The 72,089-nt window shown below is 36.4% G+C and overlaps 5 protein-coding genes across 5 annotated transcripts; all 5 read right to left on the bottom strand.

The window, feature by feature from the left end:
• Nucleotides 1–22,570: 22,570 nt before the first annotated feature.
• Nucleotides 22,571–23,548, bottom strand: LOC122731860 (olfactory receptor 1030-like). The gene has a single exon (XM_043972119.1). The coding sequence runs from the start codon at nucleotides 23,546–23,548 to the stop codon at nucleotides 22,571–22,573; it is 978 nt and encodes a 325-aa protein (XP_043828054.1).
• A 9,079-nt stretch (nucleotides 23,549–32,627) lies between these two features.
• Nucleotides 32,628–33,494, bottom strand: LOC122731614 (olfactory receptor 1020-like). The gene has a single exon (XM_043971839.1). It carries the CDS (start codon nucleotides 33,492–33,494, stop codon nucleotides 32,628–32,630), a length of 867 nt encoding a protein of 288 aa, XP_043827774.1.
• A 9,975-nt stretch (nucleotides 33,495–43,469) lies between these two features.
• Nucleotides 43,470–44,417, bottom strand: LOC122731613 (olfactory receptor 5M10-like). The gene has a single exon (XM_043971838.1). It carries the CDS (start codon nucleotides 44,415–44,417, stop codon nucleotides 43,470–43,472), a length of 948 nt encoding a protein of 315 aa, XP_043827773.1.
• A 7,274-nt stretch (nucleotides 44,418–51,691) lies between these two features.
• On the bottom strand, nucleotides 51,692–52,648 carry LOC122731859 (olfactory receptor 5M10-like). The gene has a single exon (XM_043972118.1). It carries the CDS (start codon nucleotides 52,646–52,648, stop codon nucleotides 51,692–51,694), a length of 957 nt encoding a protein of 318 aa, XP_043828053.1.
• Nucleotides 52,649–56,966: 4,318 nt separating this feature from the next.
• Nucleotides 56,967–66,226, bottom strand: LOC122731858 (olfactory receptor 1020-like). Its single transcript, XM_043972117.1, has 3 exons — nucleotides 66,201–66,226; nucleotides 57,703–58,636; nucleotides 56,967–57,035 (listed from the first exon to the last, which is right to left on the bottom strand). Exons 1-3 carry the CDS (start codon nucleotides 66,224–66,226, stop codon nucleotides 56,967–56,969), a joined length of 1,029 nt encoding a protein of 342 aa, XP_043828052.1.
• Between the last annotated feature and the right edge of the window lie 5,863 nt (nucleotides 66,227–72,089).

Below are 72,089 nucleotides of genomic sequence, written 5' to 3'. Positions count from 1 at the left end.
ACATGAGCATTTACCATTAGTTGTCATACTTTACTCTCACATGTCCTTCATGCCTTCCTCTGCCTTTGTGCTCTCCTATATGTGGCTGATACAGAAGCGGAAGAATAAACATTCCTGGGTATTTGAAAATACCCAGTTTATTCTAGAACTCAAAGTTTTAATGATCTTGAAATGTATTTATTTATTTATTTATTTGTTTGCTTGTTTGTTTTAGTGAGGCAATTGGGGTTAAGTGACTTGCCCAGCGTCACACAGCTAGTAAGTGTTAAGTTTCTGAGGCTGGATTTGAACTCAGGTACTCCTGACTCCAGGGCTGGTGCTCTATCCACTGCCCCCTATAGCTGCCCAATCTTGAAATTTATAAAGAATTAACATATGATCACAACAACTAAAAAGGTGGTTGTTATTTTTAAGCTGAATGAATAGATGCAAAGTGTCAAGGCCTAGAGGGGTGATATTCTCCCTGTATTAACCCCTGGTAATATCAGAGGATTGCATTTGGTTGTAGGTGTCACATTTTATAAGGATGTTACTGAGCTAGAAAGCATGTAGAAAAGAGAATTCAACATGGCAACTGGCATCAAAATCTTTCCATATGACCATCAGGTGAAAGAACTGGGGATTTTTAGCCTCAGGAAGAAAAGAGGAACAAGATGGTTGTCTTCAATTATCAAAAGGCCTGTCATTGAGGAAAGGAATTATAGAATCACAGAATTATGGAATTTAATAGTTTAAAGGGACGTTAGTGGGGCAGCTAGGTGGTGTAGTGGATAAAGCACTGGCCCTGGATTCAGGAGAACCTGAATTAAAATTTGGCCTCACACACTTGACAATTACTAGCTGTGTGACCCTGGGCAAGTCACTTAACCCTCATCGCCCCGCAAAAAAAAAAAAAAAGAAAGAAAGGAACCTTAGAAGGCATCTGGTTCAACCCAAAACCAAAAGGAATTCCCACTCATATACCTGACACGTGATTGTTCAATCTTGTCTTAAAGACCTTCAAAAGTAGAGAAATTGCATTGGTAGAGGTAGTCCATTTCATTTTGGTAAAGCTCCAATTATGAGGAAATTTATCTTCGTGCCAAACTTAAATATTTCCCAATAGTCTAAATTTTCTTCCTTGTGTCATCCTTTTATTTAATTGAAAACAACTTTCCTTCCCTCCTTAGATTTCTCTTTAGTACACTAAAATAAGAAAAACAAAAAACAAAACAACAACAACAACAAAAAAAACATAGTTCAGTCAGTGAGGTAGTCAGTTAAGGATTTATTAATCTGTCAGGCATAGTGCCAGAGACTGAGATTACAAAAACAAGCAAACAAATAAAAAACACCAGATGAAAAACAGTCCCTGCTTTCAGGGAGTTCAGAGTCTAATGGCAAGAAAAGATGCAAATCATTGTGGACAGACATGATATATACAGGAAAAATTGGAGATACTCAATGAAGGGAAGCATTATGGCAGATAAAATGAGGCTTGTTGTAAAATATTAGATTTTAAATGAGATTTGAAGTATACCAGACAAGTCAGGTAGTAGGTATGAGGAGAGAATTCCAAGCATGATGGGTAGTCAATAAAAATCCACAGTCCAGAGGTGGATTGTCTTTTGTGAGAAGAGCAATGTTAGCTCCTAGGTGCCTCACTATCTGTAAGCTCCTGGCTGGAGCTTCCAATCTTTAAGGGGGGGTTTAAAAGATCCCACAGGTTCAATAAGCCCCGTGTGGGCCAATCTGTAAGGGCCTGCCCCCTCCCCAACTGTTTCTCCCAGACTAACAAGAAACAAGATTAAAAGGCTTCCTTTCAATAAAAGCAAAAAAAAAACCAAAAACAAAAACAAAAACCGAAAAACGGTTTATTGATATGGAACAAATTTAGAGATAAAAACAAAGAAAAGCAGGATATACAACCTGTAACCTTGGCGAACAGACTCAGCTGCTTTGCCTTTAACTTTCTCTATCCTTCTGCATCTCTTGCTCTGTGGATGTGGCTGGCCGTTGCCTCCGCCACCTGTGCTTCCTCTCACCTCCTCTCCTTCCTCCCTCTTTGTCGCTTGGTAGCTCCCCTCTATGGTTTTCTGCGCTTGTCTACCATCCCCACTTAAGTACCCCCACTCCTCATAAAAATCCCTTCTCTCTCAGAAAACTCAGGCCGACCACCCACACACCCCAAGCTAATTCGCTGGCACTCCCAGAGGAGGCACCCAAGGCCAGCTGGAGCACAGAATTTCTGTGCTCTGCAGAGGGAGCTGGGTGTGGTACACCCAAGGCTTTCTAATTTTAGCCAAAGATGGGGTCCTGAATCACGATTGATTCTTACAGCAAAGAGGCCACTGTCAACAGTTAGAAGAATACCTAGATATCAGCAAGACTGGAAACTTAGGCAGGGGTCAAAATTTGAAATCCGTTGAATGCCAAAAAGTGGATTTGCACATGATTTGGCCAGAGAAGGCCTTCCCAGTGTGTTGGGGTCCTTTCTTCACTTTCTCCTGAATTTTTAAAATGCCAGTGGGACTTTCCAACTATCTACCTCTCATTCCTAGTTTTTACCTGATAATTCCAACTTCCCTTTTTATTATGTTTCCCTAATGACATATTTTACAACCAAACTTCTTTAAAATTCCCCAAAAGTTTAATGTTGTCACCTGTTCACCTCCACTATGGAAGCTGCACTTCACTTAATGGAATGCAAAATCACTGACTGCTATTTTACATCAATAAAATCACAAATTAGATTTTTCTTTTTAAGGTTGTGGCATAGAATACTGGACTTGGGGTCAGGAATCTCTGAGATCACATGCTGACTCAAACATATAAGCTTAGTGACCCTTTGTAAAACATTTAATTTTTCTGATCTTAGGTTTCTCCATGGCAAAATTAGGAGGGATTAATATCCCCCATTTCAAAGGGATAAACTGGAGATCAATGAAAATAATAAATGTAAATTGATTTGCAAACATTGAAATGCTATGGAAGTGAGAATTTGAACATTACCATGAGCAGTTTTGTTCTGGAAAATGTATAAGCTGTAGTCTTGAGACTTCACCTTTTTTGGGGGGGGAGGGGTGGCTCCTGCCTCACATTGATCTTTCAGACTTGTCCGAATGTCTAGATCCTTTATTTGTTTGTTTATTTGTTTGTTTGTTTGCTTTTGTCGGTCAGTAAGGATTAAGTGACTTGTCCTGGGTCACTCAGCTAGTTAGTGTCAAGTTTCTGAGGCCAGATTTTAATTCAGGGCCTCCTGAATCCAGGGTCAGTGCTTTATCCACTGTGCTACCTAGATGCCCCCTAGATCCTTAATGAACAATTGCTGTGCAATTATGCCTTCTTCATCCTGCACTAGTGAATTTTGGTTTTTGGAACCCAATTTTAAGAATTCCCATTTATTTCAATGGAATCATCTAATACAATTAATACTAAATGATCCATCAAACCTGCCAGGATCTCTTTGCATGCTGATTTTGTCATCTAATGTGCTTGCAATTCCTCCAAATTTTATGTCTGCCAATAAGAGCCATCTATGGCTGCACAGCACACAAATATACACACAGAGGTCCTAATTTATTTGTTGTTGTTGCACTTGGCTATCCTCAATAGCCTTGACTAGTTCTTTAATATTTAGGCCTATACAGTAAGTCTAACAAGAATTTAAGAAAATACAAAGAAAAATCCAAATTTGCTTAAAATTTTAGAAAGTTGTTTTGTTTGTTTGTTTGTTTCAGAGCAATGATGGTTAAGTGACTTGCCCAGGGTCACAAAGCTAGGAAGTGTCAGTTTGAACTCAGGTCCTCCTGAATCCGAGTGCTGGTGATATATCCACTGCACCACCTAGCTGCCCCCAGACAGTACTTCTTATAAAAAATAAATATTACCTTGCTTAGCTTCCCCTTCATTCACTTCTATTAGTACAGAAATTTGGTTTACAATTTATTTTTTAGTCATCTTTGACTGAAATTATTCAATAAGGTATATGTTATCAGAGCATGAAACTTGTTTTAATTAAAAAAAAACCTTTAGAGCAGGTTTCTTGGTGGGAAATTATTTTCTCTAAATTGCTATAAACAAAACCTACTATGCTATATGTCTGTTAGGACCATCATTCCATATCTTTCCTCTCTTTTGTGGCAAAATTCCTTGAGAAGGTTGTCTACAATCAATGCCTCTACTTCTTTTCCTTTCACTCTCTTCTTACTTCTTAACTTCCTACACTCTGTTTCCAACCTCATCATTCAGTCAAAATTGTTCTCTCCAAATTGGCCAATGATTGCTTCCTTAGCAAATTCAATTATCTTTATTCAGTTCTTATCTTCCTTGACTTCTCTACAGGTTTTTCTCTAGGGGTGTGTATGACTACTCTTTATTGGTTCTCCTCTTTATCTGACAATGCTTTCTCAGTCTGCTTTGCTACATTTTGGTCTGGGTCATACTGGACAATGCTGAATATTCTCCAAGGCTTTATCCTGGTCTCTGTTCTCCAAACTATTTTCAATTTGTTGACCTCATAAGCTTCCATGTATGCTATTGTCAGTCACTAAGTTTCAGGTCTGACCTTGTCACTCACCCATTCCATTCAGTAAATCCCAGTGTTTCTCTTTAGCTCCAAGATCGAATATAAATCCTTTGAAACTTGCTCCCCCTCTTACCTTTCCAGTCTTATTACACATTATCCAGCCATCCACACATACTTTGCAATGCAGCTGCACTGGTCTTCTTAAATAAACCTTTATTTTTTTTTTTCCAGGCAATGAGGCTTAAGTGACTTGCCCAGAGTCACACAGCTACTGTCAAGTGTCTGAGGCCGGATTTGAACTCAGGTCCTCCTGAATCCAGGGCCAATGCTTTATGCACTGTGCCACCTAGCTGCCCCTACACTGGTATTCTTGACAAACCATCTTGACTCCCTATATTTGCACTTCCTGCCTCCCATTTTTGGAATACTGACCATACTCATCTCCACCTCCTGGCTTTCCTGGTTTCCTTCAAATCCAAGCTAAAAGCCCTATTTCTAAAGGAAGCCTTCCCAATTCCACAGGCACTAACGCTTAACATTCATCCCTTCCCTCTTTTTAGCTTCAATTTATTTATATATAACTTGGTCATCCATAGATGTTTCATGTTGTTTCCCCAATTGGAACTTCTCAAGAACTTCTTGAGATCAGGGACTGTCTTTTCCCCCCTCAGTACTTAGTATGGTTCCTGGCACATAGTAACTGAGAGGTTATTTGTTATAATCTTAAGGACCATTCCATCTCCCATTTCCATGATTTTTCTAGGATTATCTCTATACTTTGGATTCTCTCTCTCCTAACTTCTGCCTCCAAAATACAGACCTGCTGTCCCCTCCTGCTGAAAGAGGTCTTTCCTGATCTCCTTAGTTTTAATTATTCCTGCTCTCCTCAAAATTACATGGTCTTCCCTTTCTCTATGTATATATATATATATATATACATAAACATAGAGAATATATATATACATATGTATATATATATATAAACATAGAGAATATATATACATATACATATATATATATATATTTCCTCTAGTAGAATATATGCTCCTTGAGGGCTGAGATTGTTAAATTTCTGTCATATCACAGTGCCTGATGCATGTCACTAGTTTAGTAAATGTTTGTTGAAATTAATTGGCTTGATCTTAGATAGCATTCAGTTCAATCCCCTCATATGACACATAAGGAGACAAAAATTCACAAATGTGAAATGATTAACCCAAGATCCTGTGTCTAATTAGCGACAGAAGTATTAGAAATGCTCTTTTAGGAAGAGTCTAAATTCCCACCATCTTTATTCTAGGTTGCAAAGAAATCATTTTTTTTCTTCTTACAGAAGGATAGTAATTCACACTTGTATAGCACTTTAAGCTTATTATAGTGAGTTCTTCATAACTATTGAGTGAAGTTAGTAGTGGGAGTATTAGAATAAGCATATTGCAAGTGAAATTTCACACATTAAATACTATTCCCAAGGATACACAACTAGTATGGGAAAGATGGGGACATATCCAAGAGTTCCTGTAGGATACTTTCCACTACACAATTAGTTGTTGGTGGTTTTTTGTTTTTGTTTGTTTTGTTTTTTTCTGACCAATACAACCCACATCACCAAGATATTCCTCATCACCTCCCATTCTACAATTCCTACCTGAAACAAAAGCAAAATAAATCTGAAAGAAGAGGAGTATATGATTTACTATGAATTCTAGAACTCACAGAATTTCAAACCCTACCTGTGAAAGGAGAAAAATCTCTCCGGGAGGATAGAAACATAATGGCAATTGAATGATATTTATGAGACCCTTATCACATTAGGGCTGAATCTCTGGGGTTCAATTAGCTTCTCTCAGTGTCCCATGAAGACATGGCAGAGAGATTACTTAGTTAATGATATTCACAAGAGGAACCAACCTTAATTTTCCTAATGAATTAGAACTCATGGAGGACATGATAATGTTTTTCTTTTTTTTCTTTTTTTTTCTTAACCTATCAACCAGTAGCCCATAAACAAGTTAACTTTTCTGTGGCTGATATAACAAAGGGTCGATAAAATGGGAAAAATTATAACAACTTGCTTCCAGACTTGTTGTGAGAATAAAGTGAGATACTATTTATAAGGCATTTAGCATGTTGCCTGTAACATAATTTTTGTTATTGTTGTTGTTGTCATATGAAAACAGAGAATAGTATAATATTGTCTTGATTACATATAACAATTACATTGGGAAGGGACAAAAAATAATTCAGATCAGACAAATTCTGAAAGATAAAGGGATCTGAGGTTGAAGAAGAGAGAATAGAATGGTTTAAGAGGGATGAGGCATTGGAGAGATGGAACGATAGGAGGCTATGTTGGTATATGAGGTGTCACCATCCCTGGGCATGGATGAATTGGAGGGGAGTGGGATATAAGAACACTAAAGAACTTGGAAGTTGATATATTTGAGGGAACATCACTAAGAATGTTGAAATCCCCCAGTATAAGAACAGCAGTTGGGAAGAAGAGGACATTGAGACATGTACTGAACTCCCTAAAAAATCAGTTAGTCAAATAATTAATGAACAAGCATTAATTAAGCACTTAGAATTTACCACTCTTTGCTAAGCATTGGTGGTACAAAGAAACAGCAGAAAAAATATTCCCTGCCCTGCAGGAAATTAAATTCAATGAAGAGAGTCAGTCTCTCTCTCTCTCTCTCTCTCTCTCTCTCTCTCTCTCTCTCTCTCTCTCTCTCTCTCTCTCACTCATCTCGTTTATATAACATAAACTATATTCATCTGCAGGAGGGGGGGCAGTAAAGTTTCCAGGAGAAAGTGTCACTTTAACTGAGTCTTAAAGGTAGTCAGATTCTGAAGTAGGAGGTTGGGAGATTGAGCATTCTGAATATGTTGAGCAGCCAGCGCAAAGCACAGAGATGAAATTTCATGGGTGAACAACAGTAAGAAGCTAAATATGACTTGATTATAGGGTGCTTGGAGAGGTGTGAAATATCAGCAGATTGAAACTTTAAGAAGGGGCCAAGATGTGAGAAAAATTAAGAAGGTCCCAAAAAGGGAGACTGACCTGGGATCCAATTACTGGTGTGACCTGTAAAAGGGTGAAAATTATTAGTAGAGTGAAGCTTAAAGGAGAAGGGACCGCCAGCAATGGGTGAGTCCGGGAGTGACAGTGGGGAGCCCAAAGTTTCTGACTCCTCCTAAGGATATGGGTATGGGATTATGAAAAAAGGTACACTCAGGGCTGGGATGATGGCTAGGAATGGAGTGTCATCTAAGTGAGGCACAGTCTTTGTAATTAGAAGTATATGGATTGGGGCAGCTAGGTGGCTCAGTGGATAGAGCACTGACACTGGATTCAGGAGGAACTGAGTTCATACCCGGCCTCAGACACTTGACACTTACTAGTTGTGTGACCCCAGGCAAGTCACTTAACCCCAATTGCCTCACCAAAAAAAAAAAAAAAAAGGATATGGATGGAGGGGGCAGCTAGGTGGCATAGTGGATAAAGCAGTGGCTCTGGATTTAGGAGGACCTGAGTTTAAATCTGGCCTCAGACACTTGACACTTACTAGCTGTGTGACCCTGGGAAAGTCACTTAACCCTCATTGCCCTGCAAAAACAAAAGTATATGGATGGGGAATGAAAGGAAAAGGTCCAGAATGAAGGCAAGTTGGTTCATTACAGAATTGGAATTTCAAAGGCTACTATAGAAGGGATATGTAGGGATTGAGTTGGAAATCAAAGAGACTGAGAATGGGAATTATAAGAAAAGGAAGTTGAGGAAAATGAATTCCTTGGTCTCCATTGATTATGTAAAACAGGAATAAAAACATCAACAGGTGGGTGGGAGTTCTCTAGCTATTGATATGGTACTGCATAGCTATTGAATCAGAATGTTCTTATGCTCTGGTCTCTACAGATCCACCCACTGAATGGATGGTAAAATTGTGAAGCTAAAGCCAAAAACATGGGGCACTGTTTTGCCCAATCACCCCCTGGGCCAAGCTGTAGCTCACAACAGTGTTTTGCATTCTGTTTGTTTTATCTTGTTTGTTTTTTAACAGGGCAGAGATAGGTCTTATTTGTCTTTTTCTCTAAGGTGAGGTTAAAATATCTGTTTTGATTATGATCATAAGATGTAGGATACCAACAGAATAAATGGCTAGAAGCAGACATATGAGGAATGTCAAACCTGCTTAGGGCTGGCCAGCAATAGGTGCCTAAGCATAATTGTCTTCATGAACTCATTGATCATAACAGCATAGCTACAGGAGTAGGAGTTGCAAAGTTAAGGTCACTGGTCTTGTTGACTAGAATCTACTTCTTCTTTTTTTTTTTGGTGAGGCAATTGGGGTTAAGTGACTTGCCTAGGGTCACACAGCTAGCAAGTGTTAAGTGTCTGAGGCTGGATTTGAACTTAGGTCCTCCTGACTTCAGGGCCAGTGCTCTATCCACTGTGCCACCTAGCTGCCCCTAGAATCTACTTCTAAACCTAACATTGAAATTGTGCGAAATTGTTGATGAAGCAAGAGGCAAGAGAGTTGAAATGAGAGGTGGATGGAACAGTTCATTCTAGACATGGGAGAATAACTTAACTCCCTATTAATGGTGATTCAGTCATATAACATTTCTATAAAAATAACACTGAAATGTTTTCAATATAATATCTGACTCTCAGCAGCACTGACAATAATGTGAATGCCCTATGAGCTCTACAAAAACAGATACTTACGTATTGGTAATAATTCACATGTATATGTAAATTTTGGCTATGTGCCTTCAGATATACAAAACAAATGGATGATGTCGGTTATGTTAAATTAAAAAGTTTTTGTACAAACAGAGGCAATGCATGCAAAATTAGGAGGCAGACAGAAAACTGGGAAACGATTTTATGGCCAATACTCTGATAAAGGCCTTATTTCTTTCTTTCTTTCTTTCTTTCTTTCTTTCTTTCTTTCTTTCTTTCTTTCTTTCTTTCTTTCTTTCTTTCGTTCTTTCTTTCTTTCTTTCTTTTTTTTGTGGGGCAATGAGGGTTAAGTGAGTTGCCCTAGTAAGTGTCAAGTGTCTGAGGCTGGATTTAAACTCAGGTACTCCTGAATCCAGGTCTGGTGTTTTACCCACTGTACCACCTAACTGCCCCAAAGGCCTCATTTCTAAAATATATCAGGAACTAAATTAAATTTATAGGAATCCAAGTCATTCCCCAATTTAGAATTGGTCAAAGGATATGAACAGGCAGTTTTCTGATGAAGAAATAATAGCTAACTATTCCCATATGAAAAAATGCTCTAAATCACTATTGATTAGAGAGATGCAAATTAAAACAACTATGAGGTACCACCTGACACCTATCAGATTGGCTAATATGACAAAAAAGGAGAATAATAAATGTTGGAGAAGCTGTGGAAAAATTGGAACACTAATGCATTGTTGGTGGAGCTGTGAACTGATCCAACCATTCTGGAGAGCAATTTGGAATTATGCCCAAAGGGCTAGAAAGCTGTGCATGCCCTTTGACCCAGCAATACTACTTTGGGTGTTTTTTTCCCCAAAGAGATCATAAAAAAGGGAAAAGGACCCACATGTACAAAAATATTTATAGCTGCTCTTTTTGTGGTGGCAAGGAATTGGAGGTTGAGGAGTTGCCCATCAATTGGGTAATGTCTGAACAAGTTGTGGTATATAAATTTAATGGCATTCTATTTTACTATAAGAAATGATGAGCAGGAGGAGTTTAGAGAAACCTGGAAGGACTTGCATAAACTGATGATGAGTGAGATGAGCAGAACCAGAAGAACATTATACACAATATCATCAACATTATGTGTTGATCAACCATGATAGACTAGATTCTTCTCACCAATCCAACAGTGCAAGAAAGTTCCAAAGGACTCATGATGAAAAAGGCTCTCCACATCCAGGAAAAAAAAAGAAAAGAAAAGAAACTGTGGGATATGGATGCTGATTGTACCATACTATCTCTTTTGTTTTGGGTGCTATTGTTTTTCTTTTTTGAGGTTTTTCCTTCTTGCTCTGATTCTTCTCTTATAACATGAATAATGCAGAAATATATTTAATGTTATATATCTGATTACCTGCTGTCTAGGGGAGGCGAGCAGGGAGGGGAGGGAGGGAGAAAAAATTTGAAATTGGAAATCTTATCTAAACCAAGGTTGAAAACTTAAATAAATATATACATTTTTAAAAGTGAATGGGAAGGGGCAGCTAGGTGGTACAGTGGATAGAGCACCGGCCCTGGAGTCAGGAGTACCTGAGTTCAAATCTGGCCTCAGACACTTAATACTTACCTAGCTGTGTGCCCTTGGGCAAGTCACTTAATCCCAATTGCCTCACTAAAAAAAAGTGAATGGGAAAGCATTATTCAGAAATTGGGTTCCAAGGTACTTTATGGGATTTGTTAATATTATTTGACTTTGCTTGGAAATGGGCATTGGCATTTTCTTATAGTCAAATAAAGAGAGATTTCTTTTTCATAAAAAAAAGGATATACAAAACACTTATGATGTGGTTAGTGTAACTAATTATTTACAATACATATTTTTCAAACTATATAATTAGGCCCCATAGAGATAAAATAACTTCCCCAAGGTCACACAGCTATCAGCTGCCAAAGCTGAGATTTTAACCCAGTTCTCTTCTGATTTCAAGTCCAGTACTCTTCCCAGGACACACACTGGCTCACAAAGTGAGGGTATGCTGGGAACTTGGGTCAAAGAGGAGTTATTGTTGTTTACCCTTCATTCTCAAAGCAGACCATGACATTGTGGTGATGTCATGAACTTGAAGTGAATTAGATTTAAGTGAGGCAGAGCTGTGCAATGTCATCAACCTCACTCTATCCTCCAGAGCCATTTGGGTCCAGTGGCAATATATACTTCAGGATGACTGAAAATGGCCCTGGATGTTGAAAGTAATTGGGGTTAAGTGACTTGTCCAGAGTCACATAGCTAGTAAGTGTCTGAGATGAGATTTTGAACTCCAGACCTCTGAACTTCAGGGACAGTACTCTATCCACTACACCACCTAGCTGCCCCTGGGACAAATTGTTGCTTCTTGCTAGCACATGTTGAAAAGTTTGCTTTCAGAGAAGGATTCCTGAGTTAGATGATGAAAGAGTTATAACAAGTTGGTATATTCCTAAGAGTATTTGCAAAGATCAAGTTAGGCACTGACCAACTGGAAATACAGGACCATATTTCTGTATCAAGGTACACAACATAAATTAAAGATGCTTAGAAGATTCACTCTTTATCCAAAAAAAGCTTCTCAAGGAAACACCATCTTTAGATGATATTTCCCCCATGTTCTAACATGAAACATTTTATTTAATCTAAAGAAAACCATCACCATCATTACCAATATTCATAGGATCATATATTCAGAGACTGAAGTACCCTTTGAAGATATCTTGTCCACTTCTCTCATTTTAATGATGATAAAACTGAGGCCTTGGATGATTAGATGATACAACTAAGATTACACAAAATAATGAGTAAGTGGTATTTAAACCTAGGCTCTCTGGTTTTACATTCATTGATCTTCCCACTGTGCCATACTTGTTATATGCAACCATTTGGTTGCATTCCATTTTTATTGAGATCTTCTTCAATACACTTCTATGTCTTAGAAAAAAGCCATGCATTTTGTCAGTTTTCCTGGGGAGTTGCTTTTCTTTCTTTGTGCTTATTCATTATGATAGGGTAGGCATTGTATTTCTTTTCATTATTTTGATATTTTTTCTAAAGATCCTCCTAAGGTCTTGACATAGGTGTTAAAACAGCTCAGTACCAACAAAGTGGAATAAGCTACATTAGAAATGGTTCACTGAGTTAGGGCCACAGAAGTTCAGGTGAGATGTCAAGGTGAACTGCTCTGCAGGTCACTCCTACAAGAGAGCCATGAACACAAGGAATGGTGATCAACCAGAAGCAAGTGCTCACTGACATCTTGCTCCTATAAAGTAGTGGACCACAGATGGCCATGTGGCAGTCATAGGCCATTATAGCCAACATGAAGTACTCAATAATGACCAGGAAATGAGGAAGTGACACTGGGTCAAGCAAGCAACAGAGGAATTGGTTTTCTTCTCAGATAAGATGTGAGTCAGCATGAGGGATGTAACATTAATGAAATAAGACACATACACAAAGTAAAAGTGGCTAACCAAAGAAGTAAGGTGAGATATAATTCAGATCAATGTAACCATTTTAAGATCCCCTATCAAGGTAATGAGGTATACAACCAGAAACACCATGAAGGATGGATTGCCACTCTGTCTGATCAGTCAGGCCCAGAAAGATAAATTCAGTCACTTGGCTGCCATTTTGAATATCTGTTATATTGAGAATCCTGAGGTGTTTTTCAGATCCATAGAGGCATGAGACCAGCTTGATCCATATGTTTAGGCACTGAAGGACTGTTATTGATCCTACCATTGATGATAAAATAGCAAAAAATAAAAACTAAAAACATCAGAATTACTAGATCATGATAGAGCTATACGTATGCCTTAATATCCTGTTGTTTTCAGGGCTGTGATTGGGAATTTGGATACCTTGGGCAGTCTATACAAAATATAATGTAGACTAAGAAGTATAAATGACACAATCAAATCAGATTCTTTTTTAGACAAATTAATTTAAGGGGAAATTTCTAATGTAAGGACAGAAGACAGCGGAAACACCAAGATATTTCCCATGAGAAGGGGGAATACTGGGAAGCCTTCCAGTGAGTTAAAAGAAGTATTTGGACTGAGCTGATGAGGAGCTTACCTGGAATGGAGCTTGGAATTGGTGGGGAGAAAAAGGTAGGTTGTAGCCTGTCTTCCAGTGCCTTCCTATTTTAGGAGAGGGACTGGAATTGTGATAGTGTCATTTCTCTTGGTTTAGGGAATATGGTACGGAAACTTCATCTGTCAATATAAATCTGTACCTTCTCTGAAACTGATGGTGTAAGAGATTGTTTAGAGCATAAAAAAGATTGAATGATCTACCTAGGTTCATAAAACCCAAATTCTTAGGACCTTATATTCATGTCTTCTTTTCCCAGAAAACTCATCATTGGGCAATCTCATTGTCCTGCAAGATTGCATCTTCCTAGTACTCACATGTCATCAATACTATCTTCCCCTTTGATTGTGCCCTCTGACTGGATAGAGTATGAGCTCCAGAACCTCTATTTAAGGAGAAGATTCACTACAATCTTCTCCCCACTTTTCACCAGTACACTCCTTTTGGATTTCTTTAAAGATCTCCATCATACCCTCATGCCAAGTATGTACTTTTCTTCCAACTTTTCAACATCCTTTTGCGTGTTGTTTTTTTCTCCCATTAGATTGTAAGCTCCTCGATGGAAGGAGCTGTCATAATTTATACTGGTATTTGTAGTATTTAGCACAGTGACTGGCACAAATAATAGGTGCTAAATAAATATGTTGGGGTTTTTTTTTGACCAATTGACTATTATGTCAGAGGTGGGACTAGAACCCAGGTTTGCTGGGTTTTTTGTTTTGTTTTCTTTTGTTTTTGGCAGAGATACTAGACTTTTTGCCCTTTTCTTCTTCAGCTCATTTTCCAGATGAGGAACTGAGACAAATAGGGTTAAGTGACATGCCAGGCTCACACAGTTTGTCAGTATCTGAGGCTGGATTTGAACTCAAAAAAAGTAAGTCTTCTTGAGTCCAGACCTGATGCTTTAAACACTGTTCCTCCTAACTGCCATCTGGGACATAGTATTTGCATATTAAATGTTTAAGACAGACTGAATTTATTTGCCAGCAAAAGGCAGATGGAGCAGGATGAATTCTATAATTGTGCCATTAATTTCAATAACAATGAGGTTAACAATGGTTAGCATTTAGATATAACTTTACAAACATGATTTCATTTGATCCTCACAACAACTCTGGGCAGGAGGTGCTATTATTATCCCCATTTTATGGATAAGGAAGCTGAGGAAGAGAGAATTTAAGTAACTTATCCAGGGTCACTAGCTTCTAAGTATTTGACACTAGTTATGAACTTAGGTCTTCTTGACTTTAGGTCTCTGGGCCATCTAGCTACCTTTAATTTAGCTAACTTATTGACTTGACAAGGGCTTAAACATTTCTGCCAAACCTCCAAATGACATGGAGACTTCAAAATAAAAATTAACTTCCCAGTAGAGTATCTATTAATATCACTTCAGATCATATTGAAAACTAAATCTACCACCTTATATCAATGAAAAAGGACAGGTATGACTATTGGTCAATATTGCTGAAAACTGGAATACAGCAACCAAAACTGACTTAGTCATCTTGTTACTCATCATAACAATGATGAATTTTCCCAGCCTGAGCACTCCCATCTGACTGACTTATCTCAAGAGTACTCGAGAAGAAAGGCTGTGACTTTCTCAGCTACAAAAAAACCTGTCCACATACCTGCAAAAATAATGCAATAAGGCAACTCTTAGAGCAGCATGACCCACATAAGAACAGTGATACTCTTTTCCAGCCAAAGACAGCTTAATTAGATGACTGAGATCACCTGATGTTCAGCCTGAGAGAAGAGGGCAGTAGGTGGAGTAGGACCAACCTCCAGCAGGCAGTGCCTCCAACCAAAGCCTCAGAATCTTCAGCTGCTTCTTCTGAAGCTCAGCTAGTGAACCTGTGAGGGGGTCCAATGTTTAGGGGGAATAGCTCCAGCCTCTAATGGAACTGGGGTGGGGAGCCCACATTGTGAACCAGCAAGCAAAGTTGAAGGACAGTGACCCAGTGGGGAAGGGGCACATGAACACCAAACTTCCGACCATAGAGAATCAGATTTCAATCAGACTTCTGTTTCCAGGTCAAAGAGAAAGCAGGCCATGGTTATTCACAAGCCAGGCAGGCTGAGAAAAAGCCCAATCACCCCCTGGGCAAGGCTGTAGCTCACAACAGTGTCTCCTGAAAGCAGCACTATGCTTTAAGGAGTTAATAGCCAAGAAATAGTAGATAAAGATAGATTAAGTAGATTAAGCAGAAAAAATAGCAGACCATGGAAAACTGCTTTGGGGGCAAGCTAGACCAGAATACCTCCTCCTCAGAAGATAATAACAAAGTTAAAGCTCCTGCATCCAAGGCTTCCAAAAAAATATGAATTGGTCTCAGGCCTTGGAAGTGCTCAAAAGGGACTGTGAAGAGAAAGTAGGAGAAATGGAAGGAAGATTTAGAGAGGCGGAGGAAAGAATGGAAAGAGAAATCAGAGTGATGCAGGAAAGTCATGAGAAAAAAGTTTACATCTTGAAAAGCCAAATGGAAAAGGATATTAAAAAGCTCTCTGAAGAAAAGAATTGCCTAAGAATTAGAATTGAACAAATGGAAACTAGTGATTTTATGAGAAACCCAGACACAGTAAAGCAAATCCAAATGAATAAAAAATAGAGAGTAATATGAAATATCTCCTTGGAAAAGAGCTGACTGGGAAAATAGATCCAGGAAACATAATTTGAAAATTATTGGACTACCTGAAAACCATGACCAAAATAAGAGCTTTGACACCGTCTTCCAAGAGATTTTCAGGGAAAATTGTCCTGATGTTCTAGAATCAGAAGGTAAAATAGAAATATAAAGAATCTACTGATCACCTACTCAAAGAGATCCAAAAAGGAAATCTTCTATGAGTATTATAGTATTATTATGGGAGGGGAAGGGGAAAAGGTAGGGGAGAAGTGAAGGAAGGGAGGGCAGATTGGCGGAGGGGGAAGTAAAAATCAAAACACTTGAGGAGGGATAGGGTGAAAGAAGATAAAAAATAGAGTAAATATCAAGGGAGGGAATAGGATGAAGGGTAATACAATTAACAACAGTAACTGTGAAAAAAATGATGAGCAGGATGCTATTAGAATGATGTATGAAAATGCAAACCATCAAGAGAGAAAGAACTGATGATATTTGAATATAGATTGAGGTGTAATTGTATTTGTTAGTTCCTCTTGCTAAAGTTATTCTGTCTATTTTCTTTCACAACTTGAGTAATGTGAAGATGTTTGGCATAATTGCACATATATGACTTATGTTGAATTGCTTAATTCCATAGGGAGGGTTAAGGAAGGAGGCAAGGAGGAAGAAAATTTGGAACACAAATTTAAAAAAAAAAATCAACGTGAAGAAACAATGAGTAGGCAGATTTCAGAGAAACCTGGAAGGACTTATATGAACTAATGCTGAGTGAGATGAGCAGAACCAGGAAAACAATGTACACAGTATCAACAACATTGTGTGTTGATCAACTGTAACAGACTTGACTCTTCTCAGCAATCCAATGATCCAAGAAAGTTCCAAAGGACTCATGATGGAAAATCCTCTACAAATTAAAAAACAACAACAACAACAACAAAAAACTGTGGAATCTAGATGGAGATTGAACCATACTATTTCTACTTTTTCTTTTTCCTTTTTTGAGGTTTTTCCCTTTTGCTCTGATTCTTCTTTCACAGCATGACTAATGCAGAAATATGTTTAATGTGATTGTACTTATATAAATAATATCAGATTGCTTGCTGTCTTTGGAAGAGGGGAGGAAGGGGAGGGAGGGAAAAAGATTTGAAACTAGAAATCTTATATAAACAAATGTTGAAAATTATCTCTACCTTTAATAAGAAAATAATAAAATACTATATTAAAGATTCTAAAAAAAGAGTACTCAAGGATCCTAAAAATTCTACCAGAACACCAAAGACATTACTGAGAAATATGAGCAGGTGGGGCAGCTAAGTGGCAAAGTGGATAAAGCACTGGCCCCAGATTCAGGAGAACCTGAGTTCAAATCTGCCCTCAGACACTTACTACTTGCATGAGCCTGGGCAAGTCACTTAACTCTCATTGCCCTGTACTCCCCACCCCTCAAAAAAAAAAAAAAGATAAATATGAGGCAAAGCAACTCATGAACTAAGATTTCCCATGATTAATTCATATGTATGACCAGAGACCCAGAGCAGAATATTTCAAATACCAACACCACTCTTCTCTTCCCACCAAAGCATGACTAAGGCAAACTGTCAGATACCACCATTACTTGGTATTAACTTGTGACAGTTACTAACTTTCCACCATTTTTTATGACCAAAAGTTCTATAAGTCAACTGGTCAAGAGATGGCTAAAAATTTAAGATGTGCTAATTCTGCTTGTTTGTTTTTTTTAATCACTGCTTTGATCCAAAGTTTTAACAACTATAGGCATAATGATTGATAATTCCTGTAAAAAATGAATTTTAACCTTCTTCACTTGGTTCTTCCTTATGCTTTTTTTAAAAAGTACAGCCATAACTGATGTGGAGGGTCCCATGTTGGCTTACATAGATTCCCCACAGATTCTAGAGAAGAGCATAAACATGTATTTTTCTAAGAGTCAGCTGAAACTAATATCGTGCTTGAACTTTTGGTGTATTATTTTCTGAAGACTTGAAAATTTTTAGAGTTCTGCCCAATGTTCTTTACCAAGAATATCAAAGCATGGGAAAAGAAAGAAACTGAGGGAAAACCTCCAGGATAGCCTGTCTTACCAACATTGTACCACTTTGCCTGCCTTGATTAAGCCCTCCTTTTCAAAGACACACTCCTTATTGTCCACCTGACTAGTAACAACCCAGAAACACAGGCTGTTCTTGCTATTACATTTAAATTAGAGGCAGCTTTAGAATGGGCATTGCATCTTCCTGAGACTGTGGCTAATAGCCACTGCTTTGCTAGCCATTGATAAATGTCTTTCCTTTCCCTCATAGGAATCAATATAGGACTATCATTCATCCATTTTCATGGGTTTTTTGGAAGTAAATAGAAACAAGAAATATTTATTTTTTTATTTAGCAATTTTTCTTTGAACAATATCTAGAAATATACTTCTCTGACCTTGGACATAGTAAACTGAGGGAGTAATGCATTTCAGCAACTTCAGATGTTCGATCTCTTTTCTTTGACCATGTGTTGAATTGTCTCATCCTCCTATTCAAATCCTTTTTCTTCTAACACAATCATTCATCAATAATATGAACTCATAAATCAGTTCAAATAAACTGAGCTAGAACCTATATAAGCCATTATTATGAAGTATATAAAATAACTTATTTTTTAATCCTTAAAAAGTCAAATTTATTTAAACCATCATTATAAAAATCAGGAAATGAAGAAAGAAATGTAAAGAGAAGAATAAAAACAACACTCTTAAAATTTAAAAGGAGTTTAAAAGTGGCAGATCTACAAAATGGTTGAACTTTGCTGCCCCAAAGGAAAATTTACCAGCTCTGGTGAAGTTGAAAAAAAAGTGGTTTAAGGAGAGGAAAAACAAGACAGGGAAGAGGATTTAAGCAACCCTACTATACAACAGTCATTGTAAATTAAAAATAGTGTATAAATATCCCTACAATTGTGGAAGAACAGGGAGACAGCCGTCTTCTGGAAACAACATCAGTTTCCTTCATATTCTTCCATGTTGATCAGCAGTGCTACAAAAGCCCCACCACAACCTCCTCCAAGTTTGTTTAGCTTCCTCCTTGAAAAATTGGCTTCTACCACCATCTAGTGTTAACTGGTGGCAGTTGTAACTTACTTTTCCCATTCACTCATTCTAACACATTCATTTTCTCAGCTACTTGGTCTATCTTCCTTCTTTATCTGTTGTCCTTCTTTCACTCTCCCTTCTCCCTGCTCTGGTTTCTCCTCCCCTCCGCTCCCCTCTCCTGCCCTCCTCTCTCATCCCTTTTCCTTTCCTCTTTCTCTCTTTTCCTCTCTCTGTCTGTTTCTCTTTCTCCTCCCTACCTTTCTTTGTCTCTGTCTGCCTTTCTGTCCACCTCTAACTATTTCTCAGTCTCTGTCTCTGTCTGTCTCTGTCTCTCTGTCTCTGTCCCTCTGTGTCCTTCCTCAGTTTTCTCTTCCATAAATAAAATGACTGAAATGTACTAGATCATTGGCATTCAACATGCTTGTCTTCTTCAGATAAGATGTGGCCTCCTTAACATATTTAGCAACAAAGACAACAATAACACAAATTTCTCACTAATTATCCAATACATATGAGCTAGTAAATGAATATCATATAACCATTTGCCTACTATTGTACAAATCACTGCCACCTGTGGTCACTCTGAGACAGAGAATATGGAATAGTGGACAAAGCATGGGCATAGGATCAGAAGACACCTAGCCTCAAATCTTGCTCAGATACTAACTAAATGTGGGACCTTGGCTGAATCATTTGACTTTTCTGAACCTTAGTTTTCTCATCTTTAAAATGGAATAATAATACAAATAACTGTAGTACCTACCTCACTGTGTTATTTTCCGAGTCAAATGAAACTATGTAAAAAAAGTTCTTTTTTAAAAATCTTAAACTGATATATAAAAATGTTCATTTTAATCTTCTCATTTGATCAATTAATAATTGTATGCAATCCATAGGGCAGGCACAATATGGATTTCTGATCATGGTAAAGAACTTAGCCTTAGGTTAGATGATCTCTCTAATATTCCATGTGCTGTGTTCCAAAGTCCTTTCCATTTCCAACATTGTTGTAAGGCCCTGCCCAGTTCTGTCATTCTGTTCTATGGTCCCTTCCATTCTCTGTTATATGTCCTAAGATTCCTTTCAGCTTCACCTTTATGTTTTATCTTCTAAAATCCTTTCCAGCCATGTGGTTCTCTGCTCTAAAGTTCCTTCTAGTTTTGCCATTCTGTATTTTAAAATTCTAAGACCAGTTACACTAGTAATATTCTATGTTCCAAAGTCCCTTACAAGTGGAAAAGGGGCAGCACAGTCAAGCAGAAAGAGCCCTGGGCTTGTTCAAGAAATACTTGACTCATACTGCCTCTTAAATTTACCAGCCATGTGCTATTTTGTCTCATTCTTGCCTGATTTACCTTATCCTTCAAATAGGGATACTAAGACCTACAAGATCCCCCTCTTTTGGTGATTATGAGGAGTAAATAAAGGGTCTTTATAGTTTTCATGAGCTCTTAGGTATGTTTAAAATGTGATTTATTCTATTTATCTTATTGATATTCAGTATTTCATGGATTCCTGCCAGCTCTGACAGTCTAAAATTCTTAGATTTTATGAATATTTAAAAACTGAGTAACAGTAACTCATTCATTTATAACTTTTCTTCATAAATTGGAAGCTGAGATAGGACTAATTAGCCCTGATTTCCTAAAGAGGAACTTGTGAAGGGTAGAGTTTGCTCTGGGACCACTGGGAAGAGGAAGTAATGAAACAAGCTTTATACCCATATTTTCCCCTTGGGGAAATATTCTCTGAAGAATTTATTATTGGTTCCTTGATTATGTGATTAAAAGATGTGGTTTGAGAAATCTGGGGAGCCCCTTATTGGGAAAATTTGAAATGGTTTTTGTTCTCAGAATGAACAACCACATGGAGAAATGAATGTTTCCCCAGATTTCCTGGTGCTTTTGAAAAATTGTGGGTTCATGTGCATAGGACTTGGATGTTTCCAACCAATCCATCAACAAAAAGCATTTATTTGTTTGTTTGTTTTTGCTGGGCAATGAGGGTTAAGTGACTTGTCTAGGGTCACACAACTAGTAAGTGTCAAGTGTCTGAGGCCGGATGTGAACTCTGGTACTCCTGAATCCAGGGATGGTGCTTTATCCACTGCACCACCTAGCTGCCCTAAAAAACATTTATTAAGGATTTGCTATGTATTATTAAGCACTCTTATAGGCTCTAGTAATACAGATGGATAATGAGTCAATCCCAACTATTAAGAAACTTTTGTCATCAAAGGGGAAATGCCATGCATGTATACATATATGAGTAAATATATATGCATATTTATATATGTATCTATTACATATGCACATGTGTATATTTGTACACATAATATAACAAAATAAATTCCAAGGTAGTTAAATGAGAAATGTATAGAAAACTACAGATTGTTCAAAGAAAATAGTAAGAGCTTAAGTAATAATGACATTAATCCTTCAAAAATACTTCCTATGACACCTCTCTGTGGTATTGAGATGATCTCTATAGCAAAGTGATGATCCTAGGCAATTTGACCAAGTCAGAAAGAATCCCAGTATGAACCTAGTCATGAGCTATAGATCTGTGGCCTGAGAACCTGCCCAGCTATGTTTAAATAGGTTCATCACTAAGGTAGTACCAGAGAGAAACATTTTTGGCCACAATAAAACTCAAGAGTTATTTTCCAAGTACTTATGCTCCACTGTGAATAAAATTCTGGGCCTGAAATCAGGAACACTTATCTTCCTGAGTTTGAATCTGGCATCAGACACTTCCTAGTTGTGTGACCCTGGACAAATCACTTAACTTTGTTTGCCTCAGTTTCTTTGAATGTCAAATAAGCTGGAGAAGGAAATGGCAAAGCCCTCTAGTTTCTTTGATAAGAAAACCCCAGATAGAATAAAAAAGAATTGCATGTGACTTAAAACAACTGAACAACAACAACAATAACAAATGAAAGATAATTATGGAGGAAGAGAATATCAACAAATATATGTATTGTTTTCCCATAGGACTTTAACACTGAAAGAAGCTATAAAATATTATGAAGTCGTGATGAGAAAGAAGTATATTCCACACAATGGGTACAACTTATGAAAAGCCATGGAAGTGGTTGAGGAAATCCTTAGATTAATAGAACAGAAAATAGGCCAGTTTGGCTTGAGCCAAAGTGGGAAGCAACATGTTACGTCTAGAAAAGTTAAAAAAATAAATAAGTAAATGTGGAAGGACTCATTAACCAATGGAGAGTAAATATTTTTGTTGTTTTTATACATGTCCAACGGTCCATGACCCTTTAAGGGGTTTTCTTGGCAAAGTTACTAAAGTGCTTTGTCATTTTCTTCTCCAGCTCATTTTACAGAAGAGGAAACTGAGACACAGAGAGAAAGCAATAATTTGCTTAAGGTCTGAATTGACTGGGACTTGCACATAAGTCTGATTTCCAGTTCAGGATCTGTAATAATAAAACAATTAACAATAATAAATTGTTCAGAAGGATCACAATAGCTTTTATTTTATTTTATTTTATTGCTATTTTTCATTGGGAAATGGTTTTAATTTCAGTTTTTTCCATTTTGCCAAAATTTCTCTTGGTCATCTTCCTTAGAGCCTCCTTCACATCCTTGTTTCTCAGGCTGTAAATAAACGGGTTTAACATGGGACTTACAAAGATACAAAACACAGCAACAATTTTCCCTTGTTCCACAGAACTCTCAGTGGCTGGCCTTAAGTACATGCAGAAAAGGGACCCATAGAACATAGTGACGGCCATCAGGTGGGAGCCACAAGTAGAGAAGGCCTTGCGCTGCCCCTCAGTGGACCGCATGCGCAGAATAGTGGCAAAAATAAAAATGTAGGAGGTAAGAATGATGAGCAAGGACCCTGTGAGGTTCAGTCCTGCAGACACAAACAGGGCAGTTTGCTTTATGTAAGTGTCAGAGCAAGTCAACATTAAGAGGGGTGGGTCAGCACAGTAAAAGTGATTGATGGTATTAGGGCCACAAAAAGAAAGGCGAGATGTCAAGATGACCTGCATTGTACCCACCATGGAACCCCACAAGTAAGGGAAAGTAACTAGGCAGATGCAAACAGGCTTGGACATCTTGCTGCTGTAATGCAAAGGTTTACATATGGCCAGGTAACGGTCATAGGCCATTGCACCAAGCATATAATACTCAGTAAGGAGCAGGGTGACAAAAATGAAACATTGAGTCAAACAACCAATATAGGAAATAGTTTTCTTCTCTGACAGGAAGTTAATTAACATTTGAGGAGAGACATTAGTGGAATAAAAAAGATCAACAAGGGCCAAGTGGGTCAGGAAAAAATACATGGGAGTTTGAAGTCGAGGCGTGAGTCTAATCAGTATGATCATGCCAAAGTTCCCTGTCAAAGTAATCAAGTAGATCAAAAGAAACACCACAAAGAGGACTGGCTGAAGTTCTGGACGACTGATTAGGCCCAGGAGAATAAATTCAGTTGCTTCAGTGCTATTCTGCCTGGGAATTGTCTTCATCTTGGAGTCCCCTTCATGAGATGCAAGGAAACCTATCAGAAACAAAGATGAGGAATATGGAGGAATTCAAACTGGAAGGCACTTATTTTGGCATCCAGGAGTCATTATAGCTTCCCCTGAGCCTAAAGGTCTCATGTTATCCTTGGGATTATGCCTAGTACTTGAACCTAGTGGAGAGAAATCACTCACCAAAGTAAACACCATGTGGGCTAAATTGAGTTTAAGCCAGTTTCCCCTTGTACATTATCCTTTGCTTAGAAACATATTTAAACCATTACCACTCTTCCATTACCCCACCATCACCACCACAAACATACCTATTGTCCAGCAGACTGATTGAGAATAGCTGGGTTCTGTGATGATTAAAAATATGAGAGACATAGTTTCTGCATAATTTAATCATTTTATTAATAAGATTAATGGGTTATTAATGAAAGGATGGTCATGTATGTCTCAAAATGGCAGTGAACTCACAGTTTATATACCCTCATAATTGTGGTGGTGGATCAAATAACAATCATGATGGGGGTGGGGTGGAATATATTAAAATGAAGTCTTAGGATATGTGACTTAGGTCAGTCAAATCTTGGTCAAAAAGACATCAAAGAAAGAAGATAGACTGCACCCAAGGTGATCTGAGGACAATACTTACCACCTAGGTGTGATATAGTACAAGAAAATTAGTCCAAATCTTATCAGTAAAGTCATTCAGGAAAAAAAAAAAAAAAGCAAGACTGTTATGAAGAAGCATCTTGCCAAATGTAAAGCACGCTGGAAAAGTGAATCCATTCAAATGATCGTAGATTTAGAACTAAACAGGATCTAAAAGGTCAACTAGTCCAATGCCTTGATTTTGTAGATGAGGGGAAAGAGGTTCAGAGAAATAAAGTGACTTGCTGGATATCACATATTTAATAAATCGCATAAACCAAATCTAAACCCAGATCTCCTGAATTTGACATTGCTCTCATCCTAAAAACATTTGAAGACCTTTCTATTGATTATAGGATAAAATATAGCCTACTCACTTTTATATTTTTAATGTCTCCCCATCTATCCATGCTCTATATTTCTAGCCTTATTTTATATTGTTCTCTTTAGTACATAATAGCATATGTATTAGCAAAACTAGACTACTAGCTAACCATACATATGACATGCCATCTCCTACTCCTTTGTATTGATACAAAACATCCTCCAAGTGGAGAATTTTCTTCTTTATCATTTTCACCTTTCACATAATTTCTCTTCCCTAAGGAATCAGGTAAAATGATATCTCCCTTGTAAAGTGTTCCTAATCCACCCAACTACAAACAATTTTTCTCTGATTTTTCTGGGGCTCTTCTCTTGCCACTATAACATTTTACCTTGTATTTACTTAACTAAGGACATACTTTTTCCTTTACAGGAGAATGTGTGCTACTTGAAGTCACAAACTGTGCCATATATATGTTTTTTTTTTCATGGTTTTTTTTTGTGGGGTTTATTTTCAGTACTTATGAGAGTTCCTTGGATGTAATATTTGTTTGCTTTTGTTTTGATGGAAATAAACTGAATTTAAGTGAACTAAATTGAACCAATATTTGGCATTCTGTGTTTTGATTTTTTTTCACCTCTGGCCATAGATGGAGTATTGGACCTGGAAGCAGGAAGATTAGAATTCAAATTCAGCCTGATATTCATAACCTGTTACCTATGGGACCCTGAACAAGTCATTTAACTGAGCGGCTAGGTGGCTTGGTGGATAGAGTGACAGGCATGAAGTCAGAAAGACTTATATTCATGAGTTCAAATCTGGCTGCAGATACCTACTAACTGTGTGACCCAAGTCAAGTTACTTAACTCTGTTTTTCTCAGTTTTCTCATCAATAAAATGAGGTGGAGGAGGAAAAAAAAACCCACGCCAATATCTTTAGCAACGAAATCTCAAATGAAATCACAAAGAATTGGACACAACTGAAACGAGTGAATAACAACAACAATAAAATGGCAAAAATAATAGCATCTATCTCCCAGGGTTATTGTAAGAATAAAATGAGATAGTATTTGTAAAGCACTTTAGAAACCATAAAGTGTTATATAAATGTTAGCTATAATCATTAGGAGGATAGAGTACTGGACTTGGAGTCAAGAAGACTTGAGTTGAAATACTACTTCAGATTTGTGAGTATCAAAGCCTTGAATTTCTCATCTGTAAAATTGGATAATAATTGCATCTTAGAACCTAGGTGGCAGAATGGGTAGAAAGCAGGACTTGGAGCCAGGAATACCTGCATTTAAGTTCATACTTAGACATTTACTGTGTTACCCTAGATGAGTCATTTCATCTCAGTAGCCTTGATTTCATTGTCTGCAAAATGAGGCTAATTAAAGAATCTACTTCAAAGGCTTCCTGGGAGGATGAAATAGTATAACATATATACAGCACTTTGCAAATCTTAAAATGCTACACAAATCCTAGTTATTGATTTTTATTTATTATTATTAATTGTGTGTGAACAGCTCTATCCCCAACCTCCATTTTCATCAGGTCAACATTTACTCACCATCATCTTAGTCATTTCTACTTGGGAAAATAGGAAAACAAAGAAAGAACCCAATACTAGGGATTTAGAAATTATATGCCTCATGGCCCTTCCTACCTGCAAACAGGGATATTCCAGAGGCCCACCAAGTATTACAAAGGAACAAAGGGATGGGGAATTATTTATAGGAAAATTAGTTCCATTAAATCATGATCTCTGGGGATTTTTCAATGATACCCAGGAGATATAATTAAAATGTTTCTTTGTGGAAAGGCATGGGGTTCAGCATTTATCAACAGAATCATGTTTTATTTTCACTAGTTCCTATCTCCCCTCTTATTCCAGGAAGATCCTAATATTCATGGCACTTCTATCTATACAGCACTTTCCTCACCAAAACCTCAGGAGGATATAAGAAAAATAAGATTTAGAGGGTGAAGTGGCTTGCCCAGTGTCACATTGGTATTAGATGGGAGAGGAAGGATTCAAGTCACTTTTCACCATAGCATGTTAAGGGTCATTCTCTTGATGATTCCTCTTCTACAAAGTATATTAGTGTCCCAAGTTCCCCATGAATAACTCACCCCATGGCATGGGAACTTGCGAAACTCCAAGGTAAGGGAACCCCTTCTATCAATGTGGGTTGGTGCTTTTTCGTCATGGAGAATTGCCTGAGTTACTGAGAAGTTACATACCTTACTCAGGTTCACAACAAGATTTGAACACAGGTGTCCCTGGTTTAATTTGCATTAGTGCCCCACCCCTCCCCACCCATCCCACTCCAAGCACTCTCTCTTCATCTTTACTTCTTAAAGGCTCTTTTCCTTCAAGACAAAGTTCAAACATTACCTTCTTGTTGAAAGCTTTTCTGGTTCACACAACTGCAACTTCCCTCTCTCCCTAACTACTGTGTGTGTGTGTATGTGTACACACATGTTTATGTATATATAACATAAATAAGCACACATACACATGTATACATGCATAAATATATGTGCATGCAAATATATATCCATGCATAAACAGATATTTATGTTCACATGTTTATAGATACATATTGCATACATACCATACTACTATATATATTATACTTATATATATATATATGTCTAATCTCTATCTATCCATCTATATTTGTTATATCCTCTCTTAAGATGTAAGTTTCTTGAGAGATTGTTTAATTTTTTGTAACTATTCATTGCATAATATAGTGTCTGATATGTTCTTTAAAAACACTTGTTGATTGATTGAAACTTGTACGCTATAAAATTTAGAGTTGAAAGAGACTTTAAAGATGTTCCAGTCTAAGTGACTTATAGAGAAGAAAAGCAAGCTGCAGAAAAGGGAACCAGCTAGCCTATGCTCATGCGAGTAGTACAGTGTGAGGTTTAAAATCTAAATGTGGGTCCTAATCTGCCCCCCCACCAGTTTTTTGGGGGGAAAGTGGCTAAGATTTACTGATAAATTCATCAAGAGTTTAGGCTTTTAAAGATTTATTAAAGTGTATTAGAAGTTAGTGAAGAGGGGCAGCTAGGTGGCGCAGTGGATAGAGCACTGGTCCTGGAGTCAGGAGTACCTGAGTTCAAATCCGGCCTCAATCACTTAACACTTACTAGCTGTGTGACCCTGGGCAAGTCACTTAACCCCAATTGTCTCACAAAAAAAAAAAGTTAGTGAAGAGAGAGAATAGAAAACACTAGTTAAAATCTATTTGGTAGAGCCAGAGAGAAACCCTTGCTTTTCCTAGCAGTCCCTGTGAAGTCCCCCACCACGCCAAAGTCCTGGACAAAAAGGGGGACCCTCCTTTTCTCTATCTGCCACCACCAAGCAAGCTTTCATCCATAACTGGATTGGTGGTGGCAGATTAGGACCCACATTTAGATTTTAAACATCACAAGCAGAGGTATACAAGATTAGAAGAGAGGCCCTCTGATTCTACTTTTGAACAGGGCAGAGATGTCAGACAGGCAGTATTCAGGCCACAAAGGACTGACAACCCTCTTTATTGGATGCAAAACAGATCAAAATATAATTAGAAAATATTTAACAAAATAAATAAAAATACATTACCACGTAATTAATGGTAATAGGTGTTTTTCTAACTCAATATGCAATCTACAAGGATTCTTGTGTGTGGTTTAGAGGCCCACATTTCTATTTGAGCTTGACACCACAGGTTTAGACATTGTTGATGTTTATAGTTGATAGATATTTAAGGGGGCATCTAGGTGGCACAGTGGATAAAGCACTGGCCCTGGAGTCAGGAGGACCTGAGTTCAAATCTGACCTCAGACCCTTGACACAATAGCTGTGTGATCCTGGGCAAGGCACTTAAACCTCATTGACCTGCAAAAAAAAAAGATATTTAAAAATAGATTTAATTATTTTAAGAGTCATTCATTTCAGGGCAGCTAGGTAGTGCAGTGGATAAAGCACCAGCCCTGGATTCAGGAGTACCTGAGTTCAAATATCGGCCTCAGACACTTGACTAGCTATGTGACCCTGGGAATGTCACTTAACCCCTATAGCCCCGCAAAAACAACAACAACAAAAAACAAAAAACAAAAAACAAAAAACCCCAAAAACCAAAACAAAACAAAACAAAAAAAAGAGTCATTCATTTCCCTCAGCATGAGCTAATTACTGTTCTTCTATCCTTTAGAAACTCTTTCTGGGTTTCTGCAGCTGAGAAAATCACAAAATGGTAAAATAATGTTGAATTGTAATACAAACCCTGAGGAAACAGGTAAAGATGTGTTGTTAAAGATGGTGACTACAAGTGGAGTAGTTTATAATATTCTGTGACATTCTAGTATGTAGGTGGAAATAACAGTGAAGGTCTCCTTTAGAAGAAGTAGTAGTAATCCTTGATCTCTCTAGACAAATCCTGTCAGCCCTTCCATGACAAATGAAAGTTTAAAATGACTTCATTTAAAAAAAATTGTCTAAGTAGCTTTGAATCACAAGGGATATGATTCTAGAAGGCTAAATGTTAATCTTTTAACACATTTGGTTGATGAATCAGTAAAGATTAGATCATATTAGGGAGGGAAGGTAGCACATATATCAATCAATGATGAACCAGCAAGCATTTATTAAACTCCTCTTATGTTCCAAGCACTGTGATAGATACTGGCAATAGAAGTACACTGAATAATAAAAAAAATCTCTTTCGGGAGACTTCTTATATCATGTACTGAATGTGTCCTTTGAACATTGCCTTGGGTTCAGAAGATTATCTAGGAAGCTGTATTACAAATCATTCTCTAGATAACAGGAGAATCACTTGATGGGGGGACTAGATAAGACTCATGGAAGAGTGGAGACAACAAAGAAAACTAAATCCAACTTTTTGTGTCCCTTAGAAAAAGAGATTGGTTAAACCCAATATCAGACAACTACTAGTAGCATGATCCTGTGAAAGTCACTTAAAATTCCTATATCTTATTATGTTTGTTTTCTTAACCTGTAAAACCAATGGACTCAATACATTTTTTCCAGATTGCTATCTATGACCCAATAATATGGTCCTCCAACTCTATTTGGTAGGTTATGAGCACTTTAGAGATTACTGTTCTTGAGTGAGGAGAATCATGTTTGCCTGGAGGATTCTGATAGATCAACATAATACTCTGAACTATATATTTATCACATTAGTGGCTAAACAGGAAATAAAATTGCTCATCTTAAGGTGGCCTATCTCCTTTTAAAGGATGGGATTGGCCTATGCTAATTTAAAGGGAGAATGGTAGAATATCAATGAGGACAAGAAATAAACTCATTTGCAACATGAAATACTCTGTTGAAATAAGCATGAATGATATATCTTACTGAAAAATCACTACATATACAAAACTTGGCCAAGCAGTGAGGAAAGACTTGTTTACACAGCCAAGATAGACATTAAAAAGTTTTTGGTAAGGTGTTCTTAGGTCCTCAAAAGCAAATTTGGAGAACCCTTCTCTGTGGGGACTACTGTAGACTTTTCCATGATGTTTTCCAACTTGAAGGCAAGAGAGGACATGGGCAGGAAACCTCACCTGAGAAGTGGAGGTTACAGAGCTAAGAGATGCTGAAGCAAAGAAACAGACTAAGGATTTGACCTGGAAAAGCAGAGTAAATTACAAGATCAAGAAAACTTCAGAATTAGAGAAGCACAGAAAAAGAATTAAGAGATTGGAAATGTCAAAGGTATGAAGATGCTCAATTTTGTCTGGTGAGCTGTCAGTGACAAACATGAAACCCAGCATGAAGGAAGGAGAGACAGAGAGAAACAGAGAGAGAGAGACAGAGACAAAGGAAATGAGATGGAGATGGATTGACACACAGAGACAGAATGGGAGGCAGAGAGAAGAAAGAAGACAAAGATGAAGAGGAAGAGGAAGGGGAAGGAGGAGGACGAGGAGGCAGGATCAACAAACATCATCTTCAGAGGCAGAAAGCAGTAGCCAAGGATAGAGCATCAAAAACAATCCTCCAATACTTTTTTTTTTTTTGGTGAGGCAATTGGGGTTAAGTGACTTACCCAGGGTCACACAGCTAGTAAGTATTGTCTGAGGTCAGATTTGAACTCAGGTCCTCCTGAATCCAGGGCCAGTGCTCTATCCACTGCATCACCTAGCTGCCCCACCACCAATACTTTTAAGACTCTACCATGTACTTAATCTGGTCCAGGTGATTTGAAATTATTAAAGACAGTTGACGACCCTTTTACTTTTTCCTTATATGTCTAATGAGGAAATTCCTCATTAGCCTGTTTTGTTATGTCTTTTTCACCTTAAAAAATAGTTCTCCTAGGAGGAGAAAAGAAAATTGAAATAGGAATTGAACAATTCTTGTTTTTTTCTACCATCAATTATCATTGTTTTATCTTTTCAAGCAATATTCTGGTCCCGTATTTGGTGGTTCCCCTTCTCCTATCATAGCTTTAAAAAGGGAGAGGAGGGAGGATGAGGTCAATTATTTCAAAAAAACATGGAAAGACTTACATGAAATAATGAATAGCAAAATGAGTAGAACCAAGAGAATATTTTATACAGTAATAACAATATTATTTTTAAAATGAAGTTGAGTGAATGAGTTATTTTGAATATTATAAATACCCGAATTGACTATAAAGAGAATATTAAGAAAGATGCCATCTGGTTCCAGAGAAAGAATTGAGAAATAGAAGTATGTTTAGAATAATTTTACTATATGTTTGTGTGCATATATGTACACACATGCATATATACATACACTTATTCACATAACTATGTGTATGTGTACCTGTATATAGCCACAAAACACACACACATATATACCTATTTGGGTCTATTGGTAGCCATCTCTAGGACAGGGAGTGGGTGGAGGGAATAAAAAAAATTTATATGGTAATTTTGTTGTATATTTGAAAGAAATAGAATATTTTGCCTGGTAGGTTTGAAGTTTCATGTGTAATCAACTTTTTATTCAATTATGTAATGGAAATGTTTGTTTTGTTCCATAAATTTAAAAAAATTAAAAAGAGGTGGAGGTCAGGATACTTATTGTTGTTCATTTTATTGTTACTGCTGCTGTTATTTTACCTCTTGTTTTTGATGTTGTTGTTCTTATTGTTGCTGCTGCTGCTGTAGCTATTATTTTTGCCCTTAGTTCTACTCAGAAACCTCAACTCCTGCTAAATGTTAGCATTTCTTATGGTATTTTAAAGACCGTGTCACATTTTTTCATGCATCAACTTGAATCTATTTATATACACAGTCAGATATGCTTCCAGAAAAATATATAAACAAAAATGTCATTTATATCATTCCTGGTCGACCACAGTATTTTGCCGGAACTAGAAAACAATGGGGTAATGATAAAAAAAAAGTTACTTAAAGAGAAAAAATAATGACAAAAATGAAGAGGTAAGGATAGAGGAAAGAAGAGTGGGATGATGCACATAGAATAAGTGAAGTAGGTTAAAACAGAGAGGCAAGGATACTTTTATGGTTTGATAAGGGTCCATGGTGAAATGTTTTTTTGTTGTTGTTTTTTGTTTGTTTGTTTGTTTATTTTTTAATAAGGGCAGAAAAAGAATTGTTGGTAAGAACAGAACATTGACAGAAAATCCTCAAGCTTAATCTTAAGGAACTTGCAAATGATACAACACACCAAGGAATAAAACTTTCATATTTACATCTTATCTTTTGATCCCCAAATGCCTATCTACCTTATCAAACCCCTCTGTTTCTGTAGTCTGTCTAAATAACTAAGTTTTCCTGATTTTCATTACCAATATTTTAATTATTTTAATAGAGCAATATAGTCTTTACAATGAACAAAATTTACCCAAGGGTTCAAATTGCTTATTTCTTATAGTAGATTTATTTAATTTTTTAAGCTACTAATATATTAAATAATGCTTTACTTTTTTGGCCATCTCCATCATCTCTAGAGAATCATGCAAATGAGTTGGAAATAGGTCTCATTAAGACAGTATATTATTGAGTAATTATTTAAGAGGCCTAAGACATATATCTCTGTAAGATCTTCTTCAGGGCATCCTTCACATCTTTATTTTTTAAGTTTTATATAAGGGGATTTAACATGGGAATGACTACTGTATAAAATACAGACACCACCTTGTCTTGTTGCATTGAGTAACTGGAGGTGGGACATGAATATATGAAGAGAATGGTTCCGAAGAAAATGGTGACAGCCATGAGGTGAGAGGCACAGGTAGAGAATGCTTTGCTCCTGCCCTCAGCAGAATGCATCCTCAAGATGGTGACAAGGATAAAAAGGTAAGAGATGAGGACCATTAGCTCGCAACTGATGACAATGAAGCTAGAGAAAATCATGATGATATGAGTATCAGAACATGAGAGTTTTAGGTGGGGTGGTGTATCACAGTAAAAGTGATTAATCAGGTCGGAGCCACAAAATGATAACTTGAAGGTCATGCCAGTGTGAACAGCTGCATTGCTAAATCTGCCTAAAAATGCAGTAACTACCAAGAAAAGGGAAATTCTTTCAGACATGATGACAGAGTACAGTAGTGGGTAACAGATGTCCACATAACGATCATAGGCCATCATTGCTAAGAGGAAACACTCAATACCCACAAATGAACCAAAAAAGTAAAACTGAGCAGCACAACCATTGAAGGAGATGGCCTTCTTCTCATCCAAGAGGTTTACCAGCATCCTTGGAATGATTGAAGAGGAATAAGATGAGTCCACAAAGGACAAGCTGCTGAGGAAGAAGTACATGGGGGTATGGAGTCTAGGCTCAATCTTGATCAGCAATATCATGCCCAAATTGCCCACCATGGTGGCTGTGTAGACCAAGAGAAATACAACAAAGAAGATGAACTGCAGCTTGGGATCATCTGAGAGTCCTAACAGGACAAATTCAGTCACCTCTGTTTGATTCCACAACTTGATTTCACCCATTTATCTGATTACTCTTGCTGAACTAAGAAAGATGATGTATTAGTGGTTAGGATAAAGAAGTGGGGGATAAATCTGAGTACTGATAGAATAGCTCAAAGGCCAGTATTCTAGTTCTTGATGTCACTAAATTTCTGTAAGACTTTGATTAAATCACTTTCCTTCTCTAGTTCTCACTTTAATCTTCTAAACTTTAGAGGAACCCCTTTATTTAAAAAGTTGAATTGCAGGATGCCACATACCACAGTAATAAGGTTATGTAGTAGATGATACAGCCAGATTTCAAACTCATATACTGTCCCTCTAGACCCATTGAAATTTCCACAAATTTTGTGTTATATTATCTAATCTATGTCACTAGCCCAACATTTTCTTTAGAGTTCTACTCATATACATATCTTCCGAAAGTACAATTCAACAAATATTAATTTAGGATTGACTTGCTAGGAACTAGGAGAGATATAATTTTTAAGTATAGAACTTACAATCCAGGTATATTTAGAAAAAGGGCACAGGTATGAGTTGAATACGAAGGAATGATATCTTTAAAAAATTAAAATTAAGGAGTGAGAGAGGAATGCACTGTAAGAAAGGGAAATGGAGAGGTAGAATGTGGTAAAGTATCTCACATAAAAGAAAAAAGAAAAAGTTTAAGGAGTGGAGAGGTAGATGGGGGAGGTGCAGGGGAGTGAATGAACCTTACTCTCATCAGAATTGGCTCAAAGAGGGAATAACATACACACTCAAGTAGGTAATCTATTTAAGCCTGTAGGAAAGTAGGAGAGGAAGGGGATAAGGGAGGAGGATTGAAAGATGGGAGGGCAGATTGGGGAAGGGGGCAGTCAGAAGCAAAACACTTTTGAGGAGGGATAGGGTGAAAGAAGATAGAACATTGAGTAAGTATCATGGGGAGGTAAAAGTGTGGACAGAAATATAGTTAGCAATAGTAACTGTGAAAAAATCTTTAAGCAGAGGCAAGAGCAATGTACAGGATGATGATGATCAATTGATTAATAGATGGATTGATTATAATTGGATGAAGATGAGGATTGATTGATGATGATAATGATAAAACATATGGTACTTACTTTGCTGGGCTATTTTGAAAAAAATCCTTGTCAGGTATGTTATTATATAAATGTTATCTATTACTGTTGCAATAATCAACCTCATGGGTCAATTGTAAGGAAATCGCTTTTTAAAGTACTATATAAATGTAGTTTATTATTTTTAAAAATGATGAGCAGGATGCTATCTGAAAAACCTGGAAAGACCTACTTGAGCTGATACAAAGTGAAATGCACTGTATACAAAATAACAGCAATATTGTAAGATGATCTACTGTGAAGGACTTGATAATTTTCAGCAATGCAATGATCCAAGACAACTCTGAATGACTTATGAAAATTGCAGTACATCTACAGATAAAGAACTGATGGTATATGAATGCAGATTGAAGCATACTTTTTTGTTAGTTCCTTTATCTGAAGTTTTGTTTTTGTCTGTTTTCCTCCACAACCTGGAGAAGGTGGAAATGTTTTGCATGACTACTCATGTATAATTTATATTGAATTGCTTGAGTTCTTTGGGGGGCAGAGGGGTTTGAAGAGAATTTGGAACACAAAGTTTTAACAAATTGATGTCACAATTTGTTTTTACATGTAATTTGGGGAAAAAGAATTTATGGTTCAGGAATATGTAACTCATAAAAACATATACCTCTACCGAAGGATATCTCATGATAAGTACAATAGAAGGGTAAAACCAAGAGCTAGATACATTTATGAGGGTGAAGCTCAGTATCGGTAGGAGAGATTATAGTCTATAAGGCACTCTCTTTGGCCATAGTAGTGAAGATAAGGACAAAACAATTTGCATGTTTATGGACCTTACATCTTTCTACTGCATAATAGAAAGACTACAAATAAATGTACAACCTAATTTAAAGAAGAAGCAAACAGGCACAGGGATCAGTGAAGATTCTGAAAGTCAGAAAGAAGAAAGAATTGCATTCTAAGTATGGAGAATAGTCTGAGTAAAGGCACAAAGGTGGTATGTAGAGTGCTGAAATCAAACAACAGCAATAATTCCATTTTGTATGAGGATGTAAAGTGAGGAAAGGGGAATAACATGAAGTGAAACTGTAAAAGTCAATGGGAGCTGGATTGCAAATGATCAAAATGTCAGGCTAAGGAGTGTGTAGCATATTTCAAAATCAATTAGGACCCACTTTTTTTTTCCTTAAAAGTAAGGGAATTCCATGGTCAGGCCTATGCTTTAGGATACTTATTTTGGATACTAAGGATAATTTATGGAAAAAAGGAAAAAAAGAGAAGCTCAGAAATCAAATAGAATACCATCTGATAGTTAGTGTTAGAAATCATAAGTGTCTGAATTTCAATAGAGGCTCTATAGGGGCTCAGGAAGGACCAGATATGAGTGAGACAAATAGTACTGAATTTCAGTACTTTCAAATGATTAGATATGGGAGCTGTGATTAAAAGGACAGTCAGGAGAAGGAATATGAAGTTGTAAACCTAAATGACTAGGAAGATATTCGCTCTGAAACCAGAACTAAGGAAGATTGGAAGAGGAGGTCATTTAAAAAGATGATGGGCTCCATTTTATATATGTTGAATGTTTGGTGCTGAAAGATGATCAAAATTAAGACATTCATATGGGATGAGAATTCACCATTTGACAAAAACTACTGGGAAAACTAGAAAATAATATTGCAGAAATTAGGTATACACCATGATCTTATAGCTTATACTAAGATAAGGTCAAAATGCACACATGACTTAGATATATAACACGATACCATAGGCCAATCAGCTGATCAAGGAATAGTTTCCTTGTCTGATCTATCATCTATGGAGAAGGGCAAAATTGATGAACAAACAGAGAGCATTATGAGACATAAAATGGATAATGGTGATTATATTAAGCTAAAAGGGTTTTAAATGAACAAAACAAGTGCAACAACATTAAAAAAAAAGCAGAAAGCTGAGAAACCATTTTTCACAGCAAATATCTCCAATAAAGAGCTCATTTCTCAACTATCTAGAGAAATGAGGCAAATATATCATAGTACAAGTATTCCCCAATTGATAAATGGTTGAAAGACATGACCAGACAATTTTCAGATGAATTCAGAACTATCTATGGTCAAGAACACCAAAAGTAATAGTTGCAATTCAAAGTCGAATGGCACAGTGGATAGAGAATTAAGCCTAGAGGCAGGAAGAACTGAGTATAGTATAGTAACAGGAATACAGTAAGCACTATATAAATTCTAGTTGTTATCATTATAATTATCTCCCAAATCAAAGAAAGAATAGAGGAAATATCCAGAAAGAAGCACTTAGTAGAATGGATAACTAGTAATGCTGAATGATGATTTATTGATAACATTCTAATAAAAGAAGAGACAAATGCCTCATTGAAACTATGTCTTCAAATGGAATTAAAGGGGCAAATAGGAAAAAATAAGGAAAAATTGTGGTTCTGGTACTGGATTGGTTCTCTTCTGAGAGCTTTAACTAGGGAATGAAAAAAGGAAGATAAGGGGAAGCATTGGCATATAAATGAAAAAGACTTGGAACTTTTATTAGTCATAATTTGGGTAGATGAATAGAGTATACAAACATGAAGGATGGGTGGGGAGATTGGACATCATTTAACGCTTTCTCTTATTGATATGGACAAAGGAAATTTAAACACCTACTTGTGTATGCACTATTTGGTATAGAAATAGATAAACCTCAATAGGGGAACAAGATGTGTGTGGGAGTGGGTATTAGAAGAAAGAAAAATATCAAAAAGGAAACAGTTGAAAGTAAAAAAAAAACAGCTTTCTGATCTTGGAGGAAGGCTGAAAAGGGGAGTGGAATGAAAAGCAAAGAGATAAAATCTAAGAGGTTACATTTGATGTACTCTCAAGACAATTGGGGAATAAGTAACAAATTATTGAATATGAAAGTAATAGAAAATAAGAAATGTACAAAACGATGATTCAAAGAATGCTAGATGGTATGAATTGATACAGACATGTGATTAGAACCAGGAAAACAGTTTATACAAGGACAGCAACACTGTAGAGCAAAACAACTTTGAAAAACTCTGACGAATGCAATGACCAACCACCTCTTCAGAGGAACCATGATGAAGAATATGACCTATTTTCTAATGGAGAGGTAACGTTGTTATTTCTGTTGTTATGATTGTCATTGTTGTTTGTCTTTTGGTATTGAAGAGGACCATGACATTGGAGAGGTAATATCATAACTTGCAGTAAATTGGATTTAAGTGAGGGAGGGCTGTCCAAAGTCACCAAGCTCACTCTCTCCTCCATCTGGGCACAGTGGAGAGAGAGAGAGAGAGAGAGAGATCTGGACTGGAGATAGCCCCTGATACAGTGGAAGACCTTAGCCTTTTAAGCTAAGGACTTTCATGGATCTCTGCTTGAGGTAACTGACATTTTTACCTAGCCAAAAAGAAAAGAAAACAGTCAAATAAATAAATAAACAGACCCATAAACAAACAAACAATAAATAAATAAATGAGGGGGGAATAAATAAATGAATAAATGCTATGAGCAAGAAAACAAAGAAACAAATAAATGGGTGAATAAATAAATAAACAAATAAATGAATAAAAATAAATAAATAATAAATGGATGAATACATGAATAAATAAATAAATGTGCTGGGGGCAGGGGGGAGGGAGGGTGGAGACCCTCAGTGTTTCTGGTCAAAATAGAAACCATTGCTATTTACTCCTATTCAGGGACATCAAGAAGCCAAATTATGTTCAAATGATGCCTGGGCTGGGACCTATTGTTGACTGATCAATGACAGTCAGATTTATTTGGGTTTAAGGAGTGGTCCTAAGAAGAAATCCACTAGGTGCAGAGGCACACATTTTTGTACGTGAATACTCTCTGTTTGTTTTTCTTGACTATACTTATTTATTCCAAGATTTTTTCTCTTTCCCTCACTAATTTTAGGGGGAGGGAGATTAAAAGAAGGACGTTCAGCAATAATTATGCAAAAATTGAGATATTGTAACTTTTTTAATGCACAGAAGAAAAAAGAAGGAAATTTAAAAGAAACCTCAGTTCAGCAGAAAAGTTTTGTAAGTAATAGATATAATAGTAAAGTATATGATATTAAAGTACATATTAAAATTATATTAAATCATACATATTATATATGAACTAGAATATTAAAGTACTATATAGTATTTAAAAAGCAAGTGGCATAAAGTGGACTTTAATTTTTCATATAAAATTATCTTTTTGTGTTCTGTTGTATTTGTTCATTGGAGAGGAGAGACACCTGAAGCATGGTGGTATATTAGGATGCTACTGTAAGAAATGTGTAAACAAGAAGTCCCAATGTAATGAAGTATTATAATGGAGTTAAAGGAATAAGAAAAGGTTAATAGGAAGAAAAATCTCTATGGAACAGAAAATAATTCTTCAGTAACCACAGCTAAGGAAAGAAAATGCAATAACCACAAAATCAAAAGGCATTCAAAGGAGTAATAAAATAATAATAATAAAAGGATAATATAAGGGGTAAAATCAGAAATCATTTTAAGACAAAATTTCTGAGAAAAGATAAATTGATTATTTAGAAAACAGAGTGAAAATGCTAATAAAGCAATGAATAACCTAAAAAAAATAGAGAAAATAGGACTCAAGAATTCAGTAGTACAATAAGAAGAATTCATGTTGGGCCTGGGGAAGGCAGGCACACTAATGTACTGTTATCAGAGCTTTACTAGATGGCAGGGTATCAGTAGACTCTTACTAAAATGCCTGGGAAATTATATTCAATTCTGTTGTAAGGTCTCTCTTAATTAAGCAGGTTCTATGTTCTATGTTCCCTTCTAACTCCAAAAAGTGGCATTCTCTGTTATTTATTAGCAGTGAAAGTGAAGCAGGGGAGCTAGAGTGAAGGAGAAAAAGAATGAAATTTGGAGAAAGGTGGAGTATACCCTAAGGCAAGAGGCGGCAAAGGCCCTTATTATATTAAAAGCAGATAGGTTGTATAATTGGCATTTCTTAACTCTTATCTCTTACATTTATTTTTTATAAATAGATTCTACTTTGATTATTTAATTAAGAGGTTTCTTAATTGTTTGCTTATCAATTTGGGAGTGGAGAAAGTGTGGGGAAATTTCATAAATGCCCCATATTAAATTAACAGCAGTCAGATAGCCAGCCAGTCAAAAGTCCCCAGATTAGTCCTCCAGTTAGATTAGGGTCCCCAGCCAAATTAGCCCCCAGTAAGTTAAAATATATTTACAATATGATATATGATATGATATGATGTGATATATGATGGGATACAATATGATGCAACACAATACAATATACAACATAACACAACACCAAATTATATTGTATTGTATTGTAGTATATTATATTGTATCGTATCATTGTATAGAATTGTATCATATCATATTATATTATCTTATGTTGTGTTGTATTATAATAATATATACTATAATTATAGCATACTGGTTGATTGACTGAAGATCCCAGCAGCTAGAAAAATGTGCAGAATATAGTAGGTCACTGATAAATACTGACTGGTTGGTTGAAGAATTTATGATTGTGTTATTTTAATATTGTGGACCCTTCCACATAGGTCAAAACTCCCTCAAACCTTATTACCTTTGTAAGCGATTTTAATTGGAAAAGGGGAAAAGCCTAAGGGGATCTTTGCTATCTCCATAATGAGGCATCATAGTGGGATTATTGGAGGTTGAATCAAAAACATATTATGGGGGGCAGCTAGGTGGCACGGTGGATAAAGCACCGGCCCTGGATTCAGGAGTACCTGAGTTCAAATCTGGCCTCAGACACTTGACACTTACTAGCTATGTGACCCTGGGCAAGTCACTTAACCCCCATTGCCCTGCAAATATATATATATATATATATATATATATATATATATATATATATATATATATATATATATAATGGCGAATAATCTTGCCTTGATGGGTCTCTGCTTTTGTTATCATGATGCTCATTTCCTGAGGACTCTGATGAGAGAAATATACTGAAATGAAATCTTCCGGAAATGTTTTGTTCAAGCCTTACTATCCCCAGTAACTAACTCAGTGTCTGGCAGATAAGTGCTATTTAATAAGTGTTTTTTTTTTTTTAATTGAGTGTTTGCTTGGGATACAATGCTACTGGTGATGGAACAAAAAGGGAAGAGAACAATCTTCTGAATTGCCTCCAAAATATTTCTGTAGCTAAAATGACTTTCAGCTACTTGGCACTGCACTAGTTTAGTGGAAATAACACACTAAGATTCAAACAGCTTGGCTTTAAGTCCTGGTTAAATGGTAGCAGAGACTATCAATCAATCAAACAACAAGAAAGAGCAAAGTGCCTACTATTTGCCAGGAACATGGGTTGTAAAGACAGAAATGAAAATTGCAATTTTAAAAGGATGTGCCACTGGCCATCACTCCACTTCATCTTGAACTGTCAAGATAAGGTGTACTACTAGCCAGTTAGATTTTTTTCTTTTGTTTTATTCAAGAATATAAAGTTGAAGAAGCTGTTTTATATTTTAGGATAAAGGGGAGTGTTGGACTAAAAGGGACCCTTTCCAAAATTTGCATTTTTCAGTTAAATGTTAGTTGTATTTAAAAAAAAAAACTAGCTACTTATTTTCACAAATGATAGCAATGATCTTTATGCTTAGTATTTTTAAATTTTCATCTTTAAAAACACCAAGTGAAAGTCACTTACTATACACCCTCCAAATCAGTGCTGCCTATGACAAGTCATCTGGGTGAAGTGCCCAGCACAGATGTTCAGGGGGTTTGTGCTTTCTATTTACTCTATGCTTTCATGAGCACACTCTGCTCCTCAAACATTATTCAATATTCCTAGGGACTATTTACCCCTTCACACCTCTAATATCAACATTGGGAGTACCTTCCAAGATTTCTTTAATATCCCAGGGATATATCTGTCAACTTTAAGTAGTTCTTCTTCCTTGGCTGAGATGCCCACACTCAGAACACTAGAATTATGGGTAGAATGTCAATGTTCCCTTGGTCCTTAGGGTGGCTTCTACAGAGATCACTGGATTTGGAGTCAGAAAGACTTAGGTTTGCATCTTCTTTCAAATACTTACCAGCTATATGACCTTGGGGAAATCACATAACTTCTCACAACCTCAATTTCCTGATCTGTAAAATGGGAATAATAATACCACCTAATTCCTAAGGTAATTGTTGGGAATCAAATGAGATGGTGCATGAATAGACCACTCTAAACTTGAAAGCTATCCATAAGTATTAGCTATTATTGTTAATAGCCTAACCCCTAGTCAAATAAGGATCTCCTCTACAATATGGTCAGCAAATGGTCATCCAGGCTTTTCTTGTTTGTTTTTATTTTATTTGTTTGTTTTTGGTTTTTTGGTATTTTGTGAGACAATTGGGGTTAAGTGACTTGCCCAGGGTCACACAGCTAGTAATTGTTAAGTGTCTGAGGCGGGATTTGAACTCAGGTCCTCCTGAATCCAGGGCCGGTGCTCCATCCATTGTACCACCTAGCTGCCCCCAGTCTTTTCTTAAAGAGCTCCAAGTATGGGTACCCACTATCTCCTAAAGCAGTCCTTTCCACTTTGGGACAACAAATCTAAATTTCCCTCCTCTATTTTACCTACTTCTGCCCTCTGGTACCAAATGGAAAATATCTAATCCTGCATCAAAGACAAACCATACAGCTACTTAGAGACAGTGATCATTCCTCTCCTCCCCATAACTTCATCAACAAATTTTTTCTTCTCCAATTTAAAAACTCATAGTTCTTTCACCTGAAATACTTTTCTCATGAAACCATGAAAAATTTAATATAAATCTAATATTATAGAATTCAACATAAATAAGTAAAAGTTTCATTTTTGTTTTCAAAATTTTAAAATAAATTATAAAATTACAAAAGTGATCAAATATGCCCTTTATGAAGGTAATGTTATAAATAGAGAAAGAGTGTCAGGAAAATTACCAGTTTCCTTTTATTTTATTTTGTTTTTTATTATTTTCTTTCAAATATCAAACTTTTTTAAAACTTTTTCTCCCATCCATTGTGGAATAAAAGAAACACAAACAAAACACTTATAATAAATGTGCTTTATCAAAGAAAACAATTTTCTATATTGGCCACAACCCAAAAAAAGTGACATCCTTTATATCTAGCTAAATGAATGAAGTTTGAAAATAATAAAGTCAAAGGCTCTGTGACTGCCAATGATTACAGCCCTGTAGACAGAGTGCTATAAAAATTTCCTTCGAAGTACGTACACCCTTTGGAACTTTTCTGCAATGCGTGAACAGATCTGATCTGTCATGATGAGTAGGAAGTTATAATAATTATCTATAGCAATGATTTAAAAAAAAAACTTTGATTAAAGACGTGTTTCAGACGCTGTTAATCTCTAGAGTGATGAGCTCCTCATTGTTACTCCTGTTGCTAGGTACATAAATATAACTGTGAAACATGGTGTGAATCAAATAGCACCAGATTTGGAATAAAGGGAATTGGATTGAAATTGTGGTTGCTTTGTATTTTGAAGGAGCTAAGTGGCATAATGGAAAGAAATCTGGGTTGAGAGTCAGGAAGACCTAATTTCAAATCTAGCCTAACACACTTAGTATCTGTGTGGCCCTGTGAAGTCACATTACCTCTTTCTGCCTCAGATTCTCCAGCTGTAAACTCGTCCTAATAATAGCACAGCTTATCAAATCTGTGAGGATCAAATGAGATAATATTTGTAAAGCTCTTAGCATAGTGCCTGGCACATGGTAAGAGCTTAATAAATGCTTATTTCTTTCTTTCTTTAGGAGGAAGGCACTTCAATTAAATTTTTTTATTTACAAAATGAGGGGGTTAGAGTAATGTTTTCCTCTGTAAGTCCTATGATACTACAGAATTCATCCTGCCATTCTCATGAAAGGTTTTCTCTGAAATATTTTCTTCATGGCGTCAATGACATCCTTATTTCTGAGGCTGTAGATCAAAGGGTTCAGCATGGGACTCACAAAGGTATAAAAAACAGCAATGATTTTGGATTCCTCAACAGACTGCTCAGAGGGGGGTCGTAAGTACATGCAGAAGAGGGTTCCATAAAACAGAATGACAGAGGTCAGGTGGGACCCACAGGTAGAGAAGGCCTTGCGTCTGCCTTCAGCAGATCGAATTCTCAAAATGGCAGCAAAAATGAAAACATAAGAACAGAGAATAGTGAGGAGAGAGCTTAAGAGAGTAAAGCCAGCCACTATGAACATGGCCATTTTTTTGACATAGACATCAGAACAGGCCAAGAGCAGGAGAGGAGGGTCAGCACAGTAGAAGTGGTTAATTTCATTGGGTCCACAGTAGGATAAGTGGAAGGTCAGCAGGGACTGGGAAAGGCCATTCAGGAAGCCATAGACATAGGGAACAATGACCAGGCAGAGGCAGACATTCTGGTTCATTTTGGTGCTGTAATGCAGAGGGCTGCTGATGGCCACATAGCGATCAATGGCCATTGAAGCAAGGATATAAAACTCTGTAATCACCAGGGCAATGAAGGAAAGACACTGGATAAAGCATCCAGCAAAGGAGATGACCTTTCTCTCTGAGAGGAAATGAACAAGCATCTGAGGGGTGATGTTGGAGGAGTAACATAAGTCAACAAAGGAGAGATGACTGAGGAAAAAGTACATGGGAGTGTGGAGTCGTGGACTGTTGTGAATCAACATGATCATGCCCAGATTCCCCACTATGGTGATGATGTAGATCACTAGGAAGACCATGAAAAGGATCTTCTGCAGGTCTGGGTCCTCAGTTAGTCCCAGGAGGATAAATTCAGTCACCTCAGTGTGATTTGGAGGAGACATTTTCTCATGTCCTGTCAATTGAGAGATGTACCCATTAGCAATGTAAGAAGTGATTTTATTAATATGAAAAATAATGATTATATCACCTTAAGAGGCTCTACCCATCACTAATATTCACATACAGATTTTAGCTTCCTTCATCATTTCTGTTTATATCTTTTTTTCTTCCTTCCCTCCTCTATCACACACACACACACACACACACACACACACACACAAACATAGTCACATGACTTGCAATATATAGGATAATATAAGTAAGTATGTATTCACAATCTGCATTTACCATACTATTCTGAATTTCCTTATGGTAAATAAATTTTTAAGCCTATATGGGAGTAGAAAATGTGATTTTACAGGAGGCCTAATTGTATAAAATCTAAATGAAAGCTAACTAGGCAGGTAGCACAGTGGATAGGTTTTCATACTACCTCACACAGATTTTTAAATAATAAACATTTTTATTTAAATTTTTGAGTTTTAAATTTTATCCGTCCTTCCCTTCCTTCCCCACCTCTCTGAGTTGATAAACAATCAGAAATAGGTTATACATGTGTGATTATACAAAACCTTACAATATTAGTCATTTTGTATAAGAAAACTTCAATAAAAGCAAAAAAATGAGTGGAAAGTACCATGTTTGTGTCTGTGTTCAATCAAAATCAGTTCTTTCTTTCAGGGTAGATAGTATGCTTCATCATTAATTCTTTGGGATTCCCTTGGATCATTTTATTGCTGAGACTAGCTGTCATTCACAGCATTTCTTCAAATAATATTGCTTTCACTATGCACAATGTTCTCCTGGTTATGTTCACTTCCCTATACATCACTTAATACAAGTCTTTCCAGTTCTTTCTGAAATCATCCTGCTTGTCATTAATTATACTACAATAATATTCCGTTACCATCATATACCATAACTTCTTTAGCTATTCGCCAGTTGATAGTCATCCCTTTGATTTCCAATTCTTAGTAACTACAAAAAGAATTGGTGTAAATATTTTTCAAACAAATAGGTCTTTTTCTCTCTTTTTTTTTCCTTTGGTATTACCTCCCAAGCTCTGTTACTGAGCCCATGCTATTTATCCTTTCCTAGGCTCAATTTCCTTATCTTTAAAATTAGGACAATAAAAACAATTTTCTTGAAGGGTTGTCATGAGGATTAAAAGAATGATGATATTCAAAGTGTTTTTCAAATCTTAAAATAGTATACAAATGTTCACGAGTATCATCGTCATCAGTGACATTGCAATGTTTCACTTGAAACCCACAATATTATGATGGTAAAATATTAAAAATGGTATGTAATTAGTCAAGAGTTTTCAATAATTTACCCACCCATGAAGATACCAAGTCATGAAATTATTTCCCCTTCTTTCAAATCAGTGATTACTTTTGACTACTTTCTTTTGTCATTTCATGTCATCTATAAAATCAAGGCAGTTTGGTCTTACAGATGGATAGAGCACTGAACTTGAATCAGGATGACCCATCTTCACGAATTCAAATCTGGCTTCTGAAACTTACTAGCTATGTGAAGCTGGGCAACTCACTTAATCCAGTCTTCCTCAGGAAATGGGAAAACATTCTAGTATCTTTGCCAAGAAAATGCCAAATGTAGTAATGAACAATCAGACAAGATTGAAAAAGAATAAACAATAATTATATAAAAGGTCCTTTCTACTTCTGATATCCTCTACTCTTTGCCCTAAATCCTCTTTTAGCTTTAATATTCCAAGAACATCATAATCAAAGGGGGAATGAAAAAGATTAGAATAGGAAGCAGTCTTGGATCTTTAAAGACATGAAATGTTTGAGATGAATTTATGTTTCTTTTTTTTACTTCTGTTATTCTAAGGATCCTTTCACCTCTACATTCTTTTCTTATACATGTTTGCAAATTGCATGTAATGGTTTAGGCATATGGTAAATAGGCATAGTTATACAGAACTTGTGTTAAAATGGTTAGGTCTCTCAAATTGATGATCATGTGTCTGAATTTATCTGATGGCCATGGTTGGGATGAAGTTATATATGTTGATCTTATACATCACACCCAAGCATAACCTTGAATATAAATATTATATAGACATGCAGATATGGAAACAAAAAAGAACTATTTTCCAATTTTTATAAATATCAGCATTTTCACATTGATGAGATAACATGTGGACAATTAAACCACAAATAAGAAACTAATACTTAGCTTCCAAAAAACAATAAAAAGCCCCACAAAACAAAACAAAAAAAACCCCACATTGTCTACCTGTCAAAGTGGTGGGTTCTCTACTACCGCATCGTTTATTTCAGAAGAAGGGCATGGCCTGAATGACTATCTTTCCATCTATCCTCTTGTACTGGGTTAGAGGTTAGATCAAAAGATCCCCTAAGATACCTTTCTCTTCTAAGACTCTGATCCAAATTCGTAAAAGGGTTTGTATCATAATATATATTTTTTGTGCATTTTCCCTGAAGGATGACTCAGACATATTCCCAGGAAGCCATTACAATATTTGCTCTTCCACTATCTCTAGGGAACCATATCAATTAGAGGAATTTTTGAACTGATTCTCTCTGGTGCCCAAGCTGCCTTGTGAATTGGTGGTCTCTTGCTTTGTCTCAAAGGTGTATTCCTAAAGGCTTACATGTGCATTGATCAATCTTTAACTGTTGGAAGGCAACTGGTCATTGGATCCTTTAATAAATAATCTTTTCGTGATTCAAGTCTAGTAGGTGGTCTGGTGGATAGAGTGCTTGGACTTGGAGTCAGGAAAATCTAAGTTCAAATCCCATTTCAGGCTGTTCCTAAAGGTGTGATCCAGGCCAAGTCATCTGACCTCTCACATCCTCAGTTTCTTCATCTATGAAACAACACTATTTATAGCAATTAACTGACATAGTTTTTGAGAAGATCAATTGAGAATGCATATGTGAAGTGCATTTACTACCTTCAAAGGTCTTTGTAAAATTGTTTATTTCAAGGTTTTTGTTTGTTTGGTTGGTTTGTTTTTGTTTGTTTGTTTGTTTTTACCATGAGCTATGGCCATATAGCTGAATGTGAAAGTGAGGAATGCATGCATTCATATTCACCTTTCAAGGTTATGAGGAAATAATGCACTATTTTAGGACTCAATATTCCCATAGTATCGATTGTAGATTTGAATGAACAAATACTATTTTGGGGCACCAGACTATCTATCCCACCACAAACTTCATTATGAATACATTATGTGTGTAATGTATTCCCAAGCATTGTGATGAAATTAAATTGCAAGCACTTCATAATACAGGATTCTGTATCTGGTACTTGAGTTCAGGGCTTGTTATAAACTGACAAAATAATGTAGGGTGGTTAATTCAAAGGCCTGAACTTAACCTAACCAAGCTTGCTAAAAAGGAAGTAGGATGGCAACAAACATCCTATAAATTATATGGGAAATAATGCTGAAGTGAAAATCAAAAAACTAGACTCTTAAGTGTCTCTGCGGAATCCCCTTCCTTGGTCCCAGTTATCATCTCTGTCAATTTAATGTAACACTATAGCTGTCTAGTGAAACAAATGGGATCATTATCTCTTGAGATTCTTTTACTTCAAAGTATCAATGACTCTTACCATGACAGGAATCTCAGTACTCAGAGAATCAGAGAACAAAGAATGTTTGGGTTAGAAGGGGATGCCAGAAACTTTTTATAACATTATATACCTGAAAAATAATCCCCTTGACAAAATGTTTTAAAGTAATCCAAAAACAATTTATCCGGGGCCTGCTCTGTGTAAGATGCTATGACATGATATGAGGTCCTAGGAAAGCAAAGACAAAAGGAAAACAATTTCTGTCCTCCAGAACCTTCAATCTACCAACTGCTCATCCAGCCTTCTTATGAAGACGTTCAGGGAAAGGAAACCCATTCATCCTTGTACCTTCTCCTCTTTTTTCTCCTCCTCCTCCTCCTTTTCTTAACAACAACAATAATAAAGCAAGCATTTACATAGCACTTCAAAGTTTACTAAAGTGAAGCAGTGGATAGAGCATACTATTAACTACATTCTGAGTCCATAGAATAATTAAATATCACCATTGTAGGAAGTCTCCAGTGGAGCTTTTCAAGGATCAGGGTTTGTTCCAATGTTGTCTAACATTCTTATCAATGACTTCAATAGAGTTATTAATATTAGCTCATCACAATCACAGATGACTCAAAGATGAATAGGGAGGGATAACTGACCCATTGGATAAAGAAAGGGTACAAAGTGATCTTTATAGAATATTATACTAAACCTAATGAGAAGAATTTCAATACAGTTCAATATAAAGACTTGAACATCACAGATGCAATAGAGGGGGAAGTAAAATTAGATAACAGTTGTTCTAAAAAACGATCTGATGGTTTTCATGGGCTGTAACCTTTTGATGGGTCAGCAGTAAGATGTGTTGGTCAAAAAACAAATTATAAAAATACCATTTTTTGCTACATTAAGAGAGGGAGGGCTCTTAGGAATAAGGAGGAGATAGTTCCAATGTACTCTGATTTTGGCAATATTATGTTCTGTTTGGGGCACCACAGTGTAAGAAGGATATTGGCAAACTGGTGAGAGTGTCTTAAGGAGAGCAATTAGGATGTGTAGGGCCTTGAATCCTTATCTTTTGATGTTCATATAAAGGAGCTTGAGTTGTTTAGCTCGGAAAAGAAAAGAGCGGAGGGGAAGGTTATATAGAGGACACGCAAACTCTCTTCTATTTTTTGAAGGGTTATCATGAAGAAGAAAGGTCAGATATGTTCTATTTGGTCCAAGAGGACTGCAGAAAAAATTATTTAGGCTTGAGATCGGAGGAGGGGAGGGGAAGTGTTTGTTCCTTAAAATTCTAGCTGAGCAAAATTGGAATGGACTACCATGAGAGGTGATGGGTTCCCTGTCCTTGGAAGTTTTCCAGCAGAGGCCAGAGTTTGGACTCATTGAAAATAGATAGTATCAATCAGTACTGGATTTAATCTGTATCAATGCATTAATTCCTCCAATAACATTCAGAACATGGGAGTCATAGAATAAAAGACAGATGAGACAGATGCAACCCATTGTTGAAATTGGGTAAGAAATGAGGGTTAAAGAACAAGAGAACAAGGGATTTAAAGGGACCAATTAAACTAAAACTAGTTAACTCTAGGATCAAGACTAAAAGGAATGAGAGGCTGAATCAGGGGTGTTGATGGACTTAGTGATCAAGGGAGAGAGAATGGCTGGATAAATAAATGGTTCAGGGGGTTTGGAATCAGCTGACATGGTTTTGAATCATTCTAGGACACTACTACTTGTATTACCTGGGGTAAAATACCTCTTTCTCTCTCTCCTCTCTCTCCTCTCTCTCTCTTCTTTCTGTCTCTTTCTCTGTCTCTGTCTCTCTGTCTCTGTCTCTGTCTGCCTCTGTCTGTCTGTCTGTCTGTCTCTCTCTCTGTGTCCTTGTCTCTGTGTGCATGTGGGCTCATGTACACATGTGAAGATTAGGATTATAATACCAAGAAGGACACAACCACTCAAAATATCACAAGTCAGTTTATTACATAGTCATGAAACATGTGACTCCCCAGGCCTTCTGTCCCACAAGTAAGCATGAAACAATGGCAAGGCAAAAAGTACATTTGAATAACTTCTCCATGACATAAGAATCCCTTGCTGAAATAATAAATGGGAATAAGAGCAAGAATATATACTACTCCAATGTAGGCAGCACTCTACTCACAGAAAATAAAAATACTGTTCTCCCTCTCACATGTATGTACCATTTGGAATATCTAGCTACATGCATGTAGTTTTAGGTTTAAGTGTAAAGCGTTTGACATATGTTATTTCATTTGAATCTCACCATAGTCCTTTAAGGTAGATGATATTAGGGGAGAGGGGAGTGTGTGCTGGAGTCAGCTCTATTGGAGAGCTCATAAGTTCTGATTGATAAATTTTCATTGTAAGAATCTACCCCTCAGAAATCATCAAATGCCATAAATAAGGGCTTTAGTTATTGTATTTATTGTATTTATTGTATTTTTGATCTTCTAGACTTAATAACAAGATGGAGAAAATTTTAGTAAGACAGGTTAAGCTTAAACATATGTTGTACACATTTTTGTTTCTAAAGAGCTAGCTGTTCCATATTTAATAGTACACCATTGCTTTAGTATCCCCATTATGCAGATGAGGAAGTTGAGAAACTAGGATATTTTTAAATGTCAAAGACTATGAGTTCTTGTTGTTAGCCCTTTTGACATAGTGGATAGAGTGATAGATTTGGTTTCGGGAAAACTCTCCAAAGTTCAAATCCAATTACAGCCACTTACCATCTGTGTGACCATGGACAAGACACAATCTCTTCCTGCCTCAGTTGTCTCATCTATAAATTAGAAATAATAAAATACCTATATGTCAGGGTTGTTGCAAGAAAATGAATATTATATACATAAATATATATATATATATGTATATTACTAATTATAATTTTATTGCTTTGAAATTCCCTCCCCAAATTATTAAGAAATAGAAATTTTAATGAAATGTATAAAAATATCTAGGGGATAGGGACAGGAATTGGACCTGTGATTTCATTAATTTAGGGAACTCTCACATGAGGGAACTTCTATCAGTGCAGATTAGCACAGATTACCAATGATAAGATTAGAGATCTGTATAGATCACTAACATGTTAAATGAATCATCCAAGATGATACAACCAGTATATTTAACAGATAGGACTTGAAGTCACCCCTCCCCACCCATTTCCAAGGCAGCACTCTGTCCACTAAGTCATGGAGCTTCTTATGAAGAGAATTCCCAAGAGAAATATCAACGGCAGCACCATTAGCATTGTCATCATAATCACATCATCATAAATGGCATCACCATAAACACCAGCAACAATAAACTTTTTCCTGAGGACATTTTATGTGCCTTTGTATTGTGTTAAATGTCGGGGAAATCTTCTCATTGTTGCCAATATTTGGATTATAAAAACAAGATGAAAATAAAAATGGAATGGAAGGAAAACTTACTACAGAATCAGGGGAAAGTATGAGAAAATAATGGAATTTGACAGATTCCCAGAGGCCCCACCTGATACAAAAGTTGGCTCTGCTAATTACTACTGCTACTTATTTTGTAGCCACAAGGAAAGTACTTTCGGAATTTGAACCATTATTTCTTGATTTATTAAATGGAAAGAATAGGCTCAAGTATTGTTTGTTAATTTAAGCTTCCTTACAATTCATGATGCTATGAGCTGATGTATCTATGTAATACATCCTGCCATGTTCATGAAAAGTTTTCTCTGGAATACTTTATTCATGGCGTCAATGACATCCTTATTTCTGAGGCTGTAGATCAAAGGGTTCAGCATGGGACTCACAAAGGTATAAAAGACAGCAATGGTTTTGGATTCCTCAACAGACTGCTCAGAGGGGGGTCGTAAGTACATGCAGAAGAGGGTTCCATAAAACAGAGTGACTGCTATTAGATGAGATGCACAGGTGGAGAAGGCCTTGCGTCTGCCTTCAGCAGATCGAATTCTCAAAATGGCAGCAAAAATGAAAACATAAGAACAGAGAATTGTAAAGAGAGAGCTTGAGAGAGTAAAGCCAGCCACTATGAACATGGCCATTTTTTTGACATAGACATCAGAACAGGCTAAGAGCAGGAGAGGAGGGTCAGCACAGTAGAAGTGGTTAATTTCATTGGGTCCACAGTAGGATAAGTGGAAGGTCAGCAGGGACTGGGAAAGGCCATTCAGGAAGCCATAGACATAGGGAACAATGACCAGGCAGAGGCAGACATTCTGGTTCATTTTGGTGCTGTAATGCAGAGGGCTGCTGATGGCCACATAGCGATCAATGGCCATTGAAGCAAGGATATAAAACTCTGTAATCACCAGGGCAATGAAGGAAAGACACTGGATAAAGCATCCAGCAAAGGAGATGACCTTTCTCTCTGAGAGGAAATGAACAAGCATCTGAGGGGTGATGTTGGAGGAGTAACATAAGTCAACAAAGGAGAGATGACTGAGGAAAAAGTACATGGGAGTGTGGAGTCGTGGACTGTTGTGAATCAACATGATCATGCCCAGATTCCCCACTATGGTGATGATGTAGATCACTAGGAAGACCATGAAAAGGATCTTCTGCAGGTCTGGGTCCTCAGTTAGTCCCAGGAGGATGAATTCAGTCACCTCAGTATGATTTGGAGGAGACATTTTCTCATGTCCTGTCAATTGAGATATGTACCCATTAGCAATGTGAGAAGTGAATTTAATTTTTTTTTAATTTTTAATTTTTGGTGAGGCAATTGGGGTTAAGTGACTTGCCCAGGGTCACACAGCTAGTAACTGTTAAGTTTCTGAGGCCGGATATGAACTCAGGTCCTCCTGAATCCAAGGCCGGTGCTCTATCCACTGCACCACCTAGCTGCCCCAGAGAAGTGATTTTAATAATATGAAAACTGATGATTATATCACTTTAGTATTTTCTACCAATCTTCACCCAGTATTTATGTAAAACTATTTAGCTTCCCTATTTCATTCTCTTTTTGTCTTTATATTTCTTTCTTTTTGCTCCTTCCCTCCATTCCTTCTTATTCTTTTCCTCCTCTATTTTCTTATTTGTTTGGATTTTTTAAAGAATGCAAATAGGTATCATATCTTAAATGAAAGTGATAATACAAGCTTGTAAAAACACTATTTTTGTGTAGTACTGTCTGTGTTGACCTCTTTTTAAAATACAGAATAAAGAAATCATCTCCATTGCTTCTCAACCATTAGATGAGTTTATTGTTTCATGCCATCTTTGAAATGATGCTGATGGATTAGATGGCCTATGAAGTCACTTCTAGCTTCATCATTCTATGTTCAAATATCCCTTATAGCCCTGACATTTTATAATTCACTTTTCAGAGTTTTTTCCTAACTATGTTATTGTATATCCTAGGGGTTTTTCCAACTCTATGTATCTTTGTTTCTCTACTTGTGTTATTTTTATCTAAATTGATCCATTTATTAAATCTAGGCTACATAGAGATGTAGCAAATATGGAATCTGCATCTGCCCAGATCCCTGAGTTAAGGCTAGCATATTATCATTTAATTATAGTTTAGAGTTATACTGGAAAACAGAGCTGAAAACAATCTCAAGGCTATCATAATATAATATTTGATGAATATGAAGTTTATAAAATGCAAATGAAACTGTGATCCTATGTGTAAAGATATGTCCACTAATGATTGTTATTCATTAGTGAAGATCTTGTAACCTTGTAATTACTTAATAAATGCATTTCTTTTAATTACTCATAACTTTCTTAGCATCCATACTTTTTTCCTCAATGTAATTCAGCATGGGTATTTAAGCCCAAAGTGAATATTTTGGCCTCACCATCTTAGCAAATAATGAATTTCTTACCTTTGAAAGTAGTATAGTTTCTGTTCACTCAGCTTCCCAGGGTTTATGTCAGAAAAAGGGAAGAGACTAGAAGATCACCTGTCAGAGGCTCTTGAAGTTTTACTACATTGGGTTGTAATATGTACAACATTGCTAAGATCCCTTTCAGAATTAAGATTTTAGGATGCTATGATAAAGAAGAGACATTTATATCATGATGGCATTATTGTAGGTATTCCCTGAAGCACCCCCCAATTACATCCCTTGGGAATTAAATCCTTAAATCATGTAACATCTCAAGGGCATATACAAAAATTGATAATGACTAGATTCTCCCTAATCATCAACCCTCTTTCTAGTCTTCACCTTCCTTTTTATTCTCAGTGTTTGGCATAATGCCAGATACATAGCAAGCAATAAATCATGATTTGCAGATTGACTGAGGTAGCTGAGAAGATATAAAAAGTAATCTATTTTATTTTTTATAAATTATTTTTATCAATTACCATTATTTTAATATCATATTTCTTCCCCATACAGAAAGCAAATATTTTGGGTGTTTTTTAAGATATTTTGTAAACTAATTTTAGCAGTTTTTAATTTATTTCATTTTTGAAAAATGTCAATAATTTTAATTTTAAAATAACAACAAAATGTGGACTTTAAGTTATTTTTTAAAATATTTTAATTTTAATTAAATGTATTTTCTTTTATTTCCATCCAAGAAGCATAAAAGTGGAAAATAAAAATAAAACATCAACTGAGTCTAACAACATATGCAAAGTCCCCCATTCATAGTTCTCCAAATATACAATTAAGGGATAGTGATGCATTTCCTCAGTTCTTCTCTAGAGCCAGCCTTAGCTTTCATAATCAATCACCATTCACTTCATTTTTGTTGTTATGGATGTTCTTTCCATTTGCATCATTGCTGCTCATGAGACCACATCCACCCTCAACAATCTAGACAAGGAAACCCACTTCATTCTGTTTTTTAACCACTGATGATCTAACTTACCATAAATCCCAATGAGAGATGCAAGAACAAAACAAGCCATTTTGGTAGCCAATCTGGCTCAAATTGGCTTTGTTTACAGGAAAATCCTAGGGTGGGAACTTAGCTCAACTTAATTGAGTAAATGCCTCCAAGAGTAGGAATGTGAAAACATTATTAGGAATTCGGACACAACTAGAATTGTTCAGAGGGAATAACTAGTAATAGGTGCTATTACATTTAATATTAACAAATTTTCTGTCAAAAGTTGGCCGAGAGCCATGGTATGGACATCACTGTTTTGTTTTTTGTTTTTTCCCTAAGGACACTTGTCATTAAAAAACAAACCAAAACAGTTTTGTATCTAGCTGGTTGCTCCATATGTTTTCAAAGGCAAAGACTAAGGTCTTTGGTGATTTTGATTTGAGGAAGAGACATGCAAATGTTTCTGTACTGGGCACCATGATTTAGCTGGAATGTAGAGGGGGGGGGGAAACATCAGCTCTCTCCTCTCCAAGTGCTCTCTTTCCTCTTTTTCAGAGATCCTTAAAACTCCTGTATAGGAAGAAATTCATGCCTTTCAATTCTCATCACATGTGACTTCCTCTTTTCCTAAAATGTGAAGAAACTTTCAGTCTTCAGTGACTTAGACTCCCTTTTCCAAGCAGCTGATCAAAACTTACCAGAAGACCAGTTACAATAATATTACAGATTTAGAACAAGAAGTACCTTAGAGACTGACATCCCCTCTCTCATTTTACACTTATGAAAATCAAGGATTAGGTAAATTGTGTCACTCTCTCAATGTCACATTGGTAGTAAATATTGGAACGTGAATTTGAGCTCAACTTCTCTCGAGAAACCAGATTTGTTTTCCCTAGATCATGTAAATAAAAAAGACCACTGGTTAATGACAGAAACCTGCCCCCACAAAAACATAAGCAGAATGAATCACAGTTATAAAGACAAGCACCTATTTTTTGTTTCTCTTCAGCAACTGGTTATAGCCCTTGTATGTGAAACCTCTGTAAAAGTTCCAAAGACCTTTTTTGAAGACAAGTATTTAAGCAGTTAAAAAGGCAGTAGGAGTGGAGGGTTGTTCGGTCCCTTGATCAGTTAGGTCCAGATGGATTAATCACCTGCTTCCTGGGTTGCCACAGGATGCTATTAATTCCATTTGCACAATACAAATTATCCTGTTAGCTCACTCCTTGAAAGCAAACATTGTAAATGTGGAGCAGGAAGCCTCTAGGAATCTTTGCAGATAAGAAAGGTCCATGTAGCCCTTCACCTGGTTCAGGAAAATTGGGGCTAACAATAAATAGATGGTTATGTCTCAAGAAGGCTCAGGAGAAGTTTACTTGGTTTGTGCTTCTATTGTTCTCAGGAATATCTGATTATTTGCATATCGGACAGTTTCAATCTCTGTTATCTTAAGGGACCTTTGATTTGTTAAACTAGGCTTTCATACAGTTTCTTTCAAAAAATAAGGGAATTTTACCAAATAATCATCAGTGGTTATAGTGGCTGTGGTCTACCCTTAGAGTTAGGAAGACCTAAAGTCGAATCCTAACTTACTAGCTATGCATGTCACTTAACTGCTCTTGACCTTGGTTTCCTCTTCTCTAAAATAGAGGTATTAATATTTGCTACCTTACAGGATTCTTGTGAAAATATCATGACATAATATTTAAATTCTAGCTATTATTTTCAGAGATAATTTTCTGTCTATAAGAAATGAAGTTTCCAGCTAGAAGAACTCTTGAAACATAGTTAAATTTGTTTTGCTGACAATAGTGTCCCTACTGATGTATTCATAGATCCAAGAAGTACTGAAGGAAGTCACACATTAAAATGTATAAAATTACAATTGACAAAAGGTACAACAAATGAAATCTGAATTATGACAACGGCTTTCTGGAATTTCATAAAGAAAATCTGACTGACCCAATGTTACCTAACTGGAAAATGGATTAGAACTTCAGTTTCCCATCATTTTAGTTCTGATTTCTTTTCACTGGATCATGAAAAACTTTGAAACATTGGTGTACTAGATTACTAGAAACTGAAATATTACAGCTAGTAGAATGATAGCAGATTTCTACTCCAAACAATCTCTTCCGCTTACTCCCATTGAACTATGCCTCATTGTTCTGCCATCTTTGTTCTATGGCCCAGTCCAGAGTTCACATTCTTTCCTTTTTGATCTAAAGTCTCCTCCAGTACAAAAAAATTTAGTCCAGGTTCTACAGTATCTTTCAGATCTGGAATTCTATGTTCTATGTTCTCCTTTTTATCTCTATAATTTAAAAAATAACTACCATTTATATAGTGCATTAAAGTTTGCAGAGCACATTATATGTTATCTCATTTGATCCTCTGAGAGATGGGTGCTACAATTATGTCCACTTTACAAATGAGGAAATTGAGCCTGACAAAGGATATGTGCCATTCCCACCATCATGAAGCTTGTTAGATTCTGAGGCAATATTTGAATTTGTGTCTTATGACTCCAGGTGCAATACTCAATCTACTATGAAATCTAGCTGTTCCTGGCATTCTGCATTCTCAGTGTTAAGGTCCATTCTAGTTTTTACAGTCTATGTTATATCCTCTGTCGTACCTCCAGAATACTGAGTTCTAGGTGCTACTACCCTATCGTTTCCAGCTTTAAAATTCAATTACTCTAGGGGGCAACTAGGTGGCACAGTGGATAAAGCACTGGCCTTGGACTCAGGAGTACCTGAGTTCAAATCCAGCCTCAGACACTTGACACTAGCTGTGTGACCCTAGGCAAGTCACTTAACCCTCATTGCCCCCCCCCCAATGCAATTACTCTAAAACAACACTAATTAGAGGATGAGGATATTTGTATAATGACTTTCCTAAAGGAAGCTTTCACCTCTTTGTTCCTCAGACTATAGATCAGGGGGTTCAACATGGGGATCACCACTGTGTAGAACACAGACACCACTTTATCTTGGTCCATGGAATAACTAGAGCTAGGGCGGAGGTACATGAAAAGAATTGTCCCAAAGAAGATGGTGACAGCCATCAGGTGGGAGGCACAAGTGGAGAAGGCTTTGTATCTTCCCTCAGCTGAACGTATCCTCATAATGGCAACAATGACATGTAGATAAGAAACAAGGATAGTCAAGAGACAGCTCAATTCATTAAAACTGGCAAAAACAAAAATGACAAGCTCATTCACATGTGTATCTGAACAGGAGAGTTTCAAGATGGGTGGAGTATCACAAAAGAAGTGGTTGATGACATTAGAGCGGCAGAAGGACAGCTTAAAGGTTAAAGCTGTGTGTATTGCTGCATTGGCAAAACCTGCAAGATAAGTTCCTGACACCAGTATGATGTTGAGCCTTTGAGACATGGTGGTGGTATATAGCAGTGGGATGCAGATTGCCACATAGCGATCATATGCCATCACCGCTAGCAGAAAGCCCTCAATGCCAGCAAAAGAACCAAAGAAGAAAAATTGAGTGGCACAACCCCTCCAAGAAATGACTGCCTTATCCACCCAGAAGTTGATGAGCATGTTGGGTGTGATGACAGAGGAGTAACAGAAGTCAACAAAGGACAAGTTGCCAAGAAAAAAGTACATTGGCGTGTGAAGTCGTGAATCAAGTCTAATCAATAGGATCATCCCCAAGTTTCCCACCATACTGATCACATAGATCATGAAGAATACCCCAAAGAGAATGGGTTGTAGCTCGGGATGGTCAGTGAATCCCAGAAGAATGAAATGTGTCACTGTGCTGTGATTACTCCAAATCAATGCATCAGAAGAAGAATGTCTCCTGCTAAATAGAGAAAGAATGAGACACATAAGTAACCCAATCAGAGAAGGGAAATGGGGGGAGGGTTGCCAGCATGGAAAATTACAAAGAATATTGAATTGGAAGCTTTATGACCTGGGTTTGAGTCCTGGTTCTTTCATTTTCTACTGGTGTGATGTTAAGGCAAATCCCTTCAGCTTGGAGAGCATCAGTCTCTGTCTTTGTAAAATGTAGGGGCTTTGCCTAGATAACTCAAATGTCTCTTCTCAATCTAAGCCCTATGATCACCTAGTCTATCCCTTTTCATCTAATCAGGAGACAACATCCAAATCATCCCAGATAAATAAGGATGGCATCCATTTTTTCTATGGCATCCATTTATTCTATGGCATCCATCAATTCCAAAGAGGAAAGATGGGTTGCTGAATAAGTTCTGTGGTTGGTTATGAGATGCAGTGTTTAGAATTATAATGCCATAGAATAGGAGAGTATGAAGGTACCTCAGAGGCCATCTAATTTGACTTGGGTTTAAATTTCATATCTAACATTTAAAAGTTGTTCAACCATAGGAAAGTCATATAATCTCTTTGTACCTCAATTTCTTTGTTTATGAAATGAAGACAGCAATACATAGGCCCTAACATTGTGGTAGGCTCATAAGAGATGAAGGCTGAAAAAAAACTTGAAAACCTTGAAGTAAGACTAAAATGATGGTTGTTGTTCATTTTAACAGATGGGGAAATTGACTCCTGGGAAGAAGTAACTAATACAAGGATACTCAAGAAGTCAAAAGATGAGATCTTTATTCTGGGCTTAGTCATTGACTCCTAAATACAGTTCTTCTTCCATATTATGATGACTACATATATGACTTCCATTTTTATGACTTTTGTATTACACCTGCTCCTAATCTGAAATACAGGGTTATTGTTGGCATGTACCTTGAGTTAGTCATGTAGCCATTTCTTTTTTTAAAGTTACAAACATTTATTTTTATTTATAGTTTTGAGTTCCATTTTTCCTCCTTCCCTCCCTTCCCTTACTCCTCCCTGAAGTAATAAGAAATGAGATATGGATTATAATTTTATGATTATATAAAACATTACAGTATTCATCATTTTGTACAATAAAACTTGAATAAAAGAAAAAAAAGAAAAAAGTGAAAAGTAACATGCTTCAGTCAGTATTTCACAAAGTCAGTTCTTTCTTTGAAAATGGATACTATGTTTTATCAATAGTCCTTTTAGATTGTCTTGGATCATTGTATTGTTGAAAATAATTCTCATTCATAGTTCTTCATCAAAAAATATTGCTGTCTCTGTGCACAAAGTTCCCTTAGTTCTTCTCACTTCACTATACATCAGTTCATACAAGTCTTTCCAGTCCTTTCTGAAATCATCCTGCTTGTCATTTCTTAGAGGACAATAATATCGCATTACCATCATATACCACAGCTTGTTTAGCTGTTCCCCAATTGATGAGTATTACTTTGATTTCCAATTCTTAGTAACTACAAAAAGAATTGGTATAAATAATTTTATACAAATATGTCTTTTTCTCTTTTGGGGGATGATGTTTGGAATATAAACCTAGCATTGGTATTGCTGGATCAAAGGGTACACACAGTTCTATAGCCCTTTGGGCATAGTTCCAAATTGCTTCCCAGAATGGTTGCATCTTTTCACAACTCGACCAAAAGCTAATTAGCATCCCAGCTTTCCCACATCCCCTCCAACATCCAGTATTTCCTGGTTTTGTTTTATTTGCCACTCTGATAGGTGTGAGGTGATACTGCAGAGTTGTTTTAATTTGCATTTTTTCATATGATTAAAGATAGCTTTCATTTCTTTGTCTGAAGACTGCCTGTTCATATATTTTGATCACATCAATTGGGAAATAATTTATATTTTTATGAATTTGACTCAGTTCTTTCTATAATTGAGAAATAAGGCCTTTATCAGAGATATTTGTTTCAAAAATTCTTTACCAGTTTTCTTCTTCCCTTGTAATCTTGGTTACATTAGTTTTGTTTGTGCAAAAAAATTTAATTTTATATAATCAAAAATTATCTATTTTTATATTTTGTTTCACTCTGTATATCTTTTTTGGTCCTAATTTCTTCCTCTGCCCATAAATCCGACAGATAAATGATTCTATGCTCTCTTAATTTGTTTATGGCATCATCATTTATGTGTAAATCATGCACCCATTTTGACCTTATTTTAGTATACAGTGTGAGATTTTAGTCTATACCTAGTTTCTGACAGACTGTTTTCTAGTTTTCTCAGCAGTTTTTGTTTTGTTTCAAAAGCCTGGATCTTTGGGTTTATCATATACTGATTACTATAGTAATTTACTATAGTGTAATTTCAACCTATTCTATTCCACTGATCCTCCTTCCTATTTCTTAGCCAGTAAGCAGATTGTTTTGATAATTACCATTTTATAATAGTATGAGAACTGGTACTGCTTGACCAGCTTCTTTCATTTTTTATTGATTTCCATTATATCCTTGAACTTTTGTTTTCCCACATGAATTTTGTTATTTTTTCTCGATCTATCAAATATTTTTGATAGTTTTATTGGTATAGCACTAAATAAATAAATTAACTTTGGTAGGATTGTCATTTTTGTCATATTGTCTTAGCCTAATTTTCCAATTACTTATATCTGACTTTATTTGTGTGAAAAGTGTTTTATAGTTCTGGTCATACAGTTCCTGGTTTTGTCTTGGCAGATAGACTCCCAAATATTTTATATTGGCCACAGTTATTTTAAATGGAATTTCCTCTTTCTATCTGTTGTTGCTGAACTTTGTTGGTAATATATAGAAATGCAGATGATACATTTGGGTTTATTTTGTATCCTGCAACTTTGCTGAAGTTGTTTATATATTCAAGTAGCTGTTTATCATCTCCAAATAGTGAGTTTTGTTGCCTCATTATATATTCTAATTCCTTTAATTTCTTTTTCTCCTCTTATTGCTATAGCTAACATTTCTACTACAATATTAAATAACAGAGGTGATAATGGGCATCCTTGCTTCATCCCTGATTGTATTGTGAAGGCTTCTAGCTTATCCCCATTACAGATAATGCTTATTCATGACTTTAAATAAATAGTACTTATCATTTTAAGGTAAATTCCTTTTATTCCTATGCTCTATAATGTTTTTAATAGGAATGGGTGCAGCATTTTGTCAAAGGCCTTTTATGAGCCTATTGAGATAATCATATGGTTTCTGTTGGTTTTGTTATTGATATGGTCAATTATGCTGATAGTTTTCCTAATACATAACCAGCCCTGCATTCCTGGTATAAATCCCACAAGGTCATAGTGTTTGATCTTTGTTATGTATTGCCATACTCTTTTGCTATATTTTATTTATTTATTTTCTGTTTATATCCATTAGGAAATTTGGCCTATATTATTCTTTCTCTGTTTTGGTTCTTTCTGGTTTGGATATCAGGACCATATTTGCCTCAGAAAAGAAGTTTGGTAGTACTCCTTCACTTATATTCTCAAATAATTTATATGGTATTGGGATTAATTGTTCATTAAACGTTTGGTAGAATTCACTTGTGAATCCATCTGGTCTAGGTGATTTTTTTCTTAGGAAGTTAATTGATGACTTGTTCAATTTCTTTTTCTAAAATTGGTTTATTTTATTTCTTCTTTTAATCTAGGTAATTTATATTTTTGCACACATTAATCCATTTCATTTACACTGTCAAATTTATTGGCATGTAACTGGGAAAAATTTCTCCTAATTTTTATCTTAATTTCCTCTCATTAAGTCATTTCTGAGACACATTCCTCATCTGAAAAATGGGGTGTATGTGAATGGATTACATTGGACATGTTCTAAAGTTCTTCCAGTTTTAAGTCTATGATCCCAAAATGTAAAATAAGAATGTGTATTTGAGAGCAGAAATTATTACATTTTGATTGAAGTATAGAGTGTAAAGAGGAAGTAATGTGAGACAGGGATGGAAGAGTAACATAAGGTCAAACTGTTGAGAGCTTTGCATATGAGAATTTGTAAAACATGGTAAGGGGGAGGGGGAATTACTGAAGTTTTATGCATAGAGAAGTCTTTCCTTATCAAATGTATAGCAGTGAGGAAGCTCCTGATGGTGGATCTAGGATTGGCTCCTGGGCAAATTCTTTCAACTCTGTCAATCCTATTCTTTATCTTTAAAATAGGGATAATAATATCATCCATTTTGAAGGGTCCTTATAACTCTCAACTGACAAAATATAAGTAAAGCCCTTTGCAAACACTAAAGTTCTATAGAAATGCAGTGTCTTTGTTGGTGGTGATGATAGTATTTTTTTTGTTTGTTTTGGTTGTGTGTGTGTGTGTGTGTGTGTGTGTGTGTGTTTACAGATCAAAAAAGAAGTGTGAAGTCCTTGAAGTCAGGGAATGCTTTATATCCTCAGAACATAAAATAGTCTGCTAGGCACACAGTAGACGTTTAAAAAATGTTGGCTAAATGAATGAATCCCATACAGTAATTAGTTTGGTGATAAGAAACAGCTCTCAGGTTCAGGGTCGCTTCTCCTTATCCAACAAGATACAACCAACCATATGCCTTAACATTACCAGAGTAGATGTGTGTGTTCTCTTTCATACACATTCTACAGCCATATGATGCCCAGCTAAAAATGCAGAAAATAACATCTTGTTTCAAAGAGCTATTTGGTCCACACAGGACCAACTAACCAATTCAATTTTCTCTATCTCACTCACAGCTTTGACTGGTTATTTTTGACTTGGTGAAGATTGAGGACAGAGAACTGGTCTTTGAGGCAGCACACGGGGATGGAAGGCCTTATTCATAGCTCTGAATGAAGTCTAGCTTGGATGATAATGGGCTGGATTTAACATAAAGAAAATTTGTTTTCACCTCAATCAGTTAAGTACCAAGTACTCTGATGTTAGCTAAGCATACAAACATAAAAGTGAAACAGGCCATGCTCTCAGAGAACATATAATATAGGTTCAGAGACATCAAATTATTTGCCCATAATATCACTATTAGTAAATTTTCCAAGTAGGAATTAGAATATATAGATGTATATAGTAGTAGGCCTCCACCAGTCAAAGATGACCAAGAATCAGTGCCTTGAAGAGCCACAGGCCACAGTGTGGCTGTGCAGTCCAATGTGGGAGCCGCAGCTCCTGAGTGACTTATAACCGCTAACTGCCACATCCCCTGTTGTATCTACCCCATGAGGAGTAGCTGGAGTGTCCTCTCCAGGGCACTGGCCTGGGCAGATCAATATGGAAAATAAGCTGTTGCCCATGCAGCAGGTTTTCCCTCTCTGCGACATTGGTGGATCCAAAGGAGAGGCAGAACCAATACAGTTTGGTACCAGTGCTGCCGCAGAAGTTGCCAGAGGGATGTGATGTCCAATATCCAACTGCCTAAGGGACTCCAACTCCTGATTTTTCCTCAGGGTCAGCTCCCGAAGCCTTTCCCATATATGGGTATAGCCGCAAGGCAACAGAGGTTTAAAATCAGGGTTTCCTTCCCCTAGGCGGGTTGCCTGCCAAGGCTGATGAGCCCGACCTGCCCGAAATGAGTGTATGTGTATATATATATATGGGAAGGGGGAGAAAAAATAGAAAGGAGAGAAAGAGAGTGAAAGCAGAGAGAAGAGAAACAGAGAAAAGTGAGAAGAGAAAGTGAGATCAAGAGCTTCAGAGTAAATATAAAGTGATTTGGGTGGGGTATGGGGGTGGGGAAGTAAAATTTAGGCAAGGTGTCATTTAGAATTAGAGTACAAAGGGGGAGTAATGTGCAATATGGCTGCAAAGGGAGTTTGGAACCAGGTTGTGAAGTGCTTTAAGTAGCAAAGATCCTGCAAGTAACAGGGAATCACTGGAGTTTGTTGAATAGAAGAGGAACATATAAAATTTTATTTTAGAAAAATCAGTTTAGCATCTCTGCAAAAGATGAATTGGAAAGGGTAGAGATTTGCACCATGGAAAGAACAGAAAATTATAATAGTCCAAGTGAAAAATTATGAAGGTGTGAACTAAGGTAGTGATTTTGTGAATAGAGACAAGGGAATACCTAGGAAAGATGTTTTAGAGGCAGAATTAAAAAGATTTAGTAACTGAGTGGCTTGTGTAGAGTGAAGGAGAATGAAAAGTCAAGAGTGATCACAAAATCTGAAACCTCAGTGACTAGAAGAATAGTGTTGCCCTTGGCAGAAGAAGTTACAGGAGAGGGTGATTTGGGGGAAAGGGAATATTAAGGTAAATTTTGGAGATACTGAGCTTGAGATGTCTAGAAGAGATCTGGTTCAAAATATCTGACAAGTATTGGGTGAAGAGGGCCTTAGTAGGGAGAATAGAGTTGGATATATAGAGCTGGTGACATTAACACCAAGATGATAAGCCAATGTAGGGTGAAAGCAACAAGAGAGAGTATGTAGAGGAGGAAAAACCCAGGGCAGAATCATGGGATCTGCCAACAGTTAGGGGACATGTTAGGGATGAAGAAGCTGCAAAGAAGGCTGGAAGTCAGTCAAATGGATAAGAAAAGAAGTAAACGAAACTAATGTCACAGAAACACAGTGAGGAGAGAGGTTCCAGGACAAGAGAGGGGCCAGCAGCATACACTAGTGCAGAAAGGTTGGGAAGGATAAGCATTGTGAAAAGCTATCAGATTTGGCTTTAGAAAAAGACACTTCAGTTGAATGAAGAGGTCAAAAGTCAGGTTATGGAGGGATTAGAAGAAAATGGGAGGAGAGAAGGCAGATGCACTGAGAACAGATAGCTTCTTCAAGGAATTGGGCAGGAAAAAAAGGAGAGAGAGAGATCACAGCTATTGAGATGCTGGATTTTAGTGAGGGTGTTTTGTTTTGTTTTAATGATGGTGGAGGGTTGTGTGTGTGTGTGTATGTGTGTGTGAGTGTGCACATGCCAGCATGTGCTTGTAGGCACAGGAAACTCAATGGATAATGAGAGATGAAGGATTACAAAATTAAAGGGATTATAGTTATGTACTCTGTTTAAAAAGATGGGAGGGGATGGTACAAGAGTACAGAAATTGACCTTTGCAAGCACCAGGAATATCTCTTTATCAGAGATAGAAGTAGAGGAGGAGCAAATGGAGGGACTGTGTCAAGGGGCTGTGAGATGTAGAAAAGTCAAGTTAAAATCAAAGTCTTCAATTGCCTTGCTGGGGACCCAAGGGATAGTTTAATGGGAGAGGCTTAATAAGAGTAAAGGATCTCTAAGCTTTCAGCCACCTCTACCATTCTTTCTCCTAAATTCTCCCACTCTGATAGTCTATCGTCTATGTCCTAAGGTCTCTTTCGACTGTAACATTCTATGTTGTGTGTTCTAAGATTCCAGCTCTAACATTCTTCAGCATGTTCTGTGCTTTAAGGTCCTTTCCAGTTCTATTATTGTATATTCTAAAGTTTTATCTAATTCATTTTAATTTATGAAGCTAGCTTAATGTTTCTTTACATTTCTACCTTGTGCATCTGGAGCAAGACGATTGTCCCATTTTCTTATGGAGAATGTATTTCTCTGGTAGCATTAAAATAAAAGAATATTTGTCCTTACCTTGTGTGTCCATGGGAAGGATCCATTGAGGCTAATGGGGTTTGCATTACTTCTAAATATGTGGAAAACCAGATAAACACATAGGTTCCCTTTGACAACTCCTTAACCTTCCATTCAGGGGGCCCCAGCTGTGATTTATGAATAACAGGTAGTGGTTGACATCTGGTCACTGAATTGATCAAATAATAGCATACAGTGTTACTGGTCCTACTACAGTGAAAGGACCTTAATAAGGAAGCCATTAATCCTTGGAGATGTGGTCTCTGAAGTCCCTTGGGTTCAGTGTTCTGAATTGTTAAACACTAGTAATTAAAATGCATACATAGCAAATGCTGAATTGTAGTCTCTCCTGTGACTTTATTAGTTGGGTAGGGAAATCAAGGAAGAAAAAAAGGAAGACAATGTATGAATACATTTAAGAAATCACTAAATCCTAACCTATAATAAATAGGGTAAAGTTGATCCTTTCTTGACTCTAAGATTTTGCACAAGCTGTTTCCTCCACCAGGCTCTTAGAACTTTGCAAATTGAGTCAATCAATTCATGAAATGCACATATGAACATCTTATGGTTCAGATCACCTAGTCTCTTAATATGTGCTAAGATATAACAATAAAGAGATACACTTCATTAATCTCTCAGGACCAGGAGTGTGATCATAAATAATTAAGATCATAAAACTTGTGGTACCTGCCTTCCCAGTTCCTAGAGGAGTTCAGCTATATTTATACAATATAAAAACATAATATAATATATACAAATATACTGTTATACATTTAATATATATTTTACTTATATTACATATAAAAAATTGTGTTACTTGCACATCAGTAATTATTACTTAAGTTAGTAGAATGAGCAAATAGCAAAAATGCAATTAAAATAATAGAGATTCATTGTGAATTCTATGTTTTCTTCCTGTTCCTCTGATTTCTAGACCTACATTCTTTCAATTATTGCAATCACTCCACAAAGAGTTAGAATAGTGAAAAATGTAAAGTGTTACTATTTTGCAAGTTTATGTTATTCAGAAGCACTTTCCTGAGTGAAGTAGTCCCAAGTTTCAATCATGCAAATATCATCAGATTCTCTCACATGTACATTTCCCATTTGGAGCTGAATCTCCAGAGATTTACCTACAGAATTAAGTGGCTGCTAGGAGGTGCAGGGGAGAGAGCATTGAGGGAGACCTGAGTTCAAATCCTGCTTCAGACACTTACTTGTTATGTGACCTTGGACAGATCACTGAAGCTCTGTTTGCCTCAGTTTTCTAAACTTTAAAATGGGAATAATAATAATAATAATAATAGCAGCACCTAGTTCCCAAGCTTATTTTTTAAAGTTTCAATAATATTTTATTTTTCCTAGATCCATGTTAAATTCTGAGGATTATTGTCTCAAATGAGATCATATTGTCACAGTGCTTAGCAAAAAGCAGGTTTTATATAAATGCAAACTGCTATATTATTATATTTTTAAATTTCATTTTATTTTTAATTTATAGAATAAAACAAACATTTCCATAACATAGTACAATAAAAAGATGATTTCATGTGAAACTGAAAATTTACTATGCACAACTTGCTATTCCTTTCAAATAAACAACAAAATTATACTGTAAATTTCTTTTTTGTTCCTTCTCATCCCCACTCTATATATGGTTACCATTAGAAACAAATAGGGGTGTGTGTATATATATATGTCTCTGTGTGTGTGTATATATATATATATATATGTGTGTGTGTGTGTACACATACACACAGACATATATACACATATATCTACATATATAGGTATATATACACATATAAATACATATATAGTGATGTTTAAAATCTAAATGTGTGGTTGCCTTAAATTAGAAGCTTTAGCTTTGGGCATTAAGCATTTATTAAAGCACACTAGGTATTAGTAAAAAGGAAAACACTCGGAGTTCAGAAAGTTAAGAAAAAGCCTATTTAGCCTAGAGTTCCAGCCGGGTCCTATTCTTCTTCGAGTCCTCCACCACGAGTCTGCTTCAACCATGAACTCCTCAGCAAACTGAGTGTGGAAGCTTTTTATAGGTCTGGAGCAGAGAAAGTCCTTACACACTGCTTCAAGTTGATTAGTTAGCTTTATCCAAATTCATTGGTTCACTGGACTTGAAGGTGGTCTAGTTCAGTCCTTCTCTTCTGAGAACAATATCTGAAAGGCCAGGCCAGGTGTGGTAACAATCTAATTAACTTTAAGTAGGCTAATCAGCAGTCAATCACTCTCACTTAATTCAATGAGTTTAGATTAATCTTCAGGTGGGGTCTTTGAGTATCTGCCAAATCCCATTATTTTCTCAAAATATTCTATATATACTTTTATTTATCACTTCTTTTTCTGGAAGCAGATAGTGTCTTTTTTCATGTCCTTTATAAATAATTGGGATATTTATAATAGTCAAAATTACATTGACTCAGTCATTCTTCAAAAACTATTGCTGTTGCTATACATAACAGTTTTTTCATACATACAATGGTTCTGCTCATTTTGCCCTTCATTATTTCATGCATCTTTCCATGTTTTTCTTGTTTTTGCATTTTTACTTAAAGTTTTGAGTTCCAATCTAAGATCACTGAGCTTTTCATTTCTCATAGGACAGTAGTATTCCATCACAATCAAACACCAAAATGTGTTTGGCCATTTTCCAATTAATGGGCATCCCTGCAGTTTCCAGTTCTTTGCCACCACAAAGAGAGCTGCTATAAACATCTTAGGTCATATAGGTTATTTTTCTTTTTCCCTAATCATTTCTAGAAATAGACGTAGTAGTGGTATTTCTGTATCAAAGGGTAGAGGCTGTTTAATAACTCTTTGGGCATAATTCCAGATTGCCCTCCAAAATAGCTGGATAAGTTAACAATTCCACCAATTTATCCCAATTTGTCTACATTCCCTCCAATATTTGTTAAATTAACCTTGATTTTTTAGTCAATCTGTTAGGTATAAAATGATATGTTAAAATTGTTTTAACTTTCATTTCTCTAAATAATAATGATTAGCATATTACTATCTAACCAGACAAACATTAGAGGATTTTGGAGTATAAGCAAAACTTGTCTTTAGTAAACACAAGTGGGAAAGGCTTAGATAACTAGGGAAGTTACCCTTAAAGAAAAGGAAAACAGGACTAATATGAAGCACAATATTGAATCATAAAGTTTTAGGGCTGGAAGGAAACCCAAAGGCCCTGTCATCTTGCTGATACTTATCAAATCATTCATATAATTAACAAATATTTACAAATATTAACTATGTTCCAAGCACTGTGCAACATGGAAGAAAAAAACAATCACGTAGGCTTCACTGTTAAATCTCCAAGGCAGAGGAGCTTCCCATTCACTGTGACAACCCATTTTAACTTTCTTTTTTTTCTTTTTCTTTCTTTCTTTTTCTTTTTCTTTTCTTTTTTTTTTTTTTTGGTGAGGCAATTGGGTTTAAGTGACTTGCCCAGGGTCACATAGCTATAAGTGTCAAGTATCTGAGGCCAGACTTGAACTCAGGTCCTCCTGATTCCAGGGCCAGTGCTCTATCCACTGTGCCACCTACCTGCCCCCCATTTTAACTTTCCATCAGTTTTCATCATTAGGAAGTCTTTTTGTTTATTTGTTTTCTCCTTACATTTCAGAAAAATCTTAAGCCTTTTTGCAGCTTCCATTTATCAGTCCTTGCTCTGCCCTCTGTGGCTAAAATGAACAAATACAATCCAAGAGTTCTTTGATTTGTGTGTCAAAGTCCTCTTTGACAGTCTGGTAAACACCATAGTCCCTTCTCAGAATAATGTTTTTAAAAACTGAAGAAAATGACAAATTTCAGTTTGAAGTTAGGGAAAATGTAGGTGTAATTTCTTTACCTCTACCATGTGACATGTTAAAGTATTTGAGAAATCTAGCATCTTTTCCCATCTCACCCTGTCTTCTCTTACATTTAATATGATTATCTCATTGTAGATTTTCCTATCCCATTGCTATACAGTTGTGACTATCCATTGGACACACACCAACTTGTCCAAACCCTTCCTAAATTGTGATGTCCATAAGTAAATAGTTTTCTATATGTGAGTTGAGCAGTGCAGTGTGCAGGACACTACTACATTTTCAATCATCATATTACCTCTATTAACAGTCTAAGATTGCTTTAACATCTGGCTGCCATATTTTGGTTATTATAAATGTCTTGTATTTTATAGTATGACCAAACAGGGACCCATAACCAGTCCAAGGAGGAAACAATGAAAATTTATTTCCCTGTATTCTTATAGTCTAGGTGCCTTCCCATCAGATGAATATTTACATTGTACCTTTAGTACTTTGTGAGAATTTGAATCTAATGTTATATCCATCTTTACCCATGTAAAGATGTAAGTTCCCTATTGTTCTATAAAAATGATGAGCAGTCAGATTTCAGAAAAACCTGGAAAGACTTAAGTGGACAGATGCTGAGTGAAGTGAGCAGAACCAGGAGAACATTGTACACAGTAACAGCAACATTGTGTGATGATCAACTGTGATAGAATTAGCTCTTCTCAACTGTGCAATGATCCAAGACAATTCCTAAGAACTCATGGTAGAAAATGTTCTTCACATCCAGAAAAAAGAACTGTGGATTCTGAATTCAGATTGAAAGATACTGTTTCCACTTTTGTTTATGTTTTAACTTTTTGGAGGTTTTTCCCTTTTATTCTGATTCTTCTTTCACAAGTTGACTAATGCAGAAATGTTTGATGTGATTGTGTGATTGTGTGTGTGTGTGTGTGTGCGTATGTATGTATATATATAAAACCTCTGTCAGATTGCTTTCTGTTTTAAGGAAGGGAGAAAAATTTGGAACTAAAAATCTTTTGAAAACAAATGTTAAGAAGTATCTTTACATGTAACTGGATTAAAAATTAGAATGGGTAAAATGGTAAAAACCTAACTGAATAAAATACTCTTTACATTTTTAAAAAATTATGTAAATTCCCCCAAAGCTACTTTTTTGTTCTATCATTTATCTCCCTAGTAAATCATGCATGGATTTATGTGGGCTGGGGTTATTCCAAGATATGTCATCAAGACATATTTAGCCTCTCAAACATCCTAGCCCTGATGGGGGGTGGGGGGGGGAGGGTGCAGTATTAATTCCTGTATGTTACTTACAGTCTTTTCTATTCCTGTTATGGAACGATAAGTGATAGAGCCTTTAGTTAGGTTTCAGACATCAAACATCCAGTGCAACTAGGCAGTTTGCCAGCATTAAGGGACAACATAAAACCCTCATGGAATAATTTCCAAAACGTATATGTAGTTGGAGAAAGGCAGATTAAAGTACCATGTATTCTCTGCTGCAGGAAAACAAACAAACAAAGTAAGGGAACATCTGAAAAGCAGAATGGATTGTAGGATCAGTGGATAATTAATTTCCTTAGAAGTAAATGAGTCTAGGGGGCAGTTAGGTGGTGCAGTTTGAACCTGAGCTCAAATCCAGTGTCAGACACTTGACACTAGCTGTGTGACCCGGGGCAAGTCACTACCCTCATTGCCCCACCAAAACAAACAAACAAAAAACCCAAAACAGCAACAAAACCAAAAAAGAAGAAGAAATCAATGAGTCTTTCCACAGATGAAAAAGTTGATTGATCGAAGGTCACACCAGTAAAAGTGTGTGAGGCAAGATTTAAAAGCAGGTCTTTCTGACTGTATATTTAGGGCTCTATCCACTAAGAAACCTAGTTATCTCTGTCTTTTGAGTTGGCCTTATTTGTTATTTCAATCCCTCATGCCCCTGTCATAAATGGGAGGAAGGAGAATAAATGAACCAATAGCTTTTAGATTTACCCTTTACAGTGTTAGCCATGAGTAAACTCAAAACAAAGCATAACCC

The sequence above is a fragment of the Dromiciops gliroides genome, chromosome 6, assembly GCF_019393635.1.
Source record: "Dromiciops gliroides isolate mDroGli1 chromosome 6, mDroGli1.pri, whole genome shotgun sequence".
NCBI lineage: Eukaryota > Metazoa > Chordata > Mammalia > Microbiotheria > Microbiotheriidae > Dromiciops > Dromiciops gliroides.
Note: the sequence above shows the minus strand (reverse complement) of the source record. Positions and strands in the feature narration are given on the sequence as shown.

Bases quoted from the DNA above. Each gene is read 5' to 3' on its own strand.
- LOC122731860 (XM_043972119.1), bottom strand. From the start codon at position 23,548: ATGAAGACAATTCCCAGGCAGAATAGCACTGAAGCAACTGAATTTATT.
- LOC122731614 (XM_043971839.1), bottom strand. From the start codon at position 33,494: ATGGGTGAAATCAAGTTGTGGAATCAAACAGAGGTGACTGAATTTGTC.
- LOC122731613 (XM_043971838.1), bottom strand. From the start codon at position 44,417: ATGTCTCCTCCAAATCACACTGAGGTGACTGAATTTATCCTCCTGGGA.
- LOC122731859 (XM_043972118.1), bottom strand. From the start codon at position 52,648: ATGTCTCCTCCAAATCATACTGAGGTGACTGAATTCATCCTCCTGGGA.
- LOC122731858 (XM_043972117.1), bottom strand. From the start codon at position 66,226: ATGGATCCTTCCCATGGACACACAAG. The intron at 58,637-66,200 runs GTAAGGACAAAT...TTCTCTATTTAG, and splicing joins CCTTCCCATGGACACACAAG to CAGGAGACATTCTTCTTCTG. The intron at 57,036-57,702 runs GTCATTATACAA...GTACTGGAGGAG, and splicing joins TGAAAGCTTCCTTTAGGAAA to ACTTTAGATCAAAAAGGAAA.